Genomic DNA, 72,089 nt, shown 5'->3' on the forward strand with positions numbered 1-72,089 from the left:
TCCCTACCATTATTGATCTACATTGAGGGCAACATTCTATAGGGGCCCACTAAGGAGTCCATTATGTTGTTCCTTATGGAGAATAGCAGTGACCATGGCCAGAGGGATCTGTTAGAGGTATAGGCCCATCATATTTATGTGGGAATTCCAGGATCCCCTGCCTCTGTCTTTTTGGGATTTTGATGGACTTTTGTCCTGATTCATTTCTTCAATGTTTCTTTTTGGTTTGACCATTATATTTGGTGTGTTATGAAATTTACACAATTTTCCTGGGTTTTGCTGTTTATATATAGTGTGAGGTGGTTTCTGGTAGGTTGGTTCCTGGATCCCTATAGCTGGTTTCCTTGGGACTTTGGTATATTTAAGAAATGAGTGGAGTTGTTAGTCTAATGTCAAGACAAGACATCTGCTTTTGGTAGGGTTGCTTGTGTTCAAACTGAAGAGAGAAATGGATGACTGGAACAGCAAGATGGCACCTTCTTATGCTGAGTTCAGCTTCTACAGTCTTAAAGGGTATCTCCCTCACTACTTTTCAATCCACTGATCACATTTGCCTGGATTGACTTGTGTCTATGTAAGGTACTTAAGAGTTCACAGTTGCAAATGCTAAAATTGATTTCAGTTTTATCTCAGTTCCTAAGGTGAAGCACAGTGGCTGTTAAACCCTTCTTATGTTGTTGGTGATTTGTATGCTATTTATCTTCCTTCCATGCAATGGGAGCCCGAAGGCTTTCTAACTCTAAGTAGATTTGTAAGCTTAATCACTCACTGGTGCCCAAGGGATAAAACAGGTAGGAGGATAGATAGCACAATGGTTATCCAGAGATTCCCTCGCCCAGGGGCCCAAAGTCATAGACCCAATCCCCTACTCCACCATCAGCAGAGCACAGCAGCACTCTGTAGCCCTTTGAGTGTCTGACTAAATCCTGGTTGTATTTGGTGAGTTCTGAGGCAATTACTCACTGTTTTTCCTAGTTTATCAGGAGAACTATGTGAAAAGGTTCCTATTACAAAGCCACAGCTCCATACCACTGGGAGGGTAGAGCCTATACTCAGTCACCTAGCCATTTCTGTGCCCCACTCCCCACCCCATGTCAGTACAGGGTTTCCCTGTTGCTATTCAGCCTTTTAGGGCCAACAACAATGGAGACTCGCAGTTGTGAATTGGTGAATTTTAGGTAATTTTTCTCCTCATTTCAACAGTTTTTTGTTGGTAAAACTCACACCGGAAGTGGTGCATCAACTGGAAAACTCCTGGACTGGCACTAGTTGCTCCTGAATATGGTCTTTTAGCCTCCCAAAATCTCTCCCTCCGCCCCTCTCTGTCCATGAGCCACACGTGTTTGCACTCACCCCTAGCTTGGTGTGCTTTTGAAGAGATCCTGGTCTTATCTTGTTGCATTCTCCGGTGATCCTCCTTGTGTTTCCTAGTTGATTGGGGAGAGAAAAACGCAGCTGCCTTAGGTCATCTTTTGATTTTTTTCAGTGATCCAGATGTTATTCATAATTATGTTTCTGAGCCAGTTTACTGCCTATAATGTTAATACTGTGTCTCACTACCATGTTTCCAAATTCTGGGTAGTAACAGCATGGAATAATTACTTTCTCCTGAGTGATCAAAAGTAAATATTCATTTTTCTTGCCAGGTGCCAGGACCAGTGCAGACCATAGGGCTTCATCATTCATCCAAGTTTTCCCTTAAACATTGGTAAGTCCTTGTGGACAGTTCAATATCCTGATGCCCCTGAGTTCAAAAGTAAAAGCATATTAATACCCTGCCTTCCTGTAACTGACAATTAGCTTGGTCAACGACTGCCACCTCTCCAGATTCAAAGGAGGTCTCGAAACTTTACATCAGGTTCAACCTGACGCTGTTGACTGGCTACGGAAGAAGGGCAAACGCTAGAAGAAGAAGAAGCTTGGCTATATAGCTACCAGGATAGCACAATCTAGCTAAGAATGGTTTCTTAAATGCTAAGAATCTCTCCCTAACTCCTTTTTCTTCCATTAACCACTCATTTCTGACTCCACTTGGGGCTAATTTAATTTCTTCAGAAGTCCCAGTTGTAATTTGGCAAGGGTCAGGTGATTTTTCATTACTTTACATAGGTGATGAGGTGAGTGACTGTGTAGCCATTGCTATTCCATGGCCATGACTCCAAAAGTAGAAAAAACACATTTTTAAACAAATGGAAAAATCAAAGAAGTGGAAAGACCTCCCATATCCACAGAATACAGTAAGATACTATATTGACTGTGTTACCTAATACAAGTAAAAGATTCAACATAGTCACTATCAAAATCCCAATGTAAGTAAGATAATTCAGGTAAATAAGATAATTATTAAATTTGTATGAAAACACAAAAGACCCCAAAGCATTTGTGAGAAAAAAAAAGAAAATTGACAGAATCATGCTTCCTACTTCAAAATATACTACAAAGCAGTAATAATTAAAAATATGTGTTATAAAATCAGGTACCTGGACCAATGGGACAGAATAGAAACCCTACTAACAAACTCACACTTATATGGACATTTGATATATCACAAATGGGGCATTCCTGATTGAATGGGAAAAGATTTGCACATGCCATTCATCAGACAAAGGGCTAATAACCAAAAAATATGAAGAACTTGTGGTATTCTGAGGATGTTGTGGAAGGTGCAGCTGTGCTGTCTACTGAGAGAGAGCTGGTGTTGTTGCTGAGGATGGCCTCCAGTGTGGGGGGAATAAAGGATGGCAGCACGCTGTGCATTAAATGCTGTTTTGGTGGATCTCAATGGCACACTTCACACTGAAGATGCAGCTGTGCCAGGTGAACAGGTGGCTCTTAAAAGGTTATGTGGTACTTCTATAATGATTAAGTTTGGGACCAACACAATCAAAGAAAGCAAGAGCTGTTGGAAAGGATGGAAAAACTTGATTTTGATATCTCTGAAGATGAAATATTCACTTCCCTGACTGCAGCCAGGGAACTTAGTAGAGCAGAAACAAGTGCGGCCCACACTACTGGTTGATGATAGAGCACTACTTGATTTTAAAGGTAGAGGAAATGTGGGAAGATATTAAGAATTGGTTCTTCTTAGTTTTATTAGTTATTTAATAATGATTAACAGATAGGATGACAGAGGTACAATTTCATACAACTCCTACCACCAGAGTTCTGTATCCCATCCCCTCTACTGGAAACTTCCCTATTCTTTATCCCTCTGGGTGTAAAAGTCTTTATGGGTGTGCAGAAGGTGGAAGGTCTGGCTTCTGTAATTGCTTTTCCACTCAACATGGACATTTGGAGGGTTGGTCCATACCCCCAACCTGTTTCTATCTTTCCCTAGTGGGGTAGGGCTCTGGAGAGGTGAGGCTCCAGGACATATTGGTGAGGTTGTCCAAGGAGGTCAGGATAGTATCATGGTAGCATCTGCAGTTTGGTGGCTGAAAGACAGTATGATATAAAGCAAATTGTTCAATAAGCAGGCACTCAAAGATAGAGATAGAGCAAATGAAACAAGTGGTATTTGTGTGGGAAGAAGCTAAACAGTTTATTTTAGGTATGTTCCAAGGGGCCCATGACTAGTGGATTTTGCCTGAGCCTGATAGCTAGCATGTGGACGGACTAAAAGTATTGTCTAGGGAGCAGATGACATTAACATGGGGAGCAGATGACATTCTTAGAAGCTATCAAATCTATTTTAGGTATGTTCTAAAGGGCCCATGACTTGAGTAATTTTTGCCCAAGCCTAACAGCTAACATGAAGGTGGACTAAAAGTATTGTCTGGGAAGATGGTGTCAGAATTGAGAATAGGACGAGAAAGCTGGATTAGGGCAAAGAGTTGCTCCCAAATATGAGTATATAAATAAACCATTTACTGTTAACCTGTCAGTCATTAAGCCACTCCCCCCATCCTGCATTGCTGACAGTATGGCCTATTTACATAATCATTGTTTTGCCTGAAAGATCCTCACCCATCACATTGATCTATCTTCTTTCTACCTTGAGACCCACCCTGCCTGCAGGGTAACATTAATCCCACGGGTTAAAACCATTGCAACAGTTGCTAAGGAAGTTCTACCTTCCCAGCGTGCCTTTTTCCTTTCTCCAACCCCTTTCCTAGCTATTTCCGTTTCTGACTTGCCACTTCCAGTTTTATCCTATAAAAGCCACTTCTGTTTCTGGTTTCTCTCTCTTCTGCATCTAGAGCAGGTCAGGCATGCAGAGCAGGACTCAGAAGCTGGCCATTGCGGTATTGGCTCCACGTGGCTTAACCCACTGCACTCAGGGCTCCTGCATGAATAAAGATTTGTATTGCTACCGCCATGAGCTTGGTTCCTGGATCATCTCTCCCGCCTGTGAAGCTAACCTGGCATTAACCCCATCCATCTGACCTACGGTCCATATCAATTCATTTTTAGCATAGGAGCCTGTGTAACCTCTGAGTCCCTGTCAGTCTAAGTTCACAGGCCATGGTCACAGCTAGAAACATTCTAGGCTGCACTCATTTCAGGATCAATCTTCCTCAAGTAGCAGAGTAGGATGACCTAGTCTCCCTTGAAAGAGTTGGGAAGCCCCTACCATTGCTGCTCTACAGTGAGGACAAGGTCCTGGAGAGGCCCACAGGGGAGCTTATGATGACATTTCTGATGGAAGTGACTAGTGATGGTGAAGAGAGGGATCTATTATAGGTCTAGGCCCCTCATATCAGTCTGATAATCCAATTCCCTGACCAGGGCCCCAGATAATGAGGTAGCTTGGAGTTGACCAAAAATGCCATCATTGTATTTTATGTGGAAAACTGGAAAATGTTATGCATGTACAAACTATTGTATTTGCTGTCAACTATAAAACATTAATACCCAATAAAGATTTAAAATATATATATATATATATATATATATATATATAAAGGACTTAAAAAATTCAGTAGCATCAACAACAAAAACTCACTAAAAAGGGAGAAATTATCTACATGAGTTTTTCATTCGAGAAGATATTCAGATGGTCAATAAGTATATGAAAAAATATTCAAATTCAGGGACCAGGTGGTGATGCACTTGGCTGAGTGCTCAATTTACAGTGCTCAAGGACCCAGGTTCATCTGCAGGGGGAAAGTGTTACAAGTGGGGAAGTAGGGTTGCATGTGCTTCTCTGTCTCTCTGCCTATCTCCCCTCTCAATTCCTCTTTGTCTATATCCACCAATATATAAATAAAAATATTAAATCTATATATATTCAAAGCCAATGATTATCTAAGAAATGCAAACTAAATCAATAAGAAGATAACAACCTCACCCTGTGAGAATATCATGCATCAAAAAGTCACTAGTAAGTGCTGGAAAATATCTGGTGAAATAAAGAGCCCTCTTACATTGTTCTTGGTAATAAAAAAGTTATCCATTCTCTGTGGAAATCAGCCTAGAAATCCCTTAAAACACTAAAGTTGAACCTACCATAAGATCTGGGAAACCTCTACTAGGCATATATTTAAAGAACACAAATTACACACCTACTGGGGGAGGTAACTCACTTGGCATTAGTAACAGTGGTCAAAAAGATTGGAAATAGCAAGTGATAGTGAGGCTGTAGACAAAATAAACTCTCGTACACTAGTTATGGGAAAAAAAATTGTCAGAGTCTACTGAAAAATGCCAGAGACCCCTTTATAAACAAAAATAGAAACACTTTAAAATCCTGCAATACCATTCCTATGATTTTTCAAAGGATACAAAAACACTAATTTGAAAAAAAAATACATTGAACCAACCTGCCAGTGTCCATGTCCAGTGCAGAAGCAATTACAGAAGCCAGATCTTCCACTTTCTGCACTCCATAAAGATCTTTGGTCCATACTCCCAGAAGGATAAGGAGTAAGGAAGCTTCCAATGGAGAGGATGGGACAAGGAATTCTGGTGGTGGGAACTGTATGGAATAGTACCCCTGTTATCTTACAATCATGTTAATCTTTATTAACTCACTAATTAAAATTAAAAAAACTACATATACCCCTATGATCATAGTAATATTGTTCACAAAAGTTAAAATACCAAATCAAACAAAATGCCTATGGCAAGATGACAAAGTGAAGAAATCATGGGATATATACTCAGTGGAATTCTACTCTGCTACGAAAAGTGTGAAATGACAATTTATGATGAAATGAGTGGAAGCCAAGGTGATATAAGTAAAGAATTGAGAGATAATTACTAATGGCTCTGCTTCTAAGTAGAATATAAATAAATCAAAAGGCTTGTAAAAATGTAAAAAAAACCAATCTTAACCTCTGAAAATTATGATAATTGTGTATTTAATGGAATGACAATGGAACTTTGGTGGTGTACACATTCACATGTATGAAACTCTATCTTCAATTTCTGTAGTATTGTGAATTGATGTTGGTCAGCAAATAAATAGAATATGTAATCTTTGGAAACTTAGTTTCAAAAGCTAATGAAACTATTTGAATACTGATACCCAAGTAGAAAATGAAATAGAGTCATATAGAGTGAAAGTACCAATTGTAGTTTGCCTTCAAAACTCATTTTATTAAGCAATATATTTTATTAATTTCCCTCTATCTTTTTCTTTTATCATGAGAATTATAAGACCCTAAATTCCTCCTGAAGGTTTCTACTGCCTCATTTCTATTCATTTTTCCTTTTTTTTTTTTTTTAGGAAATCCATTCTGTCACATTTCTCTGATCAGTCTTTTTGTTCACATGACTAGCTTGTTCAGGAATAAATCATAATCTCAATTTTGCTTTTTATTAATTCAAGTATTAAATATATCCACTACTAAAATTTCTCTTGACTGTCCACTATTCACTAATATCACTCTTTTGTTACAGCAGGCATATAGCTAGGAAAAAGCTGATTTTATTCAAATAAAGGTAATTTGCTACCTTATATAACAGAAGCTCAGAAAGAATTTTGACTACATGAAAGGACTCATCTAAAAACCGTGATATTACCAGGAATTCAGTTTTATGTCAAATGTTTTCTTCTCTGCTTTTCAGGGTGTCCATACCTACCCTAAGGATCCACATACTATATATTTGCAATTCCAGACACTCTACACACACGTGACTTGCTTTAAAATAGTAAGAAGTTTTAAATTTTCGTAATACTCTCTAGTAGGAAAAAAAAACAGTGTCCTGAATTCTTTGCTGTGATACAGTCATTTCAGTATCAAGTTAATTACTAGGCTCTCATGCATAAAATTCAATAATTGGTTTAGTCGTGGGTTACATACCTGTGTCTCTGAGGCTCACTAGTGGCAGGAGGATGGAATATCATGAATCGCTTAAGACAATTGTGATGCACACCTGAAGCTAGTTTCAAATCTGCCTAAAGCACTTAGAGAATGGATTCTCAAACAAGGATTCAACACTATTGCCAGGAGAGGGAGAAATATACTTTTGGGTTACTCTACAAACTCTACAAGTGTGTGCTACTATTTTCCTCATTGTTTTCAACAACTGAAACCTTATCAATTATTTGATGCCCAACTGTAAATTGCTCACTCTTGTTCACACTTGTTTCTGAAGCCATACAAAATGTTCCATATTGGGGGTCAGGCGGTGGAGCAGTGGGTTAAGCGCATGTGGCAAAAAGCGCAAGGACTGGCGTGAAGATCCCGGTTCGAGCCCCCGACTCCCCACCTGCAGGGGAGTCGCTTCACAGGCGGTGAAGCAGGTCTGCAGGTGTCTGTCTTTCTCTCCCCCTCTCTGTCTTCCCCCTCCTCTCTCCATTTCTCTCTTTCCTATCCAACAACGAACAATGTCAACAATGGCAATAATAATAACAACGAGGCTACAACAACAAGGGCAACAAAAGGGGGAAAATGGCCCCCAGGAGCAGTGGATTCATGGTGCAGGCACCGACCCCAGCAATAACCCTGGAGGGAAAAAAATGTCCCATATTGATACGGAGTTCCAGTGGTGGGAATTGTGTGGAACTGTACCCCTCTTATCCCGTGGTCTTGTCAGTGTTTCCATTTTATAAATAAATTTTTTTTAAAAAGAGTGTCCCATATTGTGTATTCAATACTTTGATTTTGACTGTTTTAATAGTATATATATATTCAGAATTCCAACAAGTTACAAATTCACTTAAAGCATGAACTGTGACTTACAATGTTACTTCCAAAGTATCTAGAACAATTCTGGGTCTACAGTACTACACTAGCCACATGTCCATCTAATATGTTACCTTGTTGAACTTGGTACAGCCACTTTATTAATTTTGGCTGTACACAAGATTGCTGACTTCTCTGGCTTGCTCAGTCTTTGACTCTCCACATAAATCATGAGGATAACAAAAATAAATGTATTGGCTAGGCTTCAGTTCATTCACTATGCACTTACAGAGAGATAGACTTTCTGGTAAATTGTATTTACCTGTATGTATTGAAATCATGTTCAATAGCTCTGTGTATGTTACTGAAGATGGATCTTTTTGTTTGGCTACAGAAACTATTAGAACTGTTTCTATGGGAAACATTCTCTAATAATTGGTTACGTCTGAGTTACTGGTAAGTGCTTTCCATTCTGCAGTGTTTACTTGCATTAACTGTTGTACTCTATTTGCTGTGTGTCTACTTCAACCTTTTTCTATTTTATTTTATTTTCCATGTCTCATAATAAAACTTCTGGAAAATAGCATTAGTCACATCGGGTGCAGTTCATCTTGTACAAGTCGACTATTAGACTGATTTTCAACTGGAGGAACACTCAACATTTTCTCCAGTCCATGGTATTTTTTTTCTATCAAAGTTTTAAGTGGCTTCTAAAAAAGTTGTCTTGTACTGAGTTGACTTTTTCTGATTATTTTTTAATATTAAAGTTTCGAAATCTAAAGAAAATATTATATGGGTAGTTGAGTAGCAGTAGTATGGCTGGTATTCAAAGTAATGTAATAACAATAAAAGAATTGTAGTCAGAAGACCTTAGAAAGAATGTCAATTATGTCTCTTAACTTATCTTTACCTTAGTGATTTCACTAATTTTGTAACTTATTTTCCTTCTAAGTAAAATGTTACTGACTGAATGAAAGGTTGACATATTGTTTATTTCTATATTTACTAAGCTTTAATTGGCAGTCAATGAGTATGATTTATATTGATATAAAATATAATTTGGAGATTTAAGAGAACTGAAAAGATAAAGATTTATTTATCTTAATGAGAGATATAGACAGAAAGATAGATAGACCAGAGTACTGCTCAGCTTTGTCTTATGGAGTTACTGAGGACTGAACTGGTTACCTTGGAGTCTCAGGAGATGAATGCCTTTTGTTCAGCCACTGTGCTATCTTCTTTGCCCTAAGATCACAGATTTTTATGTGTCAAGTAATCTTAAGATTGGGAGATATCTATTTTTAAATGTAACACGAAGCTGTCTATTTAAATAAAGATGAACTCTAGTAAGAATAAAGATATTCACTAAAAAATTCCTGTTGTGAAAGTTTAAACTAAAAGAAGTTTAAGGCATGTTTCTGAGATATATGCATATGCTAGTGGAGAGCTTAGAAACACAAAGTGGGGGAGTCGGGCGGTAGCGCAGTGGGGTAAGCGCAGGTGGCGCAAAGCACAAGGACCGGCCTAAGGATCCCGGTTCGAGCCCCCAACTCCCCACCTGCAGGGGAGTCGCTTTACAGGCGGTGAAGCAGGTCTGCAGATGTCTGTCTTTCTCTCCTCCTCTCTGTTTTCCCCTCCGCTCTCCATTTCTCTCTGTCCTATCCAACAACAATAATGTTGTTGATGACATCAACAACAATAATAACTACAACAATAAAACAACAAGGGCACCAAAAGGGAATAAATAAATAAATACTAAAAAATTAAAAAAAAAAAGAAAAAAAGAAACACAAAGTGGGATAGATAGATGGTGGGGTTCTGGTGCACAATGGTGGAAAATAATCTATATTGGGGAAGAGAGCATTTTTCAGATCCTGGTCATGGAGATATGAGAAACTGTACCCATGCATTAACAACTTTACTATAAACCAGTACCCCCCAAAAGTGAAACATATATATGTGTGTGTGTGTGCGTGTGTGTGTGTGTGTGTTTATAACACAAAAATTTAGAATTGTAACAGCTTCATTACATTACATATATAATATTTATTTATTTATTTATTTATTGGATAGAGACAGCAGAATTAAGAGATGAGAGGGGAGGTAGAAAAATACCTGCAGCATTGCTTTGCTGCATGTAAAGCTTTCTCCTTGCAGGTGGGAACTGGGGGTTGGAACAAGGGTCTTTACATATTGTACTATGTTCAACCAACCAGGTGTGCCACTGCCAGGCCCCCATAGCATTCTATTGTAACATAACTTGACATTAACATAATTTCCAGTAAATTACTATCTACATTACTTTGCTGAATATTCTTAAAAACACATCTTTTCACCCTTAGTTGATTATTTTCTGAAGTAGACTTCTTAGTACAAAGGACAAGCATTTTGAAAAAATTCCAATCCTTTCTGAAAGAGTCCTTCAAAATATATGTACTATTTGATACAGCCAAATTTGGTAGAAGAATGCTCTTTCATGTGTCCATTTGGTTATTTTTTGCTACATTCTGGGTGAAGGTCTATTTCTTTTATAAATTTTATTTTATAACAATTATATATAGAGAGACAGGAGTCCTACTCAGCTCTGGTTTATGGTGGTGCTGGGAACTGAACTCAGAACCTAAGGCTTGAGAGACTTTTGTATAACCATCATGCTGTCTCCCCAGTATGAATTAGTTACTAGGGATGTCTAGCACAGTTGTATTGTTAACTATTGCACAACTTACTGGAAAAATTCCCTATATATGTCTTGTGTACATTATTCCCTGGTACTGTGACCTTAGACTGTTGATTTGTAAAAATATTTTATACATAATGTAACATATATTTAATTACACAAGTTTTATATTATCAATCTAGAAAAATTAAGAAACAAAATTTAGCAAAATATAGAGAAAGGTAAGTAAAATTTTACTTTAGAGTCTTTTTCTGTTTACATTTTGATATATATATATATATCCTACAGTGAAAATGTAATCATAATATGCATAAATTTCATTCAATTTAATGTGAACTTTCATATCACTAATTTTACATGGATTTGTTTTAATCGTTTCATTATCCAATCCATTAACGTATTTAGGGAACTTAAAGCTTTTACTGATAACTTATAGTGCTTCTAATTTTATGAACTGAAAATAGTGATATTTTGGAAATCTTTCTACCTAAATGCCTTAGTAATTTTCCAGTTGTTTCTCATACAAATAGCTAGAAAAAGATTGAAAAGCAAAATGGAATGAATTTGGGATTCTTTTGATATAAATTTACAAGTTGCCCTCCAAAAGATCATGACAGTTTACCTGTTCAAGATTCAGTATAATAAGTCCATTTTATCCATCTGTTCAACAAATGAATATTGTGTATTTTCAGATTTTTCAATGTTGCCATGTTTATGTACAGATGTACATATGTGGTTTTTAATTTATCTTTTTATTAGTAGCAAAGGCCAATTTGTTTGAACATTTTTACATATTCATTTCTATTTTGTAGATTGCCTAATCCTGTTTTTCTTTCAATATTATTACCTATACTGCATTCATAATTCCTAATTTATAATATATTTATATAAATAATACTATTATCTCATTGTCATATATTTTAAGTGTTGTTTTTATTCAGCTGTCATTTTTTCTTTCATTAGTTCAAAATGAACTATGGTAGCTGTTAAGTGGTAGGGCACAGTACTATGGTAGTTGGCGTAGTGAGCCACACACACATATATGAAAGCAAAACTATACCCCTGAAATCTGATAATTTTGTAAAGCTATGTTAAAAAATTAAATAAAATTTTTGAAATAAAATATAATTAACAAATAATAAAACATAAACATAACATTTAATGCATAAAAATCTTAAAAATAACATATTCAAGATTTAAATTTTATCTTTCTACTAGGAAAAGATTTAAAAGTTTCCTCACATTGGCTCTAGATCGATGGGACTACAGTTTATGGTCTTTAAATACTTTCCTCCTATTTGGAAGCTACTCTCTGCCCTATTCTAGCTTTCTAGTCCCATTCTCAACTCTGACACCATCTTCCCAGACAATACTTTCAGTCCACCTGCATGTTAGTATTGGGCTTAGGCCAAAATTATTAAAGTCATGGGCCTCTTGAAATGTTCCTAAAATGGACATCGTAGCATCTTCCCACACCACAACGCTTAGTTCCATCTTCAAAACCCAGCAATGTTATGTGTGGAATGCCGGATTACAGTATCCCTCTTTACCCTTTCTGTTTTCCTCTTCTTTTTTTTTTAAATAATTTATACTAATTTTATACTAATTAAATCAGTACTGCAGTATTTGATTAACCAAGCTTCTGCAGATCTTGTGATTCTTGGGACTTTTTATTGATGTAACAAGTAATGTTATTTATGCATATCTTTCCCAGTCACCCCACCCCAGCATTTTTCTGCCATATGCCCTTAGGGATTTTTTTAAAATAGAAAACTAGGTATTATAATATTGCTTTATCTGCTTTGTATGAAACTATGGTGTAAAGTATAGCTGGTTATTTACTACTTGTATAGTCATGACAGTCCACTGTAATCAGCATAATTCTGAATTACCAATAAAGAAAACATTCACCAGTAAACTCTGTTAGGCTTTCACATTAGAGTTGCTTTTCTACCATGACTCCTCATGCTTGATACCTGCAGTTGTTTTGTTTTTTTTTTTGCAGACAAAAACTATTTTATTAACTATCATACCCTGTGTTAGTTATTACATGCTAACACTTGAGGTTTTTGGTCTACATTGTCTTAGGGACTTTAATCACACGTTTTCTCATAAAACAATCTATAGGGGATTAACTGGGCTTACTGTTTCAGAGTTGCTGCAGTGAGCATTGAGGGTTGTGTTTTTTTTTTCTAAACAGTATGGGAAATGGGTCTGTCTACATGAGCAAATGTACTTTTCTCAATGTGAGAAATCTACTAGTGCCATATTCTTTTTAAAATTTTTTGTAGAGAACAGACTGGAGAACCCTCACAAGGCTAGAAATGAACCTTCCATATGATCCAATAATTCCTCTCCTAGGGATTTATCCTAAGGACTTCATAACACCCAACCAAAAAGATACGTGTACACCTAAGTTCATAGCTGCACAATTCATAATTGCCAAAACCTGGAAGCAATCCAGGTGTCCAACAACAGATGAGTGGCTGAGAAAGCTATGGTATATATACATAATGGAATACTACACAGATATTAAGAATAATGAACCCACATTCTCTGACCAATCTTGGATGGAGCTAGAAGAAATTATGTTAAGTGAGATAAGTCAGAAAGACAAAGATGAGTATGGTATGAGCTCACTCATAAACAGACGTTGAGAAAGAACAGACAGGGAAAAACAAAGTAGAATTTGACTGGTGGTGGGAATTGTGTGGAATTGTACCCCTCTTATCCTATGGTCTTGTAAATATTTCCATTTTATAAATAAAAAATAAATAGAAAAATATTGTTCATTTTAACAATATATATTTTAAATTATTTTTTTAATTCGTCTTTATTTATTTGTTGGATAGAAACATTAAGAAATTGAGAGGAAAGGGAGATTCCGGAAGATGGCGGAATGAGAAGCTGCTAGTGGCTTGAGCTCCTACTACATCTACTGGAAACGGTAGGATCTTTTGCCTTTAGTAGGACAGTTAATAAGGGGTCCTAGCAGTGACACCAAGGAGGTGACTATAACTCAATTTGGATTAGAAAATAGAGTAAAAAGAAAAGAAAAAAATTTTTTAATTATCATTCCCGAAGCGCACCCCCCCATAACCAGTCCCTGGGGGCCAGAAGTGTGCTCCTAGAAGGCTCCCCTGCTGAGCTTCTTTCTTTACCAAGATTCCTGTCCCACCAGGGGGTGTCATTAATTCTAAATCTATTCCTTTCTGAAACCTTTGGACTTTTTTTTTCTTTCTAAGTAGCCAATCAGCTGCCTCTGTTCAGGGGGCCTGAGGCAATCTGGAGCCATCCAAGCTGAAGACAGGACAGATTTTTACTCTGTTCTATTTTACTATCAATAAAAGATAAACGCGTATCCCTTTTCCCCTCTCGTTCAGAATTAACTCTTGACCAGAATTAACTCTTAGTGTATTTTCCATTGCTAGGGGACTGGATGTCTTACTCACTGCTAAAGTCACTTGTTTCACTCTACCACCCCTACCCATTCCCTCCCTCCCCCCCCCGCATAGCTAATTAAATAATAAAAAATAAATAAATAAATAAACTCTTTCCTTTCACTACTCTTTTATTACTATTCTTTTTCTTATCTTTTTCTTTTTTCTCTCTCTTTTTTTCCTCTTCTTTTTCTCATTCTTGTCATCCTTTCTTACTTCCTCCTTCATCTTTCTGAATTCACTAATAAACATTTGGGAATTATTTGGGGGAAGAAATCTGACTCAGAGTGGACTCTCTCTGCCTGTATCTCTGCTCTACTTCCCTTCCTCCTCTAGCTACCCCTAGAATATACAGTGGATAGTAGATTTGCATAACTGTCTATTCCTTTTATTCTTGTCTAGTCCTGAGGTTTTTTTTTTAACTTTCTTAAGAATCAGCTGCCTCTGCTCAGGAGGCTTGAGGCAATCTGGGACAGGTTTTTTACCCTGGTCTATTTTATTATTAATATTATATAAAGGTGTATCTCTTTCCCCCCCCTCCTAAAGGTTGCCCAGAATTAACTCTTAGGGTATCTTTCATTGCTAGGGGACTGGGCACCTTATCCATTACGAGAGGAACTTGCTTCACTACTCCTAACTCCTCTACAGACTCTTCCCTTCTCCCACCTCCTAGCTAATTAAAAAATAAAATAAAATAAAAAATGCAAATTAAGACAACATTGAGATACCACCTCACTCCTGTAAAAATGGCATACATCAAAAAGGACAGCAGCAACAAATGCTGGAGAGGATGTGGGGACAGAGGAACCCTTCTGCACTGCTGGTGGGAATGTAAATTGGCACAGCCTCTGTGGAGAGCAGTCTGGACAACTCTCACAAGGCTAGACATGGACCTTCCATAAGATCCAGTAATTCCTCTCCTGGGCTTATACCCCAAGGACTCCATAACACCCAACCAAAAAGAGGTGTGTACTCCTATGTTCATAGCAGCACAATTCATAATAGCTAAAACCTGGAAGCAACCCAGGTGCCCAACAACAGATGAGTGGCTGAGAAAGCTGTGGTATATATACACAATGGAATACTATACAGCTATCAAGAACAATGAACCCACCTTCTCTGACCCATCTTGGACACAGCTAGAGGAATTATGTTAAGTGAGCTAAGTCAGAAAGATAAAGATGAGTATGGGATGATCCCACTCATCAACAGAAATTGAGAAAGAATATCTGAAAGGGAAACTAAAAGCAGGATCTGACTAAATTGAAAGTAGGGCACCAAAGTAAAAACCCTGTGGTGGGGTAGTCATGCGGCTTCCTGGGCTGGTGGGGGCTGGGGTGGGTGGGATGGCACACAGTCTTTTGGTGGTGGGAATGGTGTTTATGTACACTCCTAGTAAAGTGTAGTCATATAAATCACTAGTTAATTAATATGAGAGGGGAAAAATTAATTGTATGTCTTGAAGTTTTTAAAACACAGACTGAGTCTTCTTAATATATAGGCTGTGTATTTGATATGCGGACTCTCTCAAAAGCCTAGACCAAGTAGATCAGAGGCAACCACTGGCACAGATATTTACAAGATACTGGGTACTATACAAAACCCTAACAAGAGGACTTTTCAAAGTTAACCCAATTACCAAATAATGTGATGATAACATTAACTATCCATTGTCTTTTTGAACCCTAAGACTGCAGGAACCTCACATCTCCACTATAGAGCCTATCCTTCTCCCAGTCCTGGAACCTTAGGATAGGGCCAACTTTCCCGCATGCCTCTCCCAACCCATATCAAATAATATTGTATCAGCCAATTGCAACCTAATCAACTCAATAATTGCCACCTTAACATGCTTCAGCTCAGACTGTGTCCAGAGACTTCAGGTGTGGAATGACAACCCTTCAGCTGCATCACTTGGGTGAGACCTTTTCTTTCATAGCATTCTCTAATTTCAACCCATGTGGATCACTTTCTAACAAATTCCCCAATCCTAGATATAGACCAGGTTCTGTGAGAGAGAGCATATGTTCACACATATACATAAACTAGTGCAAAATATATACCTGAAAGCAGAAGTACACTAGAGTTGGTAGTGACTACCTCCCCAACACTTCATCTCCACTATTCCAACTTTTGGGTCCATGATTGCTTAACAATTTATTTGGCTTTGTATGTTAACTCTCTTTTCAGCCACCAGGTTCCAGATGCCATCAGGATGCCGGCCAGCCTTCCCTGGACTGAAGACACCACCAATGTGTCCTGGAGCTCAGCTTCCCCAGAGACCCACCCTACTAGGGAAAGAGAGAGGCAGACTGGGAGTATGGACCGACCACTCAATGTCCATGTTCAGCGGGAAGCAATTACAGAAGCCAGACCTTCTACCTTCTGCAACCCATGACCCTGGGTCCTTGCTCCCAGAGGGATAGAGAATGGGAAAGCTATCAGGGGAGGGGATGGGATACAGAGATTGGGTGGTGGGAATTGTGTGGAGCTGTACCCCTTCTACCCTATGGTTTTGTTAATTCATACTTTCTTAAATAAAAAATAAATTAAAAAGAAAAGAAATTGAGAGGAAAGGGGGTGATATAGAGGGAGAGAAACAGAGAGACACCTGCAGCACTGCTTCATCACTTGTGAATCTTTCCCCCTGCATGTGGGAACCAGGGGCTGGAACCTGGGTCCTTACACACTGTAACATGTGTGCTCAACCATGTGTGCCACCATCTGGCCCCACAGTATATTTTTTAATAATTTTATTGAGTGGAAGTTAATGTTTTGCAATAGTCATTGTATGCGGGACTAATGTCATTATGCACCAAGTCTCCAAAGATTTCTTTTTTTTAATATTTATTTTATTTATTTATTCCCTTTTGTTGCCCTTGTTGTTTTATTGTTGTAGTTATTATTGTTGTTGTCGTTGTTGGATAGGACAGAGAGAAATAGAGAGAGGAGGGGAAGACAGAGAGGAGGAGAGAAAGATATACCCCTGCAGACCTGCTTCACTTCTGTGAAGTGACTCCCCTGCAGGTGGGGAGCCGGGTTTCGAACCGGGATCCTTATGCCTGTCCTTGTGCTTTGCGCCACCTGGTTTTCTTTTTTTTTTAATATGCATTTATTTACTTTTGTTGCCCTTGTTTTATTGTTGTAGTTATTATTGATGTCGTTGTTGTTGGATAGGACAGAGAGAAATTGAGAGGGGAGGGAAAGACAGAGAGGGGGAGAGAAAGACACCTGCAGACCTGCTTCACCACTTGTGAAGCGAATCCCCTGAAGGTGGGGAACTGGGTGCTCGAACCGGGATCCTTCTGCCGGTCATTGCACTTTGCACCCCATGCGCTTAACCCACTGCGCTACCGCCCGACTCCCACCTCCAAAGTTTTCTTCCATTCTTCTCTCCCCCATGCTTCCATAAAGTCCCTTGCTTTGATGCTATACACCATGCCCCATTCACTTTTCACTTTTTCTCCTTCCTTATCCCTATTTGTTATGTCCTTCTTATGAATGAGATCATTTGGTACTTGTCCTCTTTTTGGCTCTTCCCACTTAACACGATGTCTTCTAGTTCTACCCAAGACAAGGCAAAGTAAATGACTTCATCATTTTTAACAGATAAGTAATATTCCATCATGTATATACACCACCGATTTTTTAGCCACTCATCTGTTCCTGGGCACCTTGGTTGCTTCTGAGATTTTGCAATTTAAATTTTGCTGTTTTGAACATAGGTATATGTAAGTCTCTTCTGACAGGAGTTTCTATTTCCTTTGGATACATCCCCAGGAGAGAAACTACTATTGAAAAGAGGTTTCTTTCCATTCCCTTGTGTCTCCTTCTACTACTTTTAACAATGTCCTATAGTTTTCATTGTAGAAGTCTTTTCCCTCTTTTGTTAGATTTACCCCAAGTTGTTTCTATCTTTTTTGGTTGAATTATTTGTGGGATTTCTTGTTCATTTCTTTCTCCTCTGGCTCACAGATTGAGTATAGAAATGCCACCGACTTATACATTCCTCCCTCTTTAAAAGAATAGAGCAAAAGCTTCAAAAGGTTATATAAAATCATAAAATACCTAGGATCCTGAGGGCAATCTTCAGGAAAAAAAAAAAAAAAGAACAGAACGGAGACATTACATTTCCAGACCTCAGATTATATGAAAGGACTACTGTAATCAAAACTGCCTGCCACTGAAACAAAAATGAAACACATAAGTAGTACAAAGGAAGTGAGAGCCCATAAATAAGCTGCCACAACTATAGGCATCTACTTTTTGATGGGAGGTGGGGTGGGCATTAAATGGAATAAGGAGAATCTCTTCAACAAATGATACTGGGAAAATTAAGTTGAAATTTGCAGTAAACTGAAACTGGACCACCAGATTCACCAAGCACAAAAGTAAACTTCAAATAGATCAACAAGTTGGGCTGAAAAATAAAATATTTAGAGGAAAACCTTGGCATAACACTTTTTAAAATTTTTTATTATTATTGGGTAGAGACAGAGAGAAATTGAAAGAGAGAGATAGAAAGGGAAAGTGTCGTGCTGTGATGCGGAGGAGAGACATAGAGAGAGAGAGAGAGAGAGAGAGAGAGAGAGAAGATCCTGAGCGGAGAGGGAACACAATTTTTTATTCACGCGGGCACCTCAGAGGTGGGTGAGAGTGCAGTGGTTCAGGCTATGGTTAGCTAGCCAAAATGGCTGCCTTGCGCAGCACCCTTTTCTGCGTCTAACCACTGAGGTGAAAACCGAGAGAGAGAGGGGCGGAAGAAGAAGGGCTTTACCAGGACTGGACCTGGGTTTGAGTTCCCACTCCCCACCTGTAGAGGAAAAGCTTCAAGAGTGATGAAGCAGGTCTGCAGGGGTCTATCTTTCTCTCTCCCTCTCTCCCAACCCCCTCTTCTCAATTTCTCTCTGTCCTATCAAATAAAAAAGAAAAGGAAAAAAAAAAGGAAAAATTGCTTCCAGAAGCAATGGACTCATAGTACTGGCACTGAGCCCTGGTGAGAAAAGGAGAAAGAGGAAAGGGAGAGGGGGGTAGAGAAAAGAGAAAGGACAGTAACAAAAAATGTTGGCAAGGATGTGGAGAAAAAGCAAATTGGACCAAACCCTGTGGAGAACTGTCTGGAAACTTCTCAGAGCAACAGAAAATTGACCTACCATATGACCTAGCAATTCCTCTCATGGGATTTAAATACACCCACCCCCAAAAATCTATATATACCTATGTTCATAGTAGCACCATTTGTAATAGTCACATCTTGGAAACAACCTAGACGTCTAAGGACAGGTGAATAGCTAAGAAAGTTGTGATATAGATATAGATAGATATAAAGATATGTAGAACATGATGAAGTCATCTCCTTTGTTTCATCTTGGATGATACTCCAGGACAATATGTTAAGTGAGATAAGTCAAGAAGAGAAGGACAAATACCATATAATCATACTTATTGGAAGGGGTAGATAGCATAATGGTTATGCAAAGAGCCTCTCATGCCTGAGGCTTTAAAGTCCCAGGTTGAATGCCCCACACCATGATAAGCCAGAGCTCAGCAGAGCTCTGGGAAAGAAAGGAAGGAAGAAGGAAAGAAGGAAGGAAGGAAGGAAGGAAGGAAGGAAGGAAGGAAGGAAGGAAGGAAGGAAGGGAGGGAGGGAGGGAGGGAGGGAGGGAGGGAGGGAGGGAGGGAGGGAGGAAGAAAGAAAGAGAAAGAAAGAAAGAAAGAAAGAAAGAAAGAAAGAAAGAAAGAAAGAAAGAAAGAAAGAAAGAAAAGAGAGAGAGGGAGAAGGAAGGAAGGGAGGGAGGGAAGAAAGGAAGTATTAAGATCTAAGATCATACTTATAGGTAGAAATTAAACAAGACCAGAAAGAGGAGGGACTAGGCAGTGACACACTTGGTTCAGCACGCAAGTTACTATGAGCAAGGAACCAGGTTTAAGCCCCTGGTCCCCACCTATAGGGGAAAGCTTAATGAGTGATGAATCAATGCTGCAGCTCTCTCTCTCTCTCTCTCTCTCTCTCTCTCTCTCTCTCTCCCTCCCTCCCTCCCTCTCTCTCCCTCTCCCTCCCTCTCCCTCCATCTCCCTCTCCCTCTCTCTCCCTTCCTCTCCCTCTCTCTCTCTCTCACTTTTTCTCTCTCTCCCTCCCACCTTCTCTCTCCCTCCCACCTTCTCTCTCCCTCCCTCCTTCTACCTCTCCCTCTTTTTCTTCTTCTTTTTTCTTCTTCTCATTCTCCTCCTCCTCCTCTTCTTCTCCTTCTCCTTCTTTTTCCACTTCCACTTCCAATTCTGCTTCTCCTCCTTCCCTCTTAATTTATCTTTGTCTCTATCCAATAAATAATTAATAAATAGAATATTTTAAACAGCTAAGAAAGTTAATGCAGAAAGTAAAACTTAGACTGGGTGGGATGTACAGCAAAAAAGAAAAAAACTGGAAAGAGGCAGCTAAGAAAATTGTGTAAAGGATCTCGGGGTACTTCTGTACCCATATATCATAAAACAAACCATTAACCATTAATCCCCAATATAATGAAAAATATGCACATTACATGTCTGAATCATAATACCTAGAAATCACCAGTGCTGAGCCCTTGTCTCTCACAAACATATTCTCCCTCCCTCCCCCCAACCACACACACACACACCTCTAAAATTCTAATACCATTCCCATTGTCAGTCTAAATCCCAGTGCCTTTTTTTCACATCTCTTTTCCTTCTTACTCTCATAACCACAATATTTTCATATATTTGTTGTGATATACTAGTTAATTTTTTGGTCATTTATATCACATACATGAGAGAAGCTATTCACTTTTTTTAAATAACACTTTTCATTCTCTATACATTTTTTTTAGCTACGCCCTCCAAAAATGCAAGCTATAGGAGTATAAAGATATTATCCTTTCAGTTACTGCTATATGTGAAGTACCTAAATGCTCTCCAGAATTTATTTCGACAAATATTTTCTTTATTATTTTTGTGAAGCCAAGACCTTACAAATGCACAATTTTGTAGTTCCTGGTCACACATTCAGATAGAGAGACAGACAATGTGAGACAATGAAACAAACACTACATCACTGGAGGCTTCTTCTGGTCCCACATAACTTTCCATGTGGTACCAGGAATAGAATTCAGATCATGTTCATGACAATGCATAGACCCTATCCAATGAATTATTTCTCTAGCTCCATTAATATCTTGACAGAAGTGAATGATAAAAAGATAATAATGTAAGAAGTTCATTTGTTAAGATTTTTGCTCTAACAGCATAATCTTTCTCTCTGTGGGTTGTTTAAAATAAAGAACAATCCAATAGTTAGGAATACATATCCACACTTTGGTCCCTGTGTCAGAACTGCCAAAAATTGCACAGACTCTGCATCAATAAGATATTCAGATATCAGTGTTGGGTGGTGGCACACCTGTTTAGGTGCACATGTTACAGTGCATAAGGACCCAGGTTCAAGTTCCCAGTCCCCACCTGCAGAAGGAAAACTTCATGAGTGGTGAAGCAGGGCTGCAGGTATCTCTCTCACTCTCACTCTCTATCTCCCACTGCCCTATCAATTTCTGGCTTATTTTGCAGTGGGGAAATGTGCAGTTGTCAAAGGGTGCAAATTTTTAGTTATCAACTCAGCAAGGCTTTGGGGATTAAGAATAGAGAATGGCGCCTGTAGTGAACAGTATTATTTACTTGATATTTAATAATAGAATAGCTTTTCACACACACACACACAGAGAGAGAGAGAGAGAGAGACAATAGGTTAAGTATATAGCTTATTAAAGCACAGCTTATTTCTCATATGGTACCCTGAACACTGTTATTTTTTATTTTTATTTTTTTATTTTTTTTATTTAAGAAAGGATTAATTAAGAAAACCATAGGGTAGGAGGGGTACAGTTATTTTTTATTTTTTTAATTTGTGATTATAGTGGGTTACAATACTGTAGCATTATAGAGAATAGTGTTCCACACCCACCACCAAAATTCCGTGTCCCACCCTCCCACCTCCCAAAGAAAACCACCATAGTTCTTACAAGTGTTAGAGTTTGATTGCTTCTGTTTTTGGTTTTTATTTTGCAAGTTCTTGTTTATAAGTTTTCTAGATTCCACTCTTATGTGGAGTCTAGAATTGTCACTAGGAATCTAGGAATCCATATCTTTCTTATTATGAAAAAGCAATATTTTGGCTATTATCAAATATTGGCCCTATAACAAAGCTTAAAAGGCAAGTCTACTAGATAGTGAGTAAACCTGATAAATTAAGGAAAGAAGTTTTATTTATAAGTATGTGGTAGGCTATAGGCAAGTACCTAAAATTGTTAAGCAGATGTAAAGCACACTTGTATACTCCGCATGCACATTTAGCCAAAACTAAATTATAGCATCTATTCTTAACTATTAGGTCAAGCTTTTAAGCATAAGTCTATAATTACAAGTTGAGTGAGATTTAAAAAAAGAAGTAAATTTCCATAAAGTACCAAAAACTCAACTGAATTTAGATTTCTGAAAATGTTGCAAATTGATCTGTTGAGTTAAAAAATATTTTTGAGTGATTTCCTGATCACACCGTGGTGATTTCACTTATATTTCAGTCATTTGAATCATACAAACATCCTAAAGCTCACAACTAAGGATTATAATAGCCTCCAGGTCAGTCTGGAGGTGATCCTCTAGGTGACCCTTACATCCTCCAACACATTCTTTCGGGTACAAAACCAAGAAGACAAAGGAGTCGAAAGATCTCAGAGTGTGACATGTATGCATTTGCAAGTCAAGCGAAAGTATTAAGTGACCAAAACCAGTGACGGGCCACACATGCAAGGCAATAGATTATGCCAATTATCAAGAATTTTGCAATCTTGTTGGTGAAAAAATAATACTAAAAAACACAGATGTTATACACATATACATGGAGAGTAAAATTATACAGAGAAAATTAATAAACTTTAAGAGAAAAAGTAAGTTTCTAATACCAGCTTGTCCTATTTAGTGAATAGGGTTTCTCAGCTTACACCTTTCACTTTTTGGAGTGCTCTCAGCTTTGATTCTATAACACCTCAAAGATTCCAGAGGAGTGCTGAACCATGTGACAAAAATAAAATAAAATAAATCTTCAGGAGGACCTAGAAACTATGTTTAAAGAAATCTGTTTAAAAGAGGAGAAAATTTTATTTGATCTGTTGGTATTTTTTTAATTCCGCAAACACCAATTTTATTTTCTGAGACACACCACTTTTCAAATGTAAATATGCCTATTTCTTAAACAGTCTATTCAAATGTTAACATTATTGCTTTCTGAATGCTAATTAGCAACAACAAAGGACAATTTATGTTTTGTCCTTGATGTTGAGTCAATGTAAAAATAATGATATGTTTCTTTCTCTGGATAAGATATTTTTTAAGGTAACTCTCCTCTGATTTCAAAATGTACCTGGCATAAATGGTATATAAAACATGTATGTGCAGTTTAAACAATATGCCACAATGAACATACGAGTAACCATTACTCAAATTAAGAAATAATACTCCAGGTATTTTTAATGCATTCATAGAAGAGAGTAGGGTACTGAGAGTCAGAGACTAAACTGTCTAGTTTCTTGATCAATTAAGAAAGTTTTTCTTCCTTAGTTCTCTTTTGACTGCTTTATCCCAAATTAGGAAAAAGTCCTGCAGTAATTCAGCACCAACGTTTTACTAACTCCTATGTAACTATTGAGCTCAAATTAAATTCCTTACACAATACTTCATGATGCTTCTTGATGATGTGTTTAAGGAAGAGGGGAAACATATAATTAATAAAGAATACCATGTTTTAAATCAATGCTATTTTCATAATTATAATGTATTATCCTGTAATGTTTCTATTTTTAATAAGCCTCGTGTGGAAGAAGTTTGACTAGGAACAATAATTATTGAGTCAAAACAAAGTGCAGTCTCTGCCTTGACTCTCAAAGTGCAATATCCCTAACTACTGAGAGTGACTTGAGTGACTGATGTTTCATCTTCAGTAATTAAAGAAAAATCAGACATCATACACTGAGCTTATCATCTTAGATAGTATTTTCATCTACGTAAAACCCCTCTACAACAAGTAGTTACTGAGTTCAGTATAGTACTAATCACCAGGAGAGGGTGAACAAAAGTAGAAAAATACCATCCCTGCATTCAGTGGGGGGTTTGCAAAACCCTGAGAAGATTAAGAGTCCACTAGTGAGCTAATTGAAAAGAGCTTACAACCCATAAACAATAGCCTGATAAGTAAAATATAAACTGAAAACAGAAATTCACAAAGCTAAAAATGGTCATATTTCAAAGGCAGTTTGTCAAATAGTTGTTTTGAACTTAGTACATAGTTCGTCAACAGAAACATCAGTTAATATTGATTAGAGTTACAGATTTGCCAGAAGAAAATCAGTCAATTCGCAAGCATGACAATTCCCTCTGTATTTGCTGGGACAATATAGAAGAAAACAAAAGTGTTGTAATTCTAACAATTATACAAAATTAGAAAAGAAACATAAATATGAAGTGATTTAGAACAATAAATTGATAGATTTTGAATGCCGATGCTTGAGATAAAAATGTTTAAATAAAGCTGGTAAAGGAATATTTCTGTAGGAACTGTGAAAGGAGTCTCTATCAAGAAAACTTGCAGTCCAAGAATTATCTCAATTTCACTTCAAGACATATATTTATTTGTATTTGCATTCCCAACATGTTTGTTATTTTAGGACTATCAAGGATCCCTACTGCAGATCAACCACTGTTCTAGGCACTGATATGCAGAGAGAACCCTGAGCAAGAAAACTTCATACATGACGCTAACAGGGTCCTAATTTCATTCCCAGCACCTCTATAATCCAGAGCTGTGCAGTGGTGTTCTGGTAATTAAAAAAAAATGGTCCAGGAGGTGATGCAGTGGACAGATCATGAACTCTTGGGTATATACTGAGTTGGACCTATATTCAGCTTTGTGCCTTCCCTCACTCCCTTCCTCTCTCTTTCATTAATAAATAAATAAATAAAGCTTAACAAAAAGATAAATAAATAAAGCTTAACTAAGAGGGGGGGGAGAACACAAAGGGACACCTGGAGCTTACATTATATGGGGGTGGGGGTGGGGTAGAAGTGAGGGAGAAACACAATAGTGTCAAAAAGTGCTAAATGCTTTCTCCTTAAAAGGGGTTTATCATGACCACCTCTCTATGATAAGCAATGTTTTATATTTATCACCAACAGGAGCTAGGCTGGAATTTTTCTTTGTTACCAAATGGAACCCAAATGGAAGGGAAGGGAAAATAATGTGTGCCGACATTTCCTAAAATTTCTGACTACAAGCACAAGATGAGAAAGGAATATGAGTAGAAAAAGATTAGCTGAGCTGTAAGGAAGGAGTGAAAACATGGGCAGGATTCCTTTGAGGAGGGACAAGTATTACATCAAACAGAAGACATTAAGCTTTGAGTCAAGGATTGTTTGGGAATTGTTAAAAGTAATTTGAGGACTAGGGAGATGGCTCAACAGTAAATGTGTGAGGTCCTGGGTTCAGTATTGATACACTAAAAAAGAATAAAGAGTTACTCTGCGCACAGGTGCGCTGCCTCCCTCGGTCTCTCTGTCTCTCTGTCTCTCTCTCTCACACACAAAAAGATTTGTAAAAAAAATCATGGGAAAGAGATGGTATCAGGTGACAATTTAAGCCTGCCTTGAACATTTGTTTTCTCCCCTTTCCCTCCCTTCTTCCTTCTCTTCCCCATGCTTCTTCTCCTTCTTCCCTTGAAGTAAAGAAGGTACTAGTGAATATCAAGCATGGCATTAACTTCAGGGGTCCAAAATGAATGTGAGAAAGTCCCCCCAGTCTTCAAGGAGTTTATAAAATAAAGCAATATTCCTAAGTGCAGGAATTAATTATACCCAGCAGTAATTTTAACTAACAACTTGTGTGGCACAAGTCAACCTATCAGAATGTGCTGGTCAAGGCTGAAGAGTAGGTATCAGGAATTCACTGTTGTGCCACTAGTTAACTTTGTAGTGGCTGAATCATGGAGAAATGGGAGGCCCAGAGGAGAGGCTAGAGTAACCAGGTTAATTGGATGAAGAGTACTTGGGGGGTGGGGAGGGTGGAGATCCATCAGTAAGGTAGTTATTTACCTAGTGGTAGGAAAGTAGCCATTTCAATAATGACAAACATTTAATAATGGCATGGTCGTATCAATGAATATCTGCATTACATGCTTATGAAATTTATTAGCTGGTGGTTATGGGATTATATGAGTTTTCCTGAGTTTTTGAGCTTACACTTTTTAACAATTTTTTAAAATTTTTCTTTATATATTGGATAGAAACAGCCTGAAATTGAGAGTGACACCTGCAGCACTGCGTCACCACTTGAAAAGCTTTCCCCCTGTAGGTGGGGGCCAGGGGTTCGACCCTGGGTCCTTGCGCACTGTAAGGTGTGTTTTCAACCAGGTGCACCACCAGCCAGCCCCTTGAGCTTAGTCTTGAGAATCATGACTGGCATTAATTGATGATTAGCAAAGGGAAGGCATTTAGATATAAGCTATAGCCTAAGTAAAGGTGCATATGATACTTGAGTCATGTTTGCTGAGCTGATGAAAGCACAAGAAGGATAGTGGCTGGAAATGAAAGACTGAGTTCAGTCTGACCCTTGCAAACCATGCGAGGAGTGGAGACAAAAGAATCAGTGGTAAACATAATATATAGCAAATAGGAAAATTACTAATATTAAATAAGAATCCAGACATCCAAGCTTCCAATACCAACTTGTTTAAAATAGTGAGTGTAACTATGTAATAATGCTATTCATTTTAAAATAAAGATTCTTGAAAAGACAAGGCAGCATGGTTGATAAACTTTTGACACTAAGAATAAAACTGTTGTATCATACCAAGAAACACCAGCTTTATGTTTTTATTGTTCATTCATACTGATATACAAATGCACATACACACATACATACACATTTGGTGTTCAATCATTGTGATGTTTGTGACATCTGCTAGGTTTCACTGTTCTGATATGCTGTTTTCTCATTAAAAGCCATTTCCTAATGAACGTTTTCTCTTCTAAATGTAGAAAGAAATGCTTGATTTTCAACTGAGCTAATTTTCACTTGATTCCTACGATAACAGGGAGGCTTTAGGAGCCTAATTAAACCATGTATTTGCTCTAATTACTTTAGCTACAGCCGGCTTGGAAACAAAAGCAGCAAACAGACCTGTTCTGTGTGCAGCAGTCAGGCAACTGATGGTTGTTTTCACCAGCAGAGTTTTTGAGCAGCACAGAAGTAAATAAGCTGAGACGCAAAGCCATCATCTGCAAGCTGTGGCTGCAATCACAAATCGCAGGGCAGCTCTTCTTCCTGCACACTGTAGAAAACACTGTTCATGTGCATGACTTATTTACAGCCAAAGACCTAGAACTCAGTCAACATCAGTAGCATCATTGGTTATATCAAGGTTAGCATCGTATTTTCATCAATTGAATTGTTAGCTCACACAAACTATAGAGTGGATATTTCACAATTTACACCTTGGGCAAGAATAACAGTGCACTTATTTCAGCTGTTTTTCCCTCTTGGGCTTTATCCTCAAAAACAACAAATATATAAAAATATAATAAGTAACTAAAATGTCCATGTTGAATTCAACAGCTTAGTTTTAAGCTAAGTAAATTTAGACTTATTATTATCCATTTTCATTTCAGTACGAGTAGAATTTAGAATACTTTTGATGAACAATGGGAGAGGGGAAAGGAAATGAGTTTATATTGGTACTGATACTAGCCACAAAATTCAAACAACTGCTTCCTTAGGACATAAGTCACAGGTTATTCTTTTTGAAGGTAAACCCCATGGAAGGCAAGTGCATCAATTAGAAAATACTTTAAAGATACTTTGCCTGTGTTTATCCATTTGCCTCAAGTTCTATGGGTAAAAAACCAACTGAAATACTGAAGTGTTCCACCTCAACAACACTTACAAAGGGATTAGTCTGTGGATTTTATGTTTATTTCTGTCTTGTTTGTTTGTTTTAATATGTGCTTGATAATCCAATGGTTACAAAAATTAAGCCTGAATGTAAAAACAACTTTAGTTTTTTTTTTTTGTAATACCTTGTCTAAAATATAAAAACAAGAACAAACAAACAAAAAGGAGTCAGGATTCTATAACCAAAGGAGAATAGGACACTGAAGAAGCCATCTGGTGAGTTCAGGTCAAATACAAAGTCTCTGCTTTCTGCCAGAAACACCTAGATGTCTGCAGTGCCCATTTGCTTCATTTTGCCTATAGAAACCTGACCTAAACTAAACAGCTATTCTATATCATTAAGTTGTCCAAGAGATGAAAGTTTAAATATATGTCAGACAAGCTGCAGCATCTGGTGTAATTCAGTAATGATGGTCTCCTCTAGAAAGCTTCAGTGTTAGGACAACATTTAGAATCGAACAGTTTTGTTTTTATTTGTGAATCATCATCATCACACATTCTCCTCACTGTTCAAAAGTACTAATATCTGCCCACTTCACTGTATTTATTTTTGTTCAGTCAAATAAACGGTTTTGGGTGAAAAAAAAAAGAGTTGTTAATTTTTTGCTGCAACTGGTTTAAGAATCACTTTCACACTTAAAAGAGAAAACACATTGGCCAGACCTAGAGGTCCCCCGCCCCCTAGTGTGAGGAATAATGTCTTAGGAAGCATTGTTGAAAAGTGCTACATAAGATTTAGTTTAGGTGTAATCTTCATAGTTGGTTAATACAAGAACTTCTTTAAAAATCATACAAGATTCGATATATGAGATCACTGAAAACAAGCTTAAGAGCAATCACAGTGACATTTGTGACATCAATAGCACTCTTCTCAACTGCACTACAAATTTCATTGTGCCAAACATACTAACTTTTCACAATGGAAGTGAATCAGGTTTAAAGGGAATATTCGTCATCAGTACACATTGTCACAAACACGACCTAATTTCAATAACTTTATCACATGAGCAGATCATATGTAATAAGAAAAAAACAAGAAGAATCCAAAAGATGAGAAAAAGAACATTAAAGAATCACATTTCAGAGAACATAGCATATTGGCAGGCTCACACAGATAGATATAGATATCCAAATTGTTTTTATTTCACTAGTAAAATACACATTGAAAAAATAGTGAAATGCCATTTCACCTATCTTGTTAGTGATTTTTTAAAAAGTTCAATTCTAGCTATCTTCATGACAGCTGTGTAAAACTATATATTATTTCTGAAAAATAATGTACCAAATGTTCATACCTTCTAGCCCAGTAATTCCACTGTTCAGTTTCCACTTCTAGATAATTTTTTTCTAAGCATTAAATAAAGATCATAGGCAAAAGGTGTCCAATTCAAAGCTACTTGTAATATGGAAGGAAATGAAAGCAACCAAAATACCTCAAAGCACAGAGATGATTAGGTACATTAATACATATCAGCTGTGTGGAATACTCTGTTGCATTTTAAATGCTGCTTCAGCTAATCTAAAATAACAGGTTGGAATGTTAGCATGTAATGTTAGGTGAATGGAACAAAATACAAAATAATACACAGATAAACCTACTCTTCTGTTAAAAAAATTCTACCACGAGGATTTTTAAGGCATGTTTTTTTCATTATTTTCCAATTTGTATATAACATATATTCTAGCATTTGTCAATACATTTTAAAATGTGATGTTTCACTTATTTTTTTCTCAAATGCATTGTCTTGTTTTTTTAAACAATTTCTATCTGGAGCAAAATAGTGTGTGCTTGAAAAAAAACAATGAAATACTACCTCTCATAAAAATCTCAAAATAATTTTATTAGCATTGTGCTAATAAGTGTAAGGAATTTTCTACATATGTGATCAGGCAACTGAAACACCTCATGGTTCTCAGCATCCACTCTCATTCTGTCCTTTTCAGAAACCACCACTGCTTCTAGCACCTGTAAATGTACTGTGCTTATAAACCGGCGGCAGCAGAGTGAATGCTAATGATCCTTTATACATTTGGGGGACAACCGAAGCTAATTTTCTTTTTTTTCTCTCTCTCTGCTGAGAGCGTCAAAAGACAATCATTCATCCAAATATTTTTATCCGGTCTCTAATAGAGAACAAATTCTTAAGAAGGCAGGGATGCGGTAGATTTTTATAATACTTAAATTACCTAGAGTACTATCAAATTTTTACAGTGTCTTTTACAACAGCCACCCTAGGGCAAAGATGAACCCACAATGGATTTTTTTTTAAGAATTACTATGTCTCCCTTTCCCCCCAACTCCCCCCCCCAATCCTCTTTGCAAATGTGGTAACTCCTTTGACTTTTTAATGTAATATGGAGCCTACTTCTAGACTCCAAGGAATCCGAAATCCCAAGTAAGTGACAAAAGGGTGGGGGAGGGGGAAAGGAAGGGGGGAAGGCAGAGAAGGGGAGGAAGAGATGTTGACTTCAGAAGGCTGAACTCACACTCCAGTAGTTTTTCCAGAAACATGGGAGGTAGTCCTTGTTTTCTTAGAGTCAGCTGGGAAACTGAAATTCAGCAAACAAACAAACAAACAAAAAACTTCCTTTCTTGGCGCAGAGTATGTGAAATATACTCGGTATAATATGGTGTTCTAAGTACTGAATGAGCTCAAAGTTTTTCGGTGTTGTTCAAGGAAAGGGAAAGTTAACAGTATTTTTGAAGCTCTAGTAAAGGTGCCTTTCAAAACTTCTCCCTCGGGAAAATATCACCACAGGGAAAGAAAGAAAGAAAGAAAGAAAGAAAGAAAGAAAGAAAGAAAGAAAGAAAGAAAGAAAGAAAGAAAGAAAGGAAGGAAGGAAGGAAGGAAGGAAGGAAGGAAGGAAGGAAGGAAGGAAGGAAGGAAGAAAGAAAGAAAGAAAGACAATATCAGACAGGTCAGCATTGGTATATTTCAGTATACTGAAGTCCTATATTTGTCAACAAAGCTGTATACATTGCGGGGCCACAGATCTGTGCATTCATGCACATCACTGGTTAAAACATTCAGAAACAACATTTTTAGCCAACTTAGGTGTCCTGTTCTCAAAATGCGCTGATTATGATTATGTTTCTTTTTTTTTTCAGTAAGCAAGCCCCGCTGCTTAAAAGTATGCTTTTGTCAAGACTGGAGTCAGCTTGCAAGGCAGCTGCAGATCAGGGTCCAGGTCATTTACACCTTTCCAGGAGGTGGTGGGGTGCTGTCCTAGAAACTGGGCGTTAGTTAACGCACTGAACTCTGCGGGGTATAGAGATTTTTTTTTGAGGGGCAAGGTTTAAAAAAAGGGGGAGGGAGGGAGCACCCGGCCTTGTCCCAGGTCACTGCGCCTAGGGGATTTGCACGAGTTTATCACCCCTATTAACAGCTACTTGCAGAGGATTGTTTACCGCCTGAGTGCCCCACCACAGACAAGGGGCTCACTTTGGGACCCAAGCCACATCCCTCGCTGCTCCCCCTCCACAGCGCCCCCCCAAACCAATTAATTCTGGACCGCCTGCCTTCCAGACACTCCCATTGGCTCTTATCCCAACCAATGAAAACCTTGCAACAGTTTCACCTGGATCCCTCTTCCTAAATAAACAAACAAACCGGCCCGCCACAGGGCCAGAGGGCGTGGCCCCAGACATTGGGTCCCGCCCACGCCCGCCACCTCCCCGCCCACTCCCGCTCAGGGAACCGAGGATGTGGCGCCCCCGTCAGCTCAGAGCGAGGCCTGCTCTCTCCTGCACCCCCTCCGTGCCTTCCTAGACTCCGTTTTCAGACTAAGGTGGCCAGACAGCCCTTCCTTCTCCCGCAGGTCCTCCCCGGGTCCCTAGGCCGGGCTGGGAGGGGCCCCCACCCATGGGCCCGCCGCCCCCCAGCCCAGTCACACACCTCTGAGGGTGGCGGCTCGCCCCCCCCTCCACTGCACTGGTTGCTCGAGCTGCAGCGGCCGCCGCGTGAGGCCGTGGTCACGTGTTGTTTTGCCCATCGCGGCGCTCTGGGTGAAGTGGGCGGGGGCGAGCAGGAGAGCGAGCGGACTGAGGGGGAGACGGCCTCCCCCCGGAGCCGGCCCTCCCTTCTCTCGGCCCCCCCCCTCCTCAGCGCTCACCTTAAAACCACCGTACATCCCCATGGAGAGTAGCTCCTTTGCTCGAGCCCCCAGCGACAAGGAGGCTGAGCACTGCAGCAGCGGCCAGAGCGGCAGCGCCAGCGGCGGTGGTGGCGGCGGCGACCACCCCTCTTCTCCTTTCGGGTACCTCAACCGCACTCATTGGGTCCGGGTCGTCCTGTCCGGGAGCCATGTGGCTCTCCACGGCCACTGGCTCCCGGTCAGACTCCGAGTCCGACGAGGAGGATCTCCCCGTCGGGGATGAAGTTTGCAAGCGCGGCTACCTGAGGAAGCAGAAGCACGGGCACCGACGCTACTTCGTGCTCAAAGTCGAGGGCGCCGACGCCCCGGCTCGGCTGGAATACTACGAAAATGCCAGGCAGTTCCGGCAAAACGTCCGCGCCGCGGCGGCGGCGGCGGCTGCCGAGTCTGGAACCGCGGTGGCCCCGGCGCTCATCCCGCCGCGTCGGGTGATCCCCCTGTACCAGTGCTTCTCCGTAAGCCAGCGGGCCGACGCCAGGTACCGACACCTTATAGCCCTCTTCACCCCAGACGAATACTTCGCCCTGGTGGCCGAGAGCGAGTCGGAGCAAGAGAGCTGGTACTTGCAGCTCTGCCGCCTCATCCTCGAGAGCAGGCGCCGCCGCAGTGGCACGCCCCGCGCGCTGCCGGGTGGATCGGGGGCCGCGCGGGCCTCGGCGGTGGCCGAGCTGCCCTTCTACCATGACGTGTGGCAGGTGGTGGTCAAGTCCAGAGGCCTAGGGCATCGCAGAGAGCTGAGCGGCGTGTTCCGGCTGTGCCTCACCGACGAGGAGGTGGTACTGGTGAGGTTGAATACCCAAGTGGCCAGCGTAGTCATCCAGCTCCTGAGCATCCGCCGCTGCGGACACTCGGAGCGGTATTTCTTCTTGGAAGTCGGCCGATCCGCCGCCATCGGGCCGGGCGAGTTGTGGATGCAGGTCGATGACTGTGTGGTAGCCCAGCACATGCATGAGTTGTTTCTGGAGAAGATGAGAGCCCTGTGTGCAGACGCTTACCGCTTTCGCTGCCGCAGCTACAGCATCAGCATCAGCGCCCACCTGTTAACCCTGCTGTCCGCTAGGAGGCACCTGGACTTGCTGCCGCTGGCAACGGGCAGCTGGTTCCGAAGGTCCCGCTTTGAGCAGTTTTACCACCTCTGGCCCTTCGGTGCCAGGAGCAAGGATAAGTTCCTCAGCCAACTCTACAAGACACCCAATGAGCCCGTGCCCCACTCCAGACGAGTGAGAATACACCTGCCCAGAGGGTGCAGGCTCAGGAGAGCGATTTCAATGCCACCCAGCTATTTCCGCTACTTAATAACCAGTCCTGTCCGTGACCCACAGCCTGCCCCACAGCCTGCAGAAGCTACTGGCGATGGAGCTGGCCCGTCCAATGAGGCATCCGGTTCCGGTTCTTGCAACTCCGGGGAAGAAGACAAGCCCCAGGACAAAGAGGATCAGGAGGGAAACAAAGGTGACTGTGTGCCCATGAACAACTGGGGCTCAGGAAATGGCCAGGGCTCCGGAGGGGGCCAGGGATCCACTGGTCAGGGCTCCAGTAGCCAGGGCTCAGGAGGAAACCAGTGTTCAGGTGGGGGACAGGGCTCCGGAGGGGGCCAGAGCTCAAGTGGCAGCCAGGGCTCAAGTGGTCAGGGTACAGGGGGCGGCCAGGGTTCAGGAGGAGGAAACCAGTGTTCGGGTCAGGGCACTGCAGGTGGCCATGGTTCTGGTGGTGGCCAGGGATCAGGAGGTGGACGTGGCTCAGGCAGAGGCCAGGGTCATGGTGATGGCCGTGGTTCTGGGGGTGGCAAGAACTCTGGAGGAGGCAAAGGCTCAGGAAGTGGGAAAGGCTCTGAAGGCAATGATGAAGGAGGAAAATCTCTGAAGAAGAGGTCCTACTTTGGCAGACTCACTCAGAGCAAGCAGCAGCAGCAAATGCCACCACCTCCACCACCCCCACCGCCCCCTCCATCAACTGGGGCGGTTGGAGGGAAAGGGAAATCTGGGGGAAGATTCCGACTGTATTTTTGTGCTGACAGAGGAGCGGCAAAAGAGCGCAAAGAGGCCAAAGAAGTAAAAAATGTAGAGCCCCCAGCAGGTGCAGTTCGAGGTCCCTACAGAGCTAGAGCTTATGACGATGATGAGGATGACCCGTATGTGCCAATGAGGCCAGGGGTGGCTGCCCCTCTAGCTAGCTCCAGTGATTACATGCCAATGGCTCCTCAGAACTCTGCTTCAGAAAAGCGCCACTCTCGATCGCCTTTCGAAGATTCAAGAGGCTACATGATGATGTTTCCCAGAGTGACCCCACCACCTGTCCCAAGTCCCCCCAAAGCACCTGAAGCTGCTAAAGAGGAGGACTCAAAGGACAATGACAGTGAAGGCGACTATATGTTTATGGCCCCCGGAGCGGGTGCAATACCCAAAAACCCCAGAAATCCTCAGGGTGGCTCTTCCTCCAAAAGTTGGAGCTCCTACTTCTCCCTACCTAATCCTTTTCGGAGCTCCCCACTAGGGCAGATTGATCACAGTGAGTATGTGCCAATGTTAGCTGGAAGATTCCTAGGGAAGGGTCTTGACAAAGAAGCCTCATCTAGTGGGGACCCCAAAGATGCAGTTGAGGGGTGTTACTCAAAGTCTAGAGAGGAAGGACCATTTTCAAAGCCTGCCGATGATGATGATGACGTTGGTCCCCATAAGGAGAAGTCTAAAAAGCATAGCCGGCTGTCTTTTTTTATCGGGAAAGGAAATAAAATCAGATCCAACCCACAAAAGCCCACACAGGAGGAGAGAAAAGTTGACACCTCTAGAGACTATGTCAACATTGACTTCACTAATAGAGATAGTGCCATGCCAGCCCCTCCTGCTCCGGGCCTGCCAGCATCATGGGGCATACTCATTGACCCCAGACATTCAGCCTTTTCCCACTACATGAATGTCGAGTTTGGAGTGCCATTTCCAAACCGAGCACACCCCCTCTCCGATCTTTTAAGGGCTATTCCAGGTGCCAACTTCTTTCTGGACGGTGCTAGGTGGCCACTTCTTCCTCTCCCGACCAGGGCTACAGGTAATGACACTAATGGGGAAGAGGGTGACTACATTGAACTGACTTTCCACCCAGCAATGCGACCACCGGTGCCTTTTGCTAACCGTGCTATTCGCTACGATGCTGAAACTGGTCGAATCTACGTGGTCGACCCATTTTCTGAGTGCTGCATGGACATTTCTCTGGTTCCTGGCCGCTGCGCTGAGCCGCCACCTGTAGCGAGGCTGCTGCAGGAAGAAGAGCCAGAAAGAAGACGCCCACAAAACCGATCGCGAAATTCCTTTGCATCCACTAGAGCCGCCGTCTCTGCTTTCCCGACTGACAGTCTCGAGAGAGACCTCTCTGCTTCCCTGGCCTCAGCCATACCAACCTTAGCGGTGGGCTGGGCTTTAGCCATCGCTTCTGCCCTGGCCGCCGCCCCAGGCATCGGTGCCGCAGCGGCCGCTGGCTTAGAGGCCGCCGCTGGAATTGACTCTGCCGCCCTCCGTTGGTTCCGACCTGTTGCTTATGCTGCAGATGCTGGAGCCCAAGAAGTTGCCAGTGGCTTGAACCCCAGAGGCGAAAACTTCTCCGGAGACCCTGCTCTAGGTGAGAATGGGGTCCGAGGAGCTGCAGCTGCCGCTCCCACTCCCCCTGCACCACCTCCCAGGCGCCAGCTGCCCAGACCCCCGGAGGGAGAAGATTCGGAGGAGGATGATGATGATGACATCTATGTTAGAATGGACTTTGCCAGACCTGACAACAAGAAGTTTGACTCTCCTAAAAGAGGTTGGTAATTTTGCCATTAATTTCCTTAAAGTTAATGGGTCTTGGCTGAATGAATCAATGCACCAGTTTGCAGTGATAGGAAGAGTGTTTTGCAGAAACTGAGAAATTTCACACATGTACCAACAACTGTATTTAACCATTAAAACACACACACACACACGCACACGCACACATACACACACACACACACACACACACACACACATATCCTTACACTAACAAGTGCCTCTACTCTAAGCCATGGGGCTATAGAATCCTGCTTTAACTGTTCCAGCAGTATCTTTTCATCTTTAAAAAAGAACCTTAAGTTTTAATCTACTCATTAGTATCTTTATCTGGCAAGAATGAACTCATTATCATTTAAACATTGGTATCACTTCTAGAGGTAGTTAGAATTCAAGGATATAGAACTTGAGGATGTGTTTAGATACTATCTTTTTCTAACAAGTAGTTTTCCAATCATCAATAACAGTTGCTTTTCTACAGATGCCCATATTTAGTTGCAGAAAGTTTAATAAGTTCACAGAACAATATAAAGCATGATTAATTATTAGCAGTTGGGGGTGGGGGTGATGACAGTTTCCTCTGAAAGTTACTTTTGTGGAAGCAGTCTTTATTATGCTATTTTGCTGTGACTTATCAGGAAGGTTGAATCTCAGTTGTTTGCATGGATGAAACAAAACATGAAAATACCAAACAACAGCTGATTAAAAGAAGAGAATATTGAGCTCTGGAATGTGTTTTTGTGGTAATTTATTTTGTTTTTACACAAGATAATTTGACAAAAACCCTGAGGGTTTCTTTCCTCTGTCACTTGTGGTGACAGGCAGGTCACCTTTCCTGTGCTTCATTTTCTTCATGTAACTCCTCCCAAAGAGAGTATGGTGACAGCTTGGTAATGGGTATGGGTATTGTTTGAAAGGTTTAAAAAGCATTTTAAACATCTAATTGGAAACTCAGTAGACCAAGATAATAAGGCTGGTGGAAGAACTGACCCCAGGGGCAGCATACTCAGGAACAGTGGACGTGTTTTAAAGCATTGCTTTTCCAAAGGAAGAGTAGGAATTGTCAGATTTGGAAATAAGACTTTGGGTAAATGTACTGTGTACATTATTCATTGTTGTTAATAGACAGTCTCACCAGATGATTTCAGAAGATGATGTCTCCATAGTCTCAACTGCTTTCCATTTTAGTAGAATGCCCCTCCCCCCTTTTTCTCCCAGTGAAGGGAAATGATGTTACCCCAGAAGATTTCATTCCAGTAGTCAGTTTAGTGGAGATTTTTGCTTTGCTTGCTTTGTGGAATGCTTTTGTGATTGGATCTCTGCCCACTGTGCTTGATCAGGCAGAACAAGTTGGGGACTGATCACAACAGTCACCTAACAAGCTCCCTATTTAGTGCAGGTGTAGCCCCCCTCCCCTTTTCTCCCACTGTTATAGAAAACCTGCCACACAGAACTCACATTTTCAGCACTAGCACATTAAAGAGTGATCATTAAAACAACAAATGGATTCTTTGACTTGCTGAAAGATTCAATTCAGACAGGTCTTCCTTAAAATTCACATTCACACACACATTCTCCTTCCCTCTTTCTCTCTCTCTCTCTCTCTCTCTCTCACACACACACACACACACACACACATAGACACACATACACATGTACACACAATCAACACTATCAGAAACATTCATCTAAATATATACTTCAATTTCCAATAATTTATTGCATAACCAACTTTTTGAGAACTTGATCAGAACCTGTCTGTGGGGAAGGACAAGTCTTCCTAGAGGTTTGTCTCTTCTTTCTGTTACCCTGTTTACACAAATTAAACATAGTAAAATTTTCTTTTCCTTAAATTAACTCTGACTTCTCCAGACTTATCTCTCCAATCATCATTATTTTAACAGGCTTGTAAATAAAGTCAAATGACTAAGCAGCTACATCAGAGATTTCATGTCCTCTGAGTGTATTGTTCATTGAAAAAAAATTCATGAGTTAATTGAGTGGCTACAGCAAGGAGACATCTCACAGGTGTGTGTGTGTGTGTGTGTGTGTATGTGTGTGTGTGTGTGTGTGTGTAATCTGAAACAATGGAATGAATATGGACGCACTTTGACATTTTAAAACACTTAACAATTATAAGCTATTTTATTTTGTTATTACATTAATACTAAGGTAAAATTTCAACAGTTTAAACTGATTAAGGGTTTTGTTGTTGTTTGTTTTGTTTCAAAAATTGTTGGTCCTCATTACAGCAAATTTGTGACCATTTAATGTAAATTGCTATGGTTAAAATATTTATAAAGTATTATGAATAGGCTCAGTAGTTCTGATAAGTTTTTATAGAAGAGCTGTAGAATAAGGTCACCCATTTACAGGATCTCTTCACCTTCCTAGCATTAAAAAAGAAGATTGTTAAGATACAAAGAATACACTATGGCTAAGGAACAAAGGAAAAGCCTTAAGGATATATATATATATATATATATATATATATATATATAGGTATATATATATATATATACATATATATATTTAAATTCATGACAAGCACTTAGAACAGTACCTCAAATACAGTAAGCATTACACATGATTTATTAAGATTAGAAACACAAAACTAAATGAAAATTCCTTATCCCGGGGAGCAGGGGAAAAAAATCCTTATCCCAAAATTATACTTTTGAGTTAGCCTTTACTTTCATTTCAGATAGTTTACAATATTGTTCATCAGTGGCATGTGTATACTTGGGACTTGTTTATAACTTAAGTGATAGGAAGGAAGACTAAGGTAGTGAGATAGCTTTCTCATTTAGTGCAAAATTAGTATGTGGTCACATTTAGCTTATCTGAATTGCATTATATCAGTATAAGTATTTTAAAGTCAATGGTCAAAAGACAGAAGAACCAGCAATATAACAGACTTCACTTTTTCAAATACATATTGGTAAATCATTTTTAGACTCTGAAGTCTATTTTGAAAACATAGGTAAGAAGAATTAGCATTTAGAAGATTGTACTTTCTTATATGGTATATCTGACTCTGCCTTTGTATGTATTTTTAACATAGAAATCATAGTTTGAAATAATTTAAGGTGAAAAACTCACTAATGTTTTTTCATTCCAGAGATAGGAGGATGAAATGGAAAGCTCCAGGAGGGGTGAGAGAATTCATCAGTTAAATTAGTAGTATTATGCCACTTGGTATTAAAAAAAAAAGCTCTGAAGTAATCCCCTTTTGAAATTTTAGACACTGTTATGAGCATGAAGGTTATGCATGCAAGCTTTTTAAAAAATGTACTACACCCAAGTTTGATTGCTATAAATTAATTATAGGTGCCAAAAGCAAGTTGATTTTGTATTTTAAGTTCATTTATTATAAATTAGTAGAATAAATTTTCAATATAGCAGAGATTTCCCAATCACCACAGATGTTTCACTTTTGGGGGCAATATTTATTCCTTGCCCCATCCAAATTGGACTTGTGTTTGGAGTGGAGAGATTTGACCTACAATAGTTAAAGTGGACATCAGTCAATTAAAGTTAACTGAAGTTGTTGGCAATTGCTAGTCATTTGCAATGATTCTATTTTAAGAGTGATGCTTCCAAGGTAAAAAAAAATTCAGTTACTATCAAAACATCTTTAAGCATTGAGTAGGATTTTCTGTTGAGCACAGCAGAATAGTACATGTGCATAAAACTCAAATAAGATCTCTTGCTAACTACTAAACATTCACCAACATTTCAGTGTCATTGTCAAGAAGTGTTTGGGGAATAAATTCTGACTTCTTAATGAGACCCACCTCCCTAATTTTTGTCACCTATGTCAGAAAAAAAGGAAGGTATACTGTGTGTGGTTTAAAAGGGACTATTGTTGAATTGCCAGCTTGATTGAAGGCAGGCTTTATAACAGTTTACTATTTGCAAAGCACACTCACATTTATTATCTTACTGGGGAGCAGTAGGTTTTGGAACAGAAGGTGGGTTAAGAATTTTCTCATGGTCAGAAAGGTAAGTGGCAAAACTGAAAATTGAATCCATACAATTGTTCCACCTGGCTCACTGCCATTTAATTAGTCTTTCAATCTGCTGTTTTCCTATAAGTGAAAGATTATTCTGTACGCAGCCAATAGGGTAGGGGATTGACAACTTTCCTTGAAACTGATAGCAGTAAAGTAATCACATATTCATGCATTCAGAACACTATAAATCTCAACTGTCTGCTGGAACTTGGGTAATTTTCATTACATTAAACTGTTTAGCATGAGTCTTAGAATAAAATGATTTGAACTGTATTGGAATTTTATGTCTTGAATCTAATCTGAGGAAGAGTTTGCTCAACTTTACCTCTGGGATAAAGCATGTGTATCTTATTAATATCCCACAGGAGCTTCAAAAGGAGTGAAAGTGAAATGAGGGTGCATTCATTGAATTTTCTGTAATGGTCACTATCTTGACTGAAATTTAATATTTTGGTGGTATTCTAATAGCCCATTGATATTTGCAAGTGATAGTGAAGTATTATTATTATTATTATTATGATGGTGATGATGATGATGATGATGATGACACCTGCAGACCTGCTTCACCACTTCACCCCTGCAGGTGGGGAGCCAGGAGCTCGAACCAGGTTCCTTGAGCCGGCCCTTGCACTTTGTGCTACCTGTGCTTAACCTGCTGCGCTACCTCCCAACTCCCGATAGAGTGAAGTCTTTTAATTAATTTACTCCATATGTATAAAATATGATATTTTAAGCTAAAACACCACAGTGGGAAAAATAGGATAAAGTGAGACAGGTAAAGTAAAAAAAAAAAAGCAACGTGGAAATACATGTTATTTATTTTTATTAAATGTAGGCTTGATTTTGGCAATCAGACATGTATGCTTCAGAAATCCTAAAACTTATATCTTCTCCTGGAACATAGTAAACTCTGCTCAAAATTAGATAATTTTATCTTTTTCAAAAGAAAACATTTTAAGGCTATGTAAATGTAGTCCAGAGATTTTTATTGACAGTATTAGTAAACAGGCATTATATAAAGTACTTAATGAAAGCCCAGAGTATGTTTTGTGTTAAGAAGTGCTGCCAGGCTCTTAAATGGTGAGAACCATTACTGGAAAAAATAGTTCTGAATAAAAAAATAAGAGAGTTAAGACTACCTTATAATAATGAAATGAGTACATTACAGCACGCTCAGTTTTTACTATAACAAACTGCTAATTTTAAAGCTACTGATAAAATTGCCAAAATAATGTGTTTGTCATGTGTTCTCTAGCAATTCTGTATTGGTTATTGGTTGTGCAGACAGGTCTTACATTCCCATCTTCTTACAAAACCTAAGCTGAACACTTGATAACTAGATATTTTAAATGATTTTTCATGAAGACATGCATCCTATTTTAGATGTGCATTCTTCTAGAGTATATCTTTCAACTTTTGAAAAGGATTTACTTGATTCCTTTTTGAATTCATGGAAATATGCTCTTAAATATTTGTTGAAATTCTGAAATAGTTACTGATATCTTTTCTTAGCTTCCTTACACTATTAATGGGTTTGGGTCACAATGTGGGTCTTACCTGTATGTGCCCCCTTGCTGACTGTGTGCCCCTCGTTTCAGGAATGCATGCCCAACCCTGGTCTTTTTTGTGACTGAAAAATTAAGGGCTGCTCAGGGAGTTTCATGGGGATTCCTGAAGGCTTTGCTTCCCTAAGTGTTGCTTACAAGAACATCCTACCTTGAAGACAAAGATCCTTGTTCTTTCAGGCTCAAGGCTGTGTTGCCTTGTTAGCACAGAAACAGCTGAGCCAGTGTTTAAAGCTATTTTCATAGTTAGATTGGCTGCAGTATGTTTGATGGAAGCCCAGTCTTTCAGGTTTACTGAATATCCAATTCTCTATAAATTGTAGTCCCTTTAGCTAGTTATCAAAATTAATATAACTTACCTATCTGTTATTACTAATATTATATTTGTAGACTTGAATCCCAGAGAGAATATTAATGAGGGCACTGTCTCTCTTCCTCTTCTCTGTCTCTGCTTGCCTTTATCTAAAGTAAGTAAGCAAATAAATGATGGTGGGGGCCACTGTTTTACCTCTCAAATCCTCCTCCATCAAAGACCCTTTATTGTGATTACAGTTCTTATCATAATAATTGATTGTTCCACTGCCACCATGCCACACTGCCCCCCCCCCCGAGTATTTCAGCCACTTCAGTTTAGGGGACACTATACCTATTACCATGACTAGAAGAGATATTTTCCTGGGATCCCAAATTGAGCCTTCAAATATATCTTCCCACGTGTTATATTATAAGTGATGGTTATGTCTGACAAAAAACAGTTCCTTTGTTCAGGAATTCCATAGGTTTAATATTAGTATATATGAACCAACTTGTTCACCTTACCCATAATATTGTTTTCATGGGATGATTTAGTCTGAGTTTCAAGTAAAAGACCTTGGAATATGTCTCCCAAATTGAAGACTGTCTATATTAGAATTCTGCTAACTTGGCATTCCTTATATCTCTACTAAGTAGGCAGCAAAATGAAATGCACCAGGTGTGTGTTGGGAAGTAGTGAGGAAGTTGACCTATAGTTTTGGACTCATAGAAAGAGCTCTGGGATTCCCTGGAGCAACTGGCATCTTGGCCAACCCTTAAAATTCCCAAGGATGTTGAAGTCATGTGTGCATTATTGGTAAATTTTATGATTGACACTCAGGTTTCTAAGAGTATACAAGTTGAAACAGAGAAGTTCACTTCATTGTTTTTAGGAGAGAATGATACCTGCCAGATTGGGGGGGGGGTAGGAAAATATTTTGACTCACCAGAGTGCATTAACATCTTCTCTTGTATAAAGTAGAATTACATGACATGCACCTGCCTCCCATAGAAAGTAATGGAATTAGCTCATTATTAAAACAATAACAATAAAACAACAATTTGGGGTCAACAAGGGAGTTCCTCTGGGAGACTGCCTGCTTCATTCATGTAACCCAGGTTCAGGTCTAGCCCCCACTGCACTGAGGGGGAGCTTCAGTGCTGTGATGTTTTTCTCTCTCTACTTCTGTCTCTGTCTGTCTCTCTTTTTCTAACTGAAAAAAAGTGACCCAGGGCAGCAAAGATCTTGATTATTCATTATCTTTGATTAATCAAAATGTAAGAATTTACCCAATCAGGAAATTATCCATAGCCTGCCAGTGTCAAGAGGAAATACTACTTCCAAAACAGAATGATATATACATACATACATAACATGCATGCATACTACTAATAGCATTTTTTAATTAATTTATTTATTGGCTAGAGACAGAAAGTGACAGAGAGGAGGGGAAGAGAGACAAGGATACCTGCAGCACAGCTTCACCGTTCTTGAAGATTTCCCCTGCAGGTGGGGACTGGGGGCTTGAACCTGGGGCCTTGTGCTTAGTAGTAATGTATGTTCAACCAGGTGCATCACCACCTGGCCCCAGAGCATATTATTACTTTGTTGTCACTGGGATTCACTGCTCCAGACCAACTTTTTCTTTTGCAGATAGTGAGAGACAACGACAGAGAGACAGAGGGAGAGAAGGAAAGAAACCACAGCACCGAAGCTTCCTCCAATGCTGTGGGGGCTGGGCTCAAACCTGGTCACGCACATGGCAAAGTAAGCACACTATCCAAGTGAGCTATATCATCAGCCCAGAGCATGGTATTAAAAGCATTGTCATTTACCTTTCTGGCTGTTAAATGATACGGAAATGAATAGGGTACATAGCTAAGATATGATTGTCAGCCCTTTGCTTTTTATTTTGCAAACGGTTTTGAGTGAAATCTTAATCCTGAATTATTTTCCTTTGCCACCTAGAAATCTTCTGAATTATTTCCTCAAGCAGTTCTTTGGAATGTGCTCAGGGAATGTAAACTCATTTTAATATTAGTCTAAGTAAAATGAGATTATAAAGGTAAATCTGTGGTTAAAATTCCCGTAATTTATTTCAAAAGCAAGTTAAATTATTTTGGGATTATCTTGTTTTGAACAACATTTGTCCTTTTCTACTAACATGGCTAATCAAGACTTGACAAATATATAAAGTTAATTTGAAATCACATCGTTATTTGTTAGATTTAATACATTATTAAGCATTCATCCAGTGTTGCTGTGTTGTAGGAAAACAATTGAAATATGAGTCAAAATTTCAGTAGCACCTCCTTCATTTAAAAAGACTGATGAACATAACTGGGGATCCAGCATAATGGTTATGCAAAGGACTTTCATGCCTGGAGTTCTGAAGTCCAGGTTCAATCCCCAGCAGCACCACAGGTCAGAGCTGAGCAGTGCTTTGTTTCTCTGTGTGTCCTTTTCTCTATATCTCTCTCATTAAAATAAAAGTTAAAAACATTTTTTACAAAAAAGAATGATAAACATTAATAATAACTGCTAACTGTGGTGTTGATCAGGTAGTTATGAGGTTTGTTTAAAAAGCATATGAAATAAATATAGTATATAGAATAGCAAGAAACCCCCTTAAACCAAAACCATTTTTTGTATTAAAACAAAGCAGACCCAGTTAGGTGATAAATCTTAAATCTCTTAAAAATATTTAAAATCTTTTAATGTGGAGGTGTTTGACTTTTAAAATCTTGTTTTGTAAAAACTGTTAATGTGATACATTGGCCCATCTTGGCTAATAGTCAGGAGTAGGTGGGAGAGGAATTGCAACCATTGGAGCTTTATTCAGCTACTCAGTTGCTTGCTTTTAACCACCACCACCCCACCACCACCCCACCCACACATACAAAAGAATTATTTAGTTTAAAACACACATCGGCAGTTAAAACAACGTTTATTAAGGGTAGGCACATCAAGCCTACCCCAGGTATACTTCACATGGATTCTTTTAGATAGACTGAAATGAAATAGCATAGCTGGTGTTTTGCTGTGACTTCATCTTAAAGTAATGCTAGTATTCCATAATCATCTTTAGCCATTTATCCTCACCCCATCTCCAGTCAGTTCTGCACCTTCTACAGTATACCAGACCCCCTTTCTTTTCCCCACTCTTGATCATGCACCTTCTCAGTAATCAGGAGATAAAAGAGTAATACCAGAACTTCTTTTTATTAGACAGATGGAGATTTCATTCTAATCTCCATTGCAGGTATGACTTGAATCTTTTAGAAGAAATTCAGTGACTGAGTCTGGAGGCTATAACAAAGACTATTGCTTGTTAAACCCTTTGGCATGTACCACATAATCTGGTGAAGGTATACTCAGGCATATAGAAGAAGAAAATTCTCTTTGCCCAATGCCTAGTTCACTTGCTGGCCCCAATGGAGGGAAGTAGGACAGTGCATGTACATACAAAGCGTTTATCTGCCACAAGTGTCAAAGTGACCACCAGCAAAAGGTCTAACTACTCTTATGTCTTTGCCAGGATGGTGGTAGGGCTTGTCACAATCATCTGCCATAGTTAGGCATGCCCACATCAAGACACTTTTCCTCAATTTTGCCCTCAAAAGTGATGGATTTTATTTTCTGTTTTGCTTTATTATGTTGCATTCTAGAATAGGGTGGGACTGGCAGTGCTTTAATTCTGAAAGTAACCTTTGTCATCTTTTTCTGTTCCTAGAGTGATTTCATTGCCACACAAATAACATTTTAGAAGAAAGGTGATACTTAAGGAATTTCGTCTTTGTCTACTCCAGATCTACCTAAAAGAAAGACAATTCAGAGGCTTCTGAATAGAAAGCAACCTGAATTTTTAAAAGCCTACAAGTGGATGCTGGCAGGTGAATGACACTGTGACGTATCATTCATACTGCTGGATGATGGATTCAATGATTTTCAATTCAGAAATTCACCCGTGTACTTTGTTTTTGTTTTCTGGTTTCCCTCCCCACTCTGTCTCTTTGAAATGAAGTGAACACTAGGATATGAACGTCTCATAACTCTTTTCTTCCCCTACTTGAGAAATTTTGTTCACCTATGTATAAATGTGACTAATACCAATTTTACATAAGTGTAATACTTAACATTAGTTTTCAGCTTGGAAAATCCTTCAAACAAGGACACATAAAGAAAAAGCTATGTTTGTGAGAAGGTAGGTATGATCTGGAATTTTTTTCTGAGGTGTACATACACAAAATATTTCTTGATCAAGGAATTACACGTTAACTGACTGAACTGAAATCTTAACAGGACATTCATACTATTTAAAAGGCAGGACTAAAGTCAGATTACCTCAGTTTTTGCTCTTTAATGAAACTGAGAGATATGTTTTCATTAAAGTTAATTAAGCAGATATCTCAATTGAGCATTTCCAGTATTATAGAGGCAGAACTGAAAGACAAATTTACCTACTTGTATACAACATTTTCTGTTTATATATAATATTGTGATGTTCTGCTTTAAAATCAATTGAGCATTTCCAAAATGAATCTTTTTTTTTAAAGTTGCCCCTTTCCCCTTTAGAGAGCAATGTTCTTCAAAACTCTCATTGTCCCCTTCAGTCTCTCTGGGCTTTCCTGCTTTCACCCTCCATTTCCCCTACACACACACACACACACACACTCAATCTCTCTCTCTCTCTCTCTCTCTCTCTCTCTCTCTCTCTCTCTCTGGGCTTTCCTGCTTTCACCCTCCATTTCCCCTTTCTTTTTGTTCTCTCTTCTCTCCCATACACACACACACACACCACACACACATTCCCTCCCTCACTCCCTCCTGTGCCCGGGGCTCCTATAAAGAGATCAGTTTCCCATATTCAAATAATTAGTGTGACTGTTTCAATCAATATTCTGACTGAAAACATAAGCCAAAAGGAACCTCTTACAAGGCCTTGTTTTCCTTTGGACAATGAGTCTAAGTAAGATGAACCAAATTTAGAAAAAAAAATCAGAGCAAGCTCCTTTTCCCCTCTTACTTTTGCTTGACTCTGATGGAAACTGAATTAAGATTTTAGGAACCTGGACCTTTGAGAAAATGGTAATAACAGGTGATGATCACAGAGGATAGGTACAAAGGTCTTGAAGCTTGCTTAGAGCTTTGTTATGTGGTGGCACACAACTTATGTCTTGTTCCATCACTGGCAAACCTCATTTCACAGGTGGGTGTGAGTGTTTAAGTGTATGAGTGCTAGTGTATGTGTGCGCACACACCTGTGTGCATGCACACCTTGTGTACCTGTGTACATGTGATTGTAGAAGTACCTGTTGTGTGTTAACTCTTTTAAAAAAATGCTTCGCATTTAATGTGCACCTTTGACGTAGTGTAATGTTTACCTAAAATGTGTTGCCACTCGGCTTTGATGTTTTTGAGTGTGGACTTCTTTGAGCAGGCTTATAGTACATTGTTGCTAAACTAACTTCTCTGAAGATCCCAGTTGACTCCTATTCTTTTTCCTTGCCTACCAGTTAAAGGGGTGGGGTGCGGGGGGTCCTTTTTTCCCTTGTGAATGGTGCTGAGGAAAAGATGTGTCTACAATACCAATTACTACTCTAGTTATTGGTCATTGCTAGGGCATCAACTTCATCAGTTCCTTCAGACTCTTACTTCTCTCTCTCCAACCTATTCATGTAATGCGGTGTGGCTTATGTTCATTATGGTAACAGTGCACTCTATAGGCAGCCTATCACTAAGCCTGCTGTCATCATTTTACTTTCAAGTGTATTGTCATAATCGTTCAGATTCGTGGAAAGAAAAATTACCTGAGGGACACGCTTATCACTTCATTTTCATATTAGGTGCAGGGGCTGCTAGCAGACAGAGCACAGCATGGATGCAACACTCGCTGAATAAATTGGAAACCTTAAAACACAATAGTACATACAAATAGTAACAGGTACAAATAGTCACAGGTACAGCATAACAAATATGCAATCTCTTGATACTACTTCTTAGTTTACAGACCCACTAATTTATTCAGTATTGTGCTGGAAGGATCTTTTAGAATAATATGTGCCCCAACATATCACTTACCTTCCAGCTCCCAGTTTATGCTGCTGTTAAGAAAAAAACCAGTAATGGAACGATTTTTTGTGACTTTACATTTATTTTGGTATTAAACATGATCACTTTGTCATTGAAAACAGAATCCCTATAGTTTCAACAGTTCATTATATTCGTTATTTTTGCTTCAAAGATCTGCTTTGAGTTGCTGTGGCTTTTGTCTTCCTTTGTAAATACCCGTACACTCTCTTTTCTTTGTAAACATCTTCTTTGCAGTTTTGGGAGACAACCTTGCAACTCTGTATAGTGTTTATATTTATATATATCTGACTTGCTTTTTCCATACAGCTACTCGCAATAAATGTGTTGATGAAATGTTATTTGTGTGATGAGTCATTTTCCTTAATTGTGTTGCCTCTAACCTATTATAAATAAACTTTTTATGCTTTGTGGTCAAAATGACTGCATATTTCCAGAATAAAGCAATGGGATAATTTAGGGTTTGTGTTAAAGTCACCATGTCAACAAACAGAAACAAAAAACTTTTCAATAGAATTAATACATCAACTCTTGATCATCCAAATGTGGAGGTGGTACTAGGGTAAAAATTACCTGTTCATATGTAATCACATATGAAAGTGACAACTCAAGTAGAGTAAGTAATTATTTACATTTTTACTCTAACCCTTAAAATGATCTTGCTTCCTTTACTAATGTTTAACTACTGGGAAGGTGACTATGAATACATGGAACATACACCAGTGGACAAATAAAAAACTTTTCTTTTGCATAATCAAGGCTATGCACACACACAATTTCACTATCTGGGATTTTTTTCTTCTCTGAGAGGGAAAGGCACCGTAACACTGCCCTATGGGTCAGTTGGCCCCTAGTAATATTTTTCCTACGCAGCCACTGAGGGTGCTTAACTAGTGAACGCTTAAGCATGTTTTACCTGGATTAATGACCTGGATGTTAGACCAGAAACAATCAAATACTTAGAGTAAAACAATGGTAAAACACTTTCCCACCTACACCTCAAGGACATCTTTGATGAAATAAACCCAATTGCAAGAAAGAAGAAAGCAGACAAACCAATGGGACCACATCAAATTGAAAAGCTTCTGCACATCCAAAGAAACTATTAAACAAACAGAGAGACCCCTCACAGAATGGGACAGAATGGGAGGATCTTCACATGCCATACATCAGACGAGAAACTAATCACCAAAATATATAAAGAGCTCAACAAACTTAGCACCAAAAAAGCAAATGACTCCATCCAAAAATGGGCAGAGGATATGAACAAAACATTCACCTCAGAGGAGATCCAAAAGGCTAAAAAACATATGAAAAACTGCTCTAGGTCACTGATGGTCAGAGAAATGCAAATTAAGTCAACACTGAGATACCACCTCAATCCTGTAAGAATGGCATACATCAAAAAGGACAGCAGCAACAAATGCTGGAGAGGCTGTGGGGACAGAGGAACCCTTCTGCACTTCTGGTGAGAATGTAAATTGGTACAGCCTCTGTGGAGAGCAGTCTGGAAAACTCTCACAAGGCTAGACATGGACCTTCCATATGATCCAATAATTCCTCTCCTGGGGTTATACCCCAAGGACTGCATAACACCCAACCAAAAAGAGGTGTGTACTCCTATGTTCATAGCAGCACAATTCATAATAGCTAAAACCTGGAAGCAACCCAGGTGCCCAACAACAGATGAGTGGCTGAGAAAGCTGTGGTATATATACACAATGGAATACTATGCAGCTATCAAAAACAATGAACCCACCTTCGCTGACCCATCTTGGACAGAGCTAGAAGGAATTATGTTAAGTGAGCTAAGTCAGAAAGATAAAGATGAGTATGGGATGATCCCACTCATCAACAGAAGCTGAGAAAGAATATCTGAAAGGGAAACTAAAAGCAGGATCTGACTAAATTGAAAGTAGGGCACCAACGTAAAAACCCTGTGGTGAGGGGTAGACATGCAGCTTCCTGGGCCGGTGGGGGGTGGAGGTGGGGGTGGGTGGGTGGGATGGGACATAGTCTTTTGGTGGTGGGAATGGTGTTTATGTACACTCCTAGTAAAGTGTAGTCATATAAATCACTGGTTAATTAATATGAGGGGGAAAATTAATTGTATGTCTCGAAGTTTTTAAAACACAGACTGAGTCTTTTTAATATATAGGCTGTGTATTTGATATGCAGACTCTTTCAAAAGCCTAGACCAAGTAGATCAGAAGCAACCAATGGCACAGCTACATACAAGATACTGGGTACTATACAGCAAACCCTTACAAAAGGACTTTTCAAAGTTAACCCAATTACCAAATAATGTGATGATAACATTAACTATCCAGTCCCGGGGGGAAGATGGCGGACTGAGAAACTGCTAACAGCGTGTTCTCTAATCACATCTTCTAGAAACGGTAGGATTTTCTGCCTTTAGCAGGCCTGTCAATAAGGAGTGACACCAAAGAGGTGATTATAATTTAATTTGGGTTAAGAATTAGAGTAAAGGTGACATGAACTAGCGGGGCTCCAGACTTCCCAGGCGGCGCCGCGCAAGGCGAGTGCGCCGGGCATTGTCCTCCGCCCGGGAAGGCGGCTCCTCCACTGGTTGCAGAGCTCGGCGGGCAGAGGACCCGGAGAGAGCACTTTAGCTCGGGGGCTTTCTCTTGGGAGTCTCCAGGGACCACTGCGACACTGAGGGCGGATCCAAAGACTTCTTGAGTATAGCTCTCATTGGATCAAAGGACTTGGAGCTAGTTTTCATTTTCGAGAAATCCTTTAAAAAAGTCTGGAGGATGATGGCGGATGGAGAAGCTGCTAGCCTCTGAGGTCCGAACACACTCCCCTGGAGACAACAGGATTTTCTGCCTTTAGCAGGCCAGCCAATAAGGTGTCCTTAGACACCAAGGAGGTGACTATAACTTAATTTGGGTTAAGAATTAGAGTAGGGGAAAAAATTCTTTTTTCTTCCTTTTAATTTTCAAGCATACATCCTTCCCGCCCCGTCCACACCCCCGCCATAAGCAGTCCCTGGGACCAGCTCCTAGCAGGATACCCCATACCACCAAACAGGGTGTTTTTTTTTTTAATTCACTGATACACATTAGGGAAGTTCCTTGCACTGCTCTTTAATTACAACTCTTCTTCTTATCTTCTCCCTTTTCTCTCTATTATCTCTCTCTCTCTTTTTTTAATCTTGTCATACACTTCTTCTTTCTTCTTTGCCTTTCTGAAATTGTGAATTACTTTGGGGAAGAAATCTGACTCAGAGTGGACTCTCTATGTGTGTATCTCTGCTCTAGTTCCCTTTCCCCTCTTGTTACCCCTAGAATATACAGTGAATAGTAGATTTGCATAACTGTCTATTCTTGCTATCCTCTCTTTCTTTTCTCTTTCTTCACTGGGATTTGGTTACTATATTTTCATGGACTGGAGAAATTGTTTGGCTAACTGGTAACGATTAAACTACTTCAATACTTACTTCAGTTGCTATTGTAATTCCGGAGGTTGGTGAGTGCAATTGTCATAAAGGTATTTAGTACAGTGTTACTTGTACTCAAGACACAACAACTGAGGAACAACAGAGCATAAAAAAAAAAAGAGAGAAACACATAAATAAAAAAATGGGTAGATTAAAAACAAATAAAACTCCTACCCCAATGAATGAAGACAAGAGCCCAGAAGAAACTACAAATCAACCAGAAGTAACCAAAGATAAGAAAAGTATGCAAGCAATAATAAACTTATTAATCACAGAAATGAAAACAACATTGGAGGAAAGGAATGGCAGTATTAGGGAAACAACAGTTGAGACCCCCAAGGAAAATACTGATTATCTTGAGGCAATTAGAGAACTGAAAGCTGAAATAGCTGTAATGAAGAAAGAATCTGAGGCAAGGGAAAGCAGACTAACAGAAGCAGAAAACAGAATTAGTCAGACAGAGGATGAGTTAGAGAAAACTAAGAAAGAGGTGAAAGAGCTTAAAAAGAGATTGAGAGACACTGAAAACAACAACAGAGACATATGGGATGATCTCAAAAGAAGTAACATTCGTATAATTGGCCTGCCAGAGGAAGAAAGAGAGGAAGGGGAAGCAAACATTCTAGAGGAAATAATACAAGAAAACTTCCCAGACCTGAATAACAGAAAGGATATCAAGGTTCAAGAGGCCCAGAGAGTACCAAACAGAATCAACCCAGACCTAAAGACACCAAGACACATCATAGTCACAATGAGAAGAAGTAAGGATAAAGAAAGGATCCTAAAGGCTGCAAGAGAGAAACAAAAAGTCACATAAAAGGGAAAACCCATAAGATTATCTGCAGATTTCTCCACTCAAACTCTAAAAGCCAGAAGGGAGTGGCAAGATATCTATCAAGCCCTGAATGAAAAAGGGTTTCAACCAAAGATAATATATCCTGCTAGACTTTCATTCAAGCTAGATGGAGGGATCAAAACCTTCTTGGACAAACAACAGTTAAAGGAGGCAACCATCACGAAGCCGGCCCTGAAAGAGGTACTAAAATACCTCTTATAAACAAGAACATCACTATAATACTTGCAATATATCAGAGTAAACAAATTGTTTCTTAGAACAATGGCACTACAATACATTAAATCCATAATATCAACAAATGTCAATGGCTTAAACTCACCCATCAAAAGGCACAGGGTGGGGGGATGGATCAGAAACATAACCCAACCATATGCTGCTTGCAAGAATCCCATCTGTCACAACAAGATAAACACAGACTTAAAGTGAAAGGATGGAAAACTATCATACAGGCTAACGGTCCACAAAAAAGGGCAGGAACAGCCATTCTCATCTCAGACACGATAGATTTTAAATTAAATAAAGTAATAAAAGATAGACAAGGACATTACATAATGATTAGAGGATCAATCAGCCAGGAAGACTAACAATTATTAACATCTATGCACCCAATGAGGGACCATCTTAAAACATTAAGCATCTACTGGAAGAATTTCAAAAATACATCAATAGCAATACAATAATAATGGGAGACTTCAATACCCCACTCTCACACTTAGACAGATCAACAAAGCAGAGAACTAATAAAGATACAAGAGAATTGAATGAAGAGATTGACAGACTAGACCTCTTGGACATTTTCAGACTCCTCCACGCCAAAAAACTGGAATACACCTTCTTTTCAAATCCACATAACACATACTCAAGGATAGACCACATGTTAGGCCACAAAGACAGCATCAATAAATTCAAGAGCATTGAAATCATCCCAAGTATCTTCTCAGACCACAGTGGAGTAAAACTAACATTTAACAACAAACGGAAAATTATTAAAAGACATAGAATTTGGAAACTAAACAACATGCTCCTCAAGAACCACTGCGTCAGAGACACACTCAAACAGGAAATTCAAATGTTCCTGGAAACTAATGAAAATGAAGACACAACCTATCAAAATATTTGGGACACAGCTAAAGCAGTACTGAGAGGGAAACTTATAGCCATACAGGCACATATTAAACACCAAGAAGAAGCCCAAATGAACGACCTTACTGCACACCTCAAGGACTTAGAGGAAGAGGAACAAAGGAACCCTAAAGCAACCAGAAGGACAGAAATCACTAAAGTTAGAGCAGAAATAAACAACATCGAAAATAAAAGAACCATACAAAAGATCAATGAAGCCAAATGTTGGTTCTTTGAAAGATTAAACAAAATTGACAAACCCCTAGCCAGACTCACCAAACAAAAAAGAGAGAAGACTCAAATTAAAAGAATTGTAAACGATGCAGGAGATATCACAACTGACACCACAGAAATCCAGAGAATCCTACGAAACTTCTATAAAGAACTATATGCCACCAAGCTAGAGAATCTGGAAGAAATGGAACAATTCCTAGAAACATATGCACTTCCAAAACTGAACCAAGAAGAACTACAAAATCTAAATGCACCAATCACAGACAAAGAAATTGAAACCGTTATTAAGAATCTCCCCAACAACAAAAGTCCTGGACCAGATGGCTTCACAAACGAATTCTACAAAACTTTCAGGAAACAGTTACTACCCATACTTCTTAAGCTATTCCATAAGATTGAAGAAACAGGAATACTCCCTTCCACCTTTTATGAAGCCAACATCACCTTGATACCAAAAGCTGATAGGGACAGAACAAAAAAGGAAAACTACAGACCACTATCTCTGATGAACATAGATGCCAAAATATTAAACAAGATCTTGGCCAACCGGATACAGCAACACATCAAAAAGATTGTTCATCATGACCAAGTGGGATTCATCCCAGGAATGCAAGGCTGGTTCAACATCCGTAAGTCAATTAATGTCATTCACCACATCAATAAAAGCAAAGCCAAAAACCACATGATTATCTCAACAGATGCAGAGAAAGCCTTTGACAAAATCCAACACCCATTCATGCTCAAAAATCTACAAAAAATGGGAATAGATGGGAAATTCCTCAAGATAGTGGAGTCTATATATAGCAAACCTACAGCCAACATCACTCAATGGACAGAAGCTGATAGCATTCCCCCTCAGATCGGGGACTAGACAGGGCTGTCCACTGTCACCGTTACTCTTCAACATAGTATTGGAAGTTCTTGCCATAGCAATCAGGCAAGAGAAAGAAATCAAAGGGATACAGATTGGAAGGGAAGAAGTCAAGATCTCACTATTTGCAGATGATATGATAGTATACATAGAAAGACCTAAAGAATCCAGTAGAAAATTACTGGAAGTTATTAGGCAATATAGCAAGGTATCAGGCTACAAAATCAATGTACAAAAATCAGTGGCATTTCTTTATGCAAACACTAAATCTGAAGAAGAAGACATCCAGAAATCACTCCCATTTACTGTTTCAGCAAAATCAATCAAATACCTAGGAATAAAGTTGACCAAAGAAGTGAAAGACTTGTATACTGAAAACTATGAGTTGCTACTCAAGGAGATAGAAACTGATACCAAGAAATGGAAAGATATCCCATGCTCATGGATTGGAAGAATAAATATCATCAAAATGAATATTCTCCCCAGAGCCATATACAAATTTAATGCAATACCCATCAAAGTTCCACCAAGCTTCTTTAAGAGAATAGAACAAACACTACAAACATTTATCTGGAACCTGAAAACACCTAGAATTGTCAAAACCATCTTAAGGAAAAGAAACAGAAATGGAGGCACCACACTCCCAGACCTGAAACAATATTATAAAGCCATCATCATCAAAACAGCATGGTACTGGAACAAAAATAGGCACACAGACCAGTGGAACAGAACTGAAAGCCCAGAAGTAAATCCCAACACCTATGGGCATCTAATCTTTGAAATGGGGCCCAAAGGATTAAATGGAAAAAGGAGTCTCTCTTCAGGAAATGGTGCTGGGAAAACTGGGTTGAAACATGCAGAAGAATGAAATTGAACCACTTTATCTCACCAGAAACAAAAATCAACTCCAAATGGATCAAAGACCTAGATGTCAGACCAGAAACAATCAAATACTTAGAGGAAAACATTGGTAAAACACTTTCCCACCTACACGTCAAGGACATCTTTGATGAATCAAACCCAATTGCAAGGAAGACTAAAGCAGAAACAAACCAATGGGACTACATCAGATTGAAAAGCTTCTGCACATCCAAAGAAACTATTAAATAAACAGAGAGACCCCTCACAGAATGGGAGAAGATCTTCACATGCCAGACATCAGACAAGAAACTAATCACCAAAATATATAAAGAGGTCAGCAAACTTAGCACCAAAAAAGCAAATGACCCCATCCAAAAATGGGCAGAGGAAATGAACAAAACATTCACCACAGAGGAGATCCAAAAGGCTAATAAACATATGAAAAACTGCTCTAGGTCACTGATTGTCAGAGAAATGCAAATTAAGACAACACTAAGATACCACCTCACTCCCGTAAGAATGGCATACATCAAAAAGGACAGCAGCAACAAATGCTGGAGAGGCTGTGGGGACAGAGGAACCCTTCTGCACTGCTGATGAGAATGTAAATTGGCACAGCCTCTGTGGAGAGCAGTCTGGAAAACTCTCAGAAGGCTAGACTGGACCTTCCATATGACCCAGCAATTCCTCTCCTGGGGTTATACCCCAAGGACTGAATAACACCCAACCAAAAAGAGGTGTGTACTCCTATGTTCATAGCAGCACAATTCATAATAGCTAAAACCTGGAAGCAACCCAGGTGCCCAACAACAGATGAGTGGCTGAGAAAGCTGTGGTATATATACACAATGGAATACTATGCAGCTATCAAAAACAATGAACCCACCTTCTCTGACCCAGCTTGGACAGAGCTAGAAGGAATTATGTTAAGTGAACTAAGTCAGAAAGATAAAGATGAGTATGGGATGATCCCACTCATCAACAGAAGCTGAGAAAGAAGATCTGAACGGGAAACTAAAAGCAGGACCTGATCAAATTGTAAGTAGGGCACCAAAGTAAAAACCCAGTGGTGAGGGGTAGACATGTAGCTTCCTGGGCCAGTGGGGGGTGGGAGTGGGCGGGAGGGATGGGTCACAGTCCTTTGGTGGTGGGAATGGTGCTTATGTACTCTCCTAGCAAAATGTAGACATATAAATCAGTAGTTAATTAATATAAGAGGGGGGAAATCAATTGTATGTCTCAAAGTTTCTCAAAACACAAACTGAATGTTTTTAATATATAGGCTATGTATTTGATATGTGGACTCTCTCAAAAGCCTAGACCAAGTAGACTAGAAGCATCCAACAGCACAGCTATATACAAGATACTGGATACTGTACAGCAAACCATAACAAAGGGACTTTTCAAAGTTAACCCAATTAACAAATAATGTGATGATAATATTAACTATCGATTGTCTTTTTGAACCCTAAGACAGCAGGAACCTCACATCTCCACTATAGAGCCCCTACTTCCCTCAGTCCTGGAACCCTTGGATAGGGCCCACTTTCCCGTATGCATCTCCCAATCCAAACCAAATAATATTGCATCCGCCGATCACAACCTAACCAACGCAACGATTGCCACCTCAGACTGTATCCAGAGACTTCACGTGTGGAATGACAACCCTTCAGCTTTATTACTCGGGTGAGACCTTTCCTTTTATAGTACACTCTAATTTCATCTCAGGTAGTTCACTTTCTAACAAAGTCCCATAACCTAGATATACACCAGTTTCTGTGAGAGAGAGCTTATGTGCACATGTATCCATAAACTACTGCAAAATATATACCTGAAAGCAGAAGTACTAGAGTTTGCAGTGAGTACCTCCCTAACACTTCCTCTCCACTATTCCAAGCTTGGGATCCATGATTGCTCAACAAATTGTTTGGCTTCATATGTTAACTCTCTTTTCAATCACCAGGTTCCAGATGCCACCAGGATGCTGGCCAGGCTTCCCTGGACTGAAGACCCCACCAATGTTTCCTGGAGCTCAGCTTCCCCAGAGACACACCCTACTAGGGAAAGAGAGAGGCAGCCTGTGAGCATGGACCAACCAGTCAACGCCCATGTTCAGCGGGGAAGCAATTACAGAAGCCAGACCTTCTACCTTCTGCAACCCTCAACGACCCTGGGTCCATGCTCCCAGAGGGCTAGAGAATGGGAAAGCTATCATGGGAGGGGGTGGGTTATGGGGATTGGGTGGTGGGAATTGTGTGGAGTTGTACCCCTCCTACCTTATGTTTTTGTTCATTAATCCTTTCTTAAATAAAAAATTTTAAAAAAATAAAATAAAATAATAAAAAAAAATTAACTATCCATTGTCTTTTTGAACCCTAAGACAGCAGGAACCTCACATCTCCACTATAGTGCCTATATTTCCCCCAGTCCTGGAACCTTAGAATAGGGCCCACTTTCCCGCATGCCTCTCCCAACCCATATCAAATAATATTGCATCTGCCCATCGCAACCTAATCAACTTAACGATTGCCACCTCAACATGCTTCAGCTCAGAATGTGTCCAGAGACTTCACATGTGGAATGACAACCCCTCAGCTTCATTACTCAGGTGAGACCTTTCCTTTTATAGTATTCTCTAATTCCATCCCAGGTGGATCACTTTCTAACAAAGTTCCAAAACCTAGGTATAGACCAGGTTCTGTGAGAGAAAGCATATATTCACACGTATCCATAAACAAATGCAAAATATATACCTGAAAGCAAAAGTACACTAGAGTTTTAGTGAGTAGCCCCCTAACACTTTCTCTCCACTATTCCAACCTTTGGTTCCATGATTTTTCAACAATTTGTTTGGCTTTGTATGTTAACTCTCTTTTCAGCCACCAGGTTCCAGATGCCATAAGGATGCCGGCCAGCCTTCCCTGGACGAAGACCCCACCGATGTGTCCTGGAGCTCCGCTTCCCCAGAGACCCCTTCTACTAGGGAAAGAGAGAGGCAGACTGGGAGTATGGACCGACCACTCAACGTCCATGTTCAGCAGGAAGCAATTACAGAAGCCAGACCTTCTACCCTCTGCAACCCACAAGGACCCTGAGTCCATGCTCCCAGAGGGATAGAGAATGGGAAAGCTATCAGGGGAGGGTATGGGATATGGAGATTGGGTGGTGGGAACTGTGTGGAGTTGTACCCCTCCTATCCTATGGATGACATACTCTCCTTTGCTATCTCTTGGGAATCATGTTAAATGAGATAAGCCAGAATAAGAATGAATAAATGTTGATCTCATTTATAGTGGCACTTAAGAAACAAGACAAGATGGGGCGGGTGGTAGCACAGTGGGTTAAGCACACATGTCGAGAAGCACAAGGAGCAGTGTAAGGATACCAGTTCAAGCCCATGGCTCCCCACCTGCAGGGAGGTCGCTTTACAATAGGGGAAGAAGGTCCACAGGTGTCTATCTTTCTCTCCCCTTCTCTGTCTTCCCTTCTTCTCTCAACTTCTCTCTGTCCTATCTAACAATAGCAATAACAACAATGATGAACAACAAGGGCAAAAAAAAAAGGATAAAATAGCCTCCAGGAGCAGTGGATTCATAGTGCAGGCACCAAGCCCCAGCAATAACCCTGGGGGCAAAAAAAAAAAAAAAGCAAAACTTTCTTCTTCTTCTAGCGTTTGCCCTTCTTCCATAGCCAGTCAACAGTGTCAGGTTGAACCTGATGTGAAGTTTCGAGACCTACTTTGAATCTGGAGAGGTGGCAGTCGTTGACTATGTGGGTCAAAGTCTGTCTGTAGCCACAGGGGCAGTTTGGGTCGTCTCTGGCTCCCCAGCGATGGAACACAGCGGCACACTGGCCATGGCCTGTTCTGTATGCATGAGACCACTTCTGTTTCATTTGGTTTAAATCCCCCCTGCTTAACACTATTCTATTTACATAACCACTTCATTCTATTTACATAACCGGTGTTAACAAGCACCACCCTCCCTCCAGGGCATTAGTGGTTCAGTGATAGAATTCTCGCCTGCTCCACCCCCTCTCCTTGTCACACCCTGATCTTCTCCTTGTCACACTCTGATTTTCACCAGTCACTTTTCTCTCCACCCTCTCTATGTCACATCCTGTTTCCACCCTACTTGGCAAGTATATATAAAGACAGCATTGTGAGTTTTAGGGGTACTTGAGTTTAGCTTAGCTCAGCTTAGATTGTGCTGCGTCCTGCATGAATAAAGAGATACTGCCTACAGCTCAACCATGAGTCCCTGGTCATCTGTTACCCGCCCGTGAAGCCAGCCCGGCGAAAACAACATAACCTGTCGAAAACAACACTGTTCGATAGCGACTGAGGAGCTGAATAGTTCCAATAGTAATGGAGTCGTAGAAGGTCGAAGAGGCCTTATGGTAAACGTCCTCAAGATACGATTTCGCGTAGATGGCTCGGCCTTGTTTAGGATGGAGATTATAGCATATTAAATCAAATCCACTGATGGTGAATCGAGCAGCTTCATCGACTGCTATATGTGTTTCTTGTAGGCAAATAACATCTGCCTATGCTGTATAGCCAATTGACCAATAAGAACGCGTTTGGCAAAGGACAGCCCCTCAGCATTAAGTTGGAGGACTCGAAGAGCAGGACCAGCAGCTTGAAAGCTGTCAGGAGCTGCTTGTTGCTGGCTTTGAAAGTGACTGGGATCCATGTGGATTCAGTCAGCTAGGAAGGATCGTCAGTTTCCCCAATGAATGGGTACTCAGGGGATGCACCATGGGACATGAAATTGGTTAAGAACATAGTACTAAGCACAAGGATCCCAGTTTGGGCCCCAGCTCCCCATCTGGAGGGGGGATGCAATACAAGCTGTGAATCAAGCCTTCAGTTGTCTTTCTTCCTTCCTCTCTCTCTCCCCCTCCTCTCTCGATTTAATTCTGTCTTATCCAATAAAATAGGGGGAAAAAGTCGCTAGTAGCAGTGGATTGCTAGAACCATGCCCCAGTGATAACCCTGGAGGCAAAAAAATATATGGTAGGGGGGTGGGGTGGGGAATAGAATGAAACTTATACTATGTGGGGTATATTGCAGCAATGTAAAGGACTCTCGACTAGGAGGAGGTTGAGGGGAAGGGTGTTGGGTATCCAGTGTGATCTGATAAAGAGGCACCTGGGTGGATGGCTGGGGGTGGTGTGCAGACACCTATCATAAAAAACTGTACCCATGTACCAACAAATATCCTGTAAATCAGTATTTCCCCAGTACAATGGAAAAAGTAGCCAAGCTTCAAAATGCCTCTCATATTTAGGGAACCATAGTAGCTATAGGTATGTGTATTTGGGGAGACGGATCTTAGTGGTAGATATGATGTGGAACTATATCCCTGTATATTCCCGTAACATTATAATTTTATACACCACTACCACATCACTAATAAAACCTTAAGTTTTCTGTGTGGTAGCACACCTGGTTGGGCATACAAAGACTTAGGTTCAAGCCCCTAGTCCCCACCTGCATGGGGGTAGCTTCACAAGTGGTAAAGCAGTGCCATAGTTGTCTCTCGCATTCCTGGTCTATATCTCACTCCCCCCTCTCAATTTCTGTTCATCAAATTAAAAAATAATAATAACTGTAAAAGTGAGTTGTTAAAATTAAGAAAAAACACATAAACTATATTGTCTACCTTATCAAAAAACCAAGCATTTAAAGGAATGCAAGAAAGAATAATTTACTTTACCAAACCACCTTTGCACACAGAAGGGAAATGAAAGTAAATAAAATCAATGCTTGCCCAAGGACCAATGTGGGGATGGGATAGGAATTTGTGGAGTCGTACAGATGTTGAGGTAGGAAGGAAGTTCCCAGAACATGTGCATAATCCACAAGCAGCCTTGATTGCAGACAACTGAGTTCACTGTGCAATGTGATCTCATCTGGCACAGCTGAGCAGTTATATGTAAACTATATCACTAATGGAAGATGTAGTTAGACTGCCTTCATCGTTTGAAAGTGCCTATAGAGTTGGGGTAGACAGAATAATGGTTATGCAAAGAGCCTTTCATGACTGAGACTCTGTTGTTGAGGTGGTCTGGTGTCGGGCTGCACCGCGGAGAAGAGAGCGGACGTCCAGAGCAAAGGGGTACACAGATCTTTATTATAGGATGGGGGGAGGTTTGGTTCAGACCACGTGGAGCCAGCCAGCAATGGCCGACCACGGGGGGAGAGCAGGGAGCGAGACCTCAGAGAGGGAGAGCCGAGAGCCCAGAGAGAGCGAGGGGAGGGGTGAGGGGGCTTTTTATTGGGCGACAACCAGGGGTGACGTGTAGGGCCAGGATTGGTTGAAAGGGGGCACTCTAGGATTTAGCGAGGCATAGGAAAACCTGGGGGCGGAGCCAGGATTGGTTGAAAGGGGGCACTCTAGGATTTAGCGGGGCATAGAAAAACCTGGGGGCGGAGACTGCATCAGAATAAGTCCTCAGCAACATCTCCTCCTATCCCTTTATATCTAAATGGACACAGTAAAGAAAAATGGAGCATGCTTAAATGTTTTAGAGGAATGCCATGCTCAGGTGGGAAGATGTAGGACTTTCTGTGGAGGAGGGAAGGCTTAAATGGCTGCCAGCCTTGTGAGATTTAAATGTCCTCCTGTGCTCAACCCCTCTTCAGAGAGAGAGACTTACCTGGAGAGACTCATCTCATAGGTTTAAGCGCAGCCTGCTCAACCATCTCTTCACAGTATCTCTACATCTTTTCTATCTTTCTATCTAGTAATTGCATAAGATGTACAAAGTCTATAAAAGACTATCATGGGGCAGAAACCTTTTGGACATAAGCCTAAATGACATAACAAAATAGGAAGGGACACGAAGGGGAGAAGTAAAAGTCAGTGGGGTGTGAAGGGAAGGATTGGTGTGTAAAGGAACATTCCCTGCTTGAGTGGGGAAAAGGGGAAGGGTACATAATGAGGGGGCGGCAGGAGGCATGACCCACCAAACAGAGGGGCTATTTGGCATTGTATAGTCCTCAAGGCAACAGTCTGTAAAGTCTATGAATTACTCAGGATTAGTCTATGAAAAACCAGCAGCGTGAAGGGAAATAAGCTGCTTCAAAATTGTGTAAAATGTATATAGGGTATGTCAGAAAGTCCGATACAAGTCTCAGTCCGAAGTAGATGGCTAGGGGAGGAATTGGCAGGGGATGCAACGCTGCATGAGGGAGGTCAGCCGCTGGAATGTTGCTCTTTTGTAGATAGCTAGCTGGAACTGCCAACACGTAACAAGCAGGTCAGAAGCAGGAACGGTAACCAGGCATGAAGAAAGTTCTGTCCTTGGAATTCGTGTATCAGGTTCTTCAGATCACGTTGAGTGACATCTAGGGTTTCGGGGGGTGTGCCACGGTAGTCGTGCCATCTAGTGAGTGACGTCAGGGTGTGCAGGGGTTCAGATGGTTTTTCCGGGATTCCTGTGAAAGAAACACAAACAATCTGCTTCTCGTGGTTAATTTGAACTGGTAACAAGTTATAGGTTTGTTATAGTTGGTACCTCGATGATTATAATTGGTTTAGAATCTCTTTATGATTTATTAAAAGGTCATCTAATGTGACCTCCTGTAGCAGCCTCTACCGCAGGATCTTGAGACCAATTTTAGCTAAAATATGTATTTTAAACAGACTCAAATTGCTTAGAGAGTTAACGCATATTCGTGACAATGATTTTAATGTTTACAGTGCCAGATTGATGCCAGATCTGTTGTGGATTAATTTCCACAAGATAGTTTACAGGGCACCTTTGGGGGCCCTTCAAAGGTGTCCTGTATATAAAATTTATATAGTTTAGTTTTGGGAATGAATAGTCACGTTGAACATTTAGACTTTTACCTAAATAGTAAGTTACCTTAACAATTAATATTTACCTTGTCTGGTAAAAGTGTAGCTGTAGGGTTACACTTCTGACCGTTAAGTTAGTGTTACCAAACTTGAGACATACCCATAAACATTTAGTTATAACAAACTGGAGGAAAAAGAACTTTTGTTATAAAAACACATTATTTAAAAACAATTTTAAATCTGTCATTAGTCACACAGTTTAAGACTAAACACTTACATATATACCAATACTATATATAAAATTCAAAAGAGGGAGAAAGAAAAAAAATTTTTTTGGAATGTTTCTGGACGTCTCCAGAAACTTTGGCTGCGTCCAGCATTTCTATATAAGGCCAATAACCTTTTAGAGTACTCCAAGCAGATGGGTCATGCAAAAAAAAAAGAAAAAAAGTTTTGTCATTTAACACACTCATTCACAAAAACAACTGGCCAGTTATAACATAAGACATACAGGGAAAGGGTAGGAGAGAGGTCTCTGTGAGCCAGATTTGCAGGTTCTGCCATGATGTTGCTGAGGACTTATTCTGATGCAGTCTCCGCCCCCAGGTTTTTCTATGCCCCGCTAAATCCTAGAGTGCCCCCTTTTTCCGCCATCAGTAAAGATTGTAGGAGCAGAGGGAATGGGATCCCGAGAGAAAAGTTTAGGTGCTAGTAGAGGCAGAAGAGGTAAAGAAGCTATCAATTTATTAGAAGGAAAATGGTTATCTATTTGTCCTGGAAACCCCACGAAGCTTATGGCAAAGCGGGAATGATGGCGTATAAGCCACTCTGTATCTGTGAGAGAAAAGGGCAGAATGATTAAATCCGGTTCTTTCCCTAAGACCTGCACAGACCTATTTCTCCCTTGGCGAACCATGAATGCTAACGCATCTATCTCAGTGAGGAGTCTTGGAGCTCCTCCTACTGGCGTGTGAAGCCATTCGAGAACCCCATGGTCTTGCCACAGTGCCCCTACTACTGTGGGGGTGGAGTTGAAGACTAGAAGGTTTACTGGAGAGGAGGGGGAGAATCGAACAAGGTGCATGTCCTGGAGGGCCTGGTTAACCCTTTCCAGTGCCAAGGAGGCCTCGGGAGTTAACTTACGTTTTGAAGAGGGCTGTTTGTTTCCTTTCAACAGGTCAAACAGTGGTTGGAGGCAGCTTGTGGGCAGATAGAGATACTGCCTAAGCCAATTTAAATTTCCTAGAAAACTTTGTAAAGAAGCAAGAGTAAGGTTAGAAGGGAAGGTAACATTAGGTTTTAAGGGACGAATTTGCGTTAGAGAAATCTCTGAACCTAGGAAGGATATTGGAGGGATTAGCTGTATCTTCTCAGGGGCTACATTAAGGCCGCTTTTCTTTAATGCAGGAATGAGAAAATCACGTAAGGCATAGAGATCTGTATCTGATTTTCCCCATATTAAAATATCATCTGTATAATGAAAAATATTAAGGCCCTTATGAATATATGGGACAAGGGCAGATTTAACAGCCTCCTGACAAATTGTAGGACTATTGGCCATACCCTGGGGCAGCACCACCCATTCAAATCTGTCAGCAGGGCTGGCATTATTAATAGACGGAACAGAGAAGGCAAAACGTTTACAATCTCGCGGATGCAAGGGGATAGAGAAAAAACAATCTTGTATATCAATAGCTATGATTGGAATTCCCGTGGGAATTGCAGAAGCAAGAGGCAAACCCCTTTGGGGGGAGCCCCAGACCTGCATGGTTTTATTTACTGCACGGAGATCTTGAAGGAGGCGCCATTTTCCCGAGCGCTTTTTAATCACAAAGACAGGAGTATTCCATGGGCTTCGAGAATGACGAATGTGTCCCAAGGACAACTGCTCTCGGACGAGCTCTTTTAAAATTTTTAGCTTATCCCTAGGTAAAGGACACTGTTCCACCCAGACAGGCTCATTAGAAAGCCAGCTTAAGCGGGGTGTTTGGCTACGAACAGTGGCATTTAGTATTGGGGGTGCTGAATAGACCTGGTATCGCGGGAATGAGTTTTACGCTCTGCAGAGGCGTCTGTGGATATCCTAACATTAAGACATTCCAGAAGATCCCTGCCCAGTAAGTTGGTGCTAATATTAGCTACCAAAGGGCGGAAGTGTCCAGTAGAACCTTCTGGGTCTTCCCACATAAACGAGTCTCGTGTGCAAAATGCTCTTGTCATCCCTCCTATTCCATGTAAACTGGGTCCAGGGATGAGTTCCCAATCTTGGGGAACCTCTTCTTGCCTTAAAATCGTCTTTGCTGCCCCCATGTCAATCAAAAATTTAAAAGGAATATTGCCAATCTTTACTGTCATAGAAGGGTGACCTTGTTCTAAAACAGGAGTGGTCCACAAAATCTCAGGCCCCGAATTTGTACCATTCAGGGGCGAACCATCTTTATGAAATTGGGACCAACAATCTCTCTTCCAATGAAACCCCTTACGACATTTTGGACAAACAGTACGTGGTCTCTGGCTCCCTGACTGAAAGCGGGGTTGCTCTGGCTGGAGGCGTGGTTTCCCTGACTGGAGGCGTGGTCGCAACTTATCAGGACATTGGTTACGCCAATGTCCTTGGCGACCGCACTGAAAGCAGGCCCCGTTTTGCTTACGTGGGGCAACTGCATAGACCTGCGTCGTAGCGGGTGTCCCATAATTGCCTGATGTAAGCTCCTGTGTCGCTAGAATCCAATTATCTGGGTGTAGGTGTTTAAGATTAAGGCATACCTGACGGAATTGTGGTGTCATGCCTTCCCAGACAATAGAGCGCAGGAGTAGTGTGCGGACGTCAGGATTATAAACCTTTCTCTCTAAGCTTCTCTTCACCCTTGAGATGAAGCTCGCCAATGACTCATCAGAGCCTTGGTGAAAAGAGTTAATGGGAGCTGATGGATCTACATCAGGTGTGGTCACCCTTTCCCATGCTTGTGTTGCACAGATGCGTACCTGTTCAAAATAACCAGTTGGAAACCTGGCTTCTGCCTGCTGAGCTCCAGATTCATAAGCTCCTGCTCCAAACAAAGCATCAGAATTCCATTCTATCTGTTTGTTACTATTTTCTTGCGATTGCCTAGAGCACTCATCGCGGAAACATGCCTGCCACTGAAGATAGAGAGGGTCTGGGAGTGCAGCACGAGCCAGTTCTTTCCAGTCTTGTGGTGTATTTAAATGCTGGTAAAAGCTTCTCCAAACGGACTTGGTCCATGGAGAGTGCATACCGTCCTCCCTGACTGCTTGCCTGAGCGTTCCAAGTTCTTTCGAGGAATATGGCTGCCACGGCTGAGGGTTTTGTTTAGAAGGGGCCAAGTTTACCGGGAATGTGTGGATTTGGTCCGGTGGCGCGGGAGAGGGAGCTACAGAAGTGGAAAGTTCAGTAGAAACTGCTGTAGTGGCTGCAGGGGAGACTAAACGCATATCTACGGGGACGGAGCTCCCGGGGTGGACTGCACATGGTTTAAAATCCTTAAATGCTGAAAAAATATCCTTTAGCTCTCGTATCTCAGCCACTAGATCTCTTAATGGTGATGTATCAGCAGGGGGCGGGGTCAGGGACGAGGAAGCCTCAGGCGGAGCTGAAACCGCGGCAGCAGGGGCCGGGGGCGGGGTCAGGAAAATGGAAGCTGCAGGCGGAGCTGAAACTGGGACAGCAGGGGCAGGGGCGGGGTTCAGGAACGCAGAAGCTGCAGGCAGAGTTGAAACCGCGGAGGCAGGGGCCGTGGGCGAAGCTGAAACCGGGACGGAAGGGGCAGGGTTCAGGAACGCAGGCGGAGCTGAAACCGGGATGGAAGGGGCGGGGTTCAGGAACGCAGGCGCCTCAGGCGGAGCTGAAACGGAAGCTGAAACCGGGACGGAAGGGGCAGTGTTCAGGAACGCAGGCGGAGCTGAAACCGGGGCGGGGTTCAGGAACGCAGGCGCCTCAGGTGGAGCTGAAACGGAAGCTGAAACCGGGACGGAAGGGGCAGGGTTCAGGAACGCAGGCGGAGCTGAAACCTGAAAGGTGGAAGGGGGTGGGGTCAGAGGAGGAGCGTCCGAACACGTGTGCGTGTCTGTGGGAACGGAATTCTTGGGTTTAGCCGCTGATCGCTTAGGATGTCTAAGTCTTAAGCACATGTGATTTAACTCTCGTACCTCAGCCTCAAGGTCACTTATCCTTATGGCATACCACGTTTTACATATCTTGAAAGTGGCGACCACAGTTAAAAAAATCCAAGGGGTAGCGAAAATTAAACCTTTTATGACAGCGGGAATCTGTCCCAGGTCAAGAGATAATGACTGGGACACCTCCTCATAAAACGAGAAATTTCCCATAGTGGAGGGAAACCCGGGGCCACAGAAGTGGGCGGATGCCACTTACCTGTGTCTGGGCGGTTTCGGAGACCTCAGGCCGGGCGTGGTGTGGGTACGGAACACGATGGGCGCCAGATGTTGTTGAGGTGGTCTGGTGTCGGGCTGCACCGCGGAGAAGAGAGCAGACATCCAGAGCAAAGGGGTACACAGATCTTTATTATAGGATGGGGGGGAGGTTTGGTTCAGACCACGTGGAGCCAGCCAGCAATGGCCGACCACGGGGGGAGAGCAGGGAGCGAGACCTCAGAGAGGGAGAGCCGAGAGCCCAGAGAGAGCGAGGGGAGGGGTGAGGGGGCTTTTTATTGGGCGACAACCAGGGGTGACGTGTAGGGCCAGGATTGGTTGAAAGGGGGCACTCTAGGATTTAGCGAGGCATAGGAAAACCTGGGGGCGGAGCCAGGATTGGTTGAAAGGGGGCACTCTAGGATTTAGTGGGGCATAGAAAAACCTGGGGGCGGAGACTGCATCAGAATAAGTCCTCAGCAACAAGACTCCGAAGTCCCAGGTTCAATCCCCTGCATCACAATAAGCCAGAGCTGTGCAGTGCACTGGTGTTTCTATGTCTTTCTCTCTCTGCATCTCTCTCAAATATAATAAATAAATAAATAAATAAATAAATAAATAAATAAATTTTTTTTAAGTGCCTATAATAGGGACCATCTTTTTATGTAATGAAAGTGTGTGTGTGTGAGAGTCAGGTGGTAGTGCAGCAGGTTAAGCTCACTCATGTGGTGCAAAGTGCAAGGACTGGTGTAAGGATCCCGGTTTGAGCTCCCGGCTCAAACCTGCAGGGGAGTCGCTTCACAAGCAGTGAAGCAGGTCTGCAGGTGTCTATCTTTCTCCCCCCATTCCCTTTCTCTTTCCATTTCTCTCTGTCCTATCCAACAACAATGACATCAATAAGAGCAACAGTAATAACTACAACAAGGGCAACAAAAGGGAATAAATAAATATTTTAAGAGGTGTGTGTGCGTGTGCTCATGTGTGTGTGTGTGTGTGAGTGTTTAGCAACTATTAACACCCAATTCAAGGGAGATGACCTATATGTGTCAAAGCATAGCTTAAATATGTTATTCATGTCAGCCAGCCCCTCACAAATAGTCCCACCTATACTTATCAGTCCACATTTTTTTCAGTGCTAATTTTATTAACATTGTTTATTTTTATAGAGACAGGGAGATATTGAGAGGAAAGAAGGGAGTGAAAGAGAGAGAGAAAGAGAGACACCTGTAGCACTACTTCACCATTTGTGAAGTTTCTCCCTGCAGGTGGGTCAGCGAGCTTGAACCTAGGTCTTTGTGCATGGTGACGTGTACTCTACCTGTTTGTTGCATCACCACCCAGCCCCAGCCTACATTTTCTTTGTAGTCTTAATTGGTGAGCCATATTAAATGAGAACCGAATTAATGGAACAGAAAGCATAATCAATATGACTGCTTCAGCAGTGAGAATCATCTGGCTAGATCTGCCTGGAAAAGTGCATGAACACAACTTCAGCTTCTACACTTGTACATAGTAGCCACATGCAGGCTATGGAATTTGAAGGGGTACTGTTTTTTTCAATCATAAAACATGCTTAAGCGTTCACTAGTTAAGCACCCTCAGTGGCTGCATAGGAAAAATATTACTAGGGGCTAACTGACCCATAGGGCATCTTGGAAATGCACCCAAATGATTTTTTTATATTTATTTGTTTTCCCTTTTGTTGTCCTTGCTGTTGTTTTTTCATTGTTGTTGTAGTTATTATTGTTGATTATTATTGATGTCGTCATTGTTGGATAGGACAGAGAGAAATGGAGAGAGGAAGGGAAGACAGAGAGGAGGAGAGAAAGATAGACACCGGCAGACCTGCTTCACTGCCTGTAAAGCGATTCCACTGCAGGTGGGGAACTGGGGGCTAGAACCAGGATCCTTATGCCAGTCCTTGTGCTTTGTGCCACGTACACTTAACCCACTGCACTATAGCCAGACATCCCCCACCCCCAAAAAAGTTTTTTTTACAGTGTAAACCCCATTTTATTTTTTCTCAAGACTGCTTTTCTCCAGGTCAGAATTCTTACATAGGCTTTGGTGGAGGTCATGGAGCAGCACCTGAGGGTTTAAACAGTGGCGGGGGTGTGCGGTCCTTCCTGGCTTCACGGGAGTGATTCCTCACCACCTTGCTGTGAATGACGCAACTCACACAGTAATGTAATTTCACATACAGTTTGGGAAGCACTTAAGCGTCGAAGACACTCGCTTCGGAGATATCCCTGATGGTGGCGGCTTCTACTATGTTTTGAATGACAAACTTCTTAATGGCCTTGTCCTTGGGAACGAATCGGGCTCAGTTGGTGCAGCAAATAGGCTGCACGTGGCTGCAGCCCTTCTTGCAAGGCTACTGCTCCTTCTTTTCTTGGTCATCTTGGAAGCGAGGACCCGAGAGAGCCAAAATTATTTTTTAAAAACTGCCCAAAGGCAAAACCTAGAAAATATAGTTATGAGCATATGGGTAAACCAAACCATGATCTCTACTTACAAAATACACAACAGAGAAATATGCAAAATTAGTTTACAGAATGAGGTTGAACTATATTCTATTTTAGAAAAACCAATTCATTTCTGCCTTCCAAGATATGAATGTTTAATAGATGCTAGTTTTTAGGAAGCTACCTTAAATCTCAGTTTGCTGCGTATGTGTACTTCAGAGATAAGAAATGCAATGAAGCTGTACAAAATGAGACAACTTGCCTACTGTCTCTTGTGCATGATAAATACTAAAGCAATTAGGAACCACTGTTGCATGTTACACCGGCATTTGTCAGTAACACCAGTGCTGTGCTAGACAAATAGAGGAAACTTACTTAGAAATAAGTCAGAGAGTTTAGGGGGAAACCACTCATTTGATTTAATATTCTACAGTAGGGTCCAGAGATTCAAACAAGGAGCAATATACCTCCTTTCCTTTTCAGTCTCAAAATACTCTTTGTAAGGTTTTCTATTTCACTGATAATAATATGAATTAACATCTCAATAACAAAGGGAGGAAAGAAATGTTGAAGCAGAAAGCAGATAGTGTGGATAGAAAAATTTGAAACTTACACTTGATTTTGTATTTCCACACCTTTACTTCCAAGAACATAATTTGCAAGTTTTTTCAAATCATTTTCAAGGAATTAGATGCATGGGAAATTTAAAAAGATTCCCCCCATCCAAAAATGGGCAGAGGATATGAACAGAACATTCACTACAGAAGAGATCCAAAAGGCTAACAAACACATGAAAAATTGCTCCAGGTTGCTGATTGTCAGAGAAATGCAAATAAAGACAACATTGAGATATCACCTCACCCCTGTGAGAATGGCATACATCAAAAAGGACAGCATCAACAAATGCTGGAGAGGCTGTGGAGACAGAGGAACCTTTCTGCACTGCTGGTGGGAATGTAAATTGGTCCAGCCTCTCTGGAGAGCAGTCTGGAGAACTCCCACAAGACTAAACATGGACCTTCCATGTAACCCAGTAATTCTTCTCCCAGGGATATACCCCAAGGACTCCATAACACCCAACCAAAAGGAAATGTGTACACCTATGTTCCTAGCAGCACAATTGGTAATTGTCCTTTCATAGTATTCTCTAATTCCATTCCAGGAGGTTCGTTTCCTAACAAAGTCCCAAAACTTAGATATAGACCAGGTCCCATGAGATAGAGCATATGTTCACATGTATCCATAAATTAGGGCAAAATATATACCTGAAAGCAAAAATACACAATAGTCTGTGGTGAGTCAGTATAAGGTTCATAATGAACTACTTATTCTTAGATTCCCTCCTCACCAACTTCCTATTATAGTTCTCTCACACACTCCAAAGCTAACCTTATCAAAGCAAGGACTGCAAAAGCTGAATAAGGGCAAGAGCCTGGCATACTTTAAGGATGACATTTTAGTCACTATCAGTCCACCTCATCAGCTGGGGCCCTAAACTGGGAGTCCTGAGATTCCCAAACAGACATGATGTGCCTAGACCTCAAATAAATCCCTCTCTCCATTGTTACAGTTCATTTCTATCAGGAACAACACAATAGACCCCTTTCTGGGGCCCCATAGGACCTTGCCCTCAAATTGGATCAACAATGGTAGAGGATGTTCCATCCCCAGAAGGGAGGATGGACAACATACTCTATGCTATACCTGAGGAAGATGGGTTGATACTAGGGCAGCATGGAATGTTCCTACTGATGACCACAGAATATGAGGTTGGATCCACAGGGATGCAGAGGTCACATAGGCTCCTAAGCTGAATATGGGCCACAGATCACATCAAATCAATGGGGTTTACAGTCAATAATATTTATACCCCTTCCCCATATTAGGGAGTTACTCTCTTCCTAGATC

General features: G+C 40.7%; 1 protein-coding gene and 2 pseudogenes across 1 annotated transcript; 2 read left to right on the forward strand and 1 right to left on the reverse strand.

The window, feature by feature from the left end:
• The first annotated feature begins 2,693 nt into the window (after positions 1-2,693).
• On the forward strand, positions 2,694-27,645 carry LOC103120160 (haloacid dehalogenase-like hydrolase domain-containing protein 2; annotated as a pseudogene).
• A 4,667-nt stretch (positions 27,646-32,312) lies between these two features.
• Positions 32,313-46,693, forward strand: IRS4 (insulin receptor substrate 4; the record flags this gene model as incomplete). The annotated part of the gene is made up of 2 exons (XM_007530528.2): positions 32,313-36,141; positions 45,756-46,693. Coding segments are annotated over 2 exons (3,834 nt in total), but the record flags the coding sequence as incomplete, so codon positions are not given.
• A 23,011-nt stretch (positions 46,694-69,704) lies between these two features.
• Positions 69,705-70,116, reverse strand: LOC103120152 (small ribosomal subunit protein eS26-like; annotated as a pseudogene).
• Between the last annotated feature and the right edge of the window lie 1,973 nt (positions 70,117-72,089).

The sequence above is a fragment of the Erinaceus europaeus genome, chromosome X (genome assembly GCF_950295315.1).
Source record: "Erinaceus europaeus chromosome X, mEriEur2.1, whole genome shotgun sequence".
NCBI lineage: Eukaryota > Metazoa > Chordata > Mammalia > Eulipotyphla > Erinaceidae > Erinaceus > Erinaceus europaeus.